General features: G+C 41.2%; 2 protein-coding genes and 1 long non-coding RNA gene across 4 annotated transcripts; all 3 read right to left on the bottom strand.

Annotated features, from left to right (window-relative positions):
* Nucleotides 1-35185: 35185 nt before the first annotated feature.
* ptger3 (prostaglandin E receptor 3 (subtype EP3)) lies at nt 35186-41558 on the bottom strand. Its single transcript, XM_084953968.1, has 2 exons — nt 40602-41558; nt 35186-39981 (listed from the first exon to the last, which is right to left on the bottom strand). The coding sequence occupies exons 1-2, from the start codon at nt 41397-41399 to the stop codon at nt 39685-39687; spliced, it is 1095 nt and encodes a 364-aa protein (XP_084810094.1). The 5' UTR covers nt 41400-41558; the 3' UTR covers nt 35186-39684.
* Nucleotides 41559-44018: 2460 nt separating this feature from the next.
* zranb2 (zinc finger, RAN-binding domain containing 2) lies at nt 44019-48859 on the bottom strand. 2 transcript variants are annotated; one of them, XM_084953786.1, is made up of 10 exons: nt 48703-48858; nt 48027-48079; nt 47799-47907; nt 46957-47039; nt 46793-46869; nt 46513-46665; nt 46249-46412; nt 45818-45877; nt 45101-45250; nt 44019-44879 (listed from the first exon to the last, which is right to left on the bottom strand). In XM_084953786.1, the coding sequence occupies exons 1-10, from the start codon at nt 48756-48758 to the stop codon at nt 44822-44824; spliced, it is 963 nt and encodes a 320-aa protein (XP_084809912.1). In that variant the 5' UTR covers nt 48759-48858; the 3' UTR covers nt 44019-44821. The 2 variants fall into 2 exon arrangements, with proteins under 2 accessions (XP_084809912.1, XP_084809911.1); XM_084953785.1 differs by having other exon boundaries at nt 44019-45250; nt 48703-48859.
* Nucleotides 48860-70775: 21916 nt separating this feature from the next.
* LOC146372618 (uncharacterized) lies at nt 70776-71300 on the bottom strand. Its single transcript, XR_014802638.1, has 3 exons — nt 71205-71300; nt 71042-71131; nt 70776-70963 (listed from the first exon to the last, which is right to left on the bottom strand). It is a non-coding gene; the product is annotated as an uncharacterized LOC146372618 (long non-coding RNA).
* Between the last annotated feature and the right edge of the window lie 789 nt (nt 71301-72089).

Raw genomic sequence — 72089 nt, forward strand, 5'->3', positions numbered from 1 at the left:
ACTTGGGCACCCGGAGGTGTAGCAAGTAGAGCTTGCTCTTCAGTTCTCTCTGGAGAAGTTGGATTAGCAGAGGCTCCAGGGGAAGCTAAAGGGTCCTGAGAAGGTACCTCAGTTGTAGCAGGGCTAATTAAAATACCCAACTCGATTAACCCCTCCAACAAGGCCTGCTTAATATCCTTCTTCACTCCATATTTTGGTACGGAAAGTTTATACTGGGCAGCAATACTTAACAAGTTGTCTTTGCGACACAAGTCAATTTTTTCAACGCTAGGTTGATTAACAAAATCAAGCAGGTCAAAACTCATCTTCGACTGCAACCATGAAACGTAGAAACCCTAAAATCACGGCACACTTTCATTATTATAGGTTGTCCACAGCATAAAACTATCCCGGACGAGCCCCCACTTGTGTTACGTCCCCTCCACCATGATGGTGGCAAAGGCAGGAAGGAGACAGCAACACCGGACAACCACAATCAATGAAGGAGGAGGACAACAGGACAGTTAAGAATCAGGCAGGATTTATTGGAATCTATAAGAAAAAAGGTGGGGGAGGAGGACTGGGCGGTTGAGCCAAATCAAAGAAAGTAATAAAACAAAAAGAGGTCGAGAGCTCCCAGGGCCTAACTAAAACAAAAATGTAAAACAAAAGGCCTACCTAGCTGCTCGACAAAAGGTCAGTGAAAACATACAAAAGTGGCATCAACCGCATAACCTAGTGTGTCTAACAGTTTAACGCCTGCAATCAGTGTATAGGGTACCCCAGCTTACCTGTCCAGCCTCCCACCACACACAATACAAAGAAGCCTGTTCGCAAATGTTTGTCATAGCAGAAGCCAGCAGCCAGCAGCTGGCCAGGGAGCTGCTCATTTGTAGTAATCCTCAGCGTGTGGTTGGCCAACCGGGCCCAGACCAGCCAGTAGACAGATGCCAGTCAACTTCGAACTGGCCAATAGGTGGAGGCTTGACATCTGAAAGATAAATAGAACACAAAAGCAAAGCCACACCTCTTGGCACGTAACAGTAATATACATTACATTACATATGTAATATATTGGTCAAATATTACAGCCTCGATCCTTTCAGTTGCAATTAAACCGCAAAGGCAGTTGTAGCCTGATTAGAGCAAGACAGAAATCTGATAGAAACTCAATAAGTGACCTTGTAGTCTGGCACAAACTGGCAGCATGCTGAACACTCACCAACATTGAGGGCTACATCAGAGTTAAAATGCATATGAGGCTAAATTGTAGTCTTTATACACCCTTGACCTTCCCTTTAAAAGCATCCTGTCCATGCACAGGCATTTAGAGTCACACACACACACAAAAACACTGGACTGAGGATATTATTCCATAACCTCCATTAGAGTTCATTTTATTTGCATTCATTATTTACCTTTTTCTGGAATATTCTGATTTACATTCAGTGTAGCTTAACAGTGAGCTCATTTACTTTCTGCTTAGATCCATTACCTGGTCGATTAAATACTCACATTCATTAAGCACCAATGCTAATGAATTCCTTATTAAGCAGCTCAAACTGTACACCATGCTGTCTCTTTGCTGCTAACATTTTCTTCACGTGTCCATTTTCATGAATAACAGAGGGCTTATATATCAAAGTCATCCGGACGGGTAAGTCTTTACAATAAGACAGTAAAACTTTGTTATGTAGCGCGTGGATCAACCTACACATCTACTTAAACCACCGATCTTGGTAGCTTAGCATGTTGCACTCTGTGGCATTACAGACATGAACACCAAGAAGATTAAGACACTTGTCTTGTCATTTTGTTCAACTCCAACTCTTGTCTTAAATCTCAGTTTTTAACTAGATATTCACAAAAATAGATTTTTTTAAGAGTAAAAAAAAAAATTAGCTGCTTCTATGGTTTGGATTTTGTTTGGACTGATTTTTCTGTGACACATGAATCTGCATGTTGCTAAAATACACTTCCTTCCAACTTTTTAAAAAAAGAAAGAAAAAACTAAAAACTCCATATTGCAAATTCTGCAAGTACTCTCAAATTGATAATGATGCCACGTTTGATATTGATTCAATTATTCTATCAGAACAAAGCTTGCACAACCTGTTCTCTTTGTTACAATGGGGAGAAATTAAGCATCAGACCTCACATCACATTCACTGCAGGGCAGATGAGAAATGAATAATAAGAAGAACTGTAGCTGAAAAACAAATAAGGCTCGACTGCTGTGGAATAATGAGACTGAATCCCAAATGATTTCTGCCTGTGGAACTAAATACGAAATGGAGAAAAAGGTCCTCTAAAGACAATAAAAGCCATATTCGTTTTTTCTTTACAAAGAAAAAAGAGACAAAAACAAATTGTTTTACAAAGAACGAGATGGTGTGTCCTCAACCTGTGGGTGTCGGTGAGTGGGTGTAAATTTGTTCACACTCACTGGGGCGATGGGTTGTGTTTGGCTACTTATATCTCAGGGTGAATTTCTGCCACCTTTTAGTCTGCCTCATTTGGCTCCTCCCACTCCCTTTCTCCTTTATTTGCTCATTTTCAAAGTGTGGGGCTGATGTTCCTTCCAGACAGAGCAGCTTGCCAAGCAGACAATTTTTCTGTTTTCACTTCACCTTCCCCAAACTCCTCAGGGGGTTAGATAAATTTGGACACTTTGTATTTCACTTCCTTGTGCTTGCAGGCTGTGAGATTGTGACATGGCCACAGCTGAAGGATTCACTAATTTACTTTCCCTGATGAGTCACCTGACAAAGGAAAAAAGAGCTTTCAAGCAGGTAAACCCAAAAAATACAAATGGTAGGATGTTATTAGTCTTTTGTGACAGTAAACACAATATCTTCAGGTTTGTAATTGTCAATTAGCCAAAATAGTATCACCATAGGCTGAAACTGGTCTTGACACTTCTAACGCTGACATCTCTGACCACTGTAAAGGTTAAAGCCAAAAAGTGAAAGCAGTCATTAACCGATTTACATCCTGACTCCTACCACGGGATCGTTAACATTTGGAAGGTTTATTAATGGCTGGTTGCAAGAAGGCAATACAGCCTTTGAAATGACTATCTCTGTGCACATGAAAGGATATTGAGCATTAACATGAAGTCCTAGTTTTGAGAAAGACACAGCGCACCTTGCTTTGGGATCATTTTTCAGAACTTAGAATGTATTTCTTTTAAATCATAAAGCTGGTTTAAAAATTTACATTTCAGTACTGGGCTTATTAAAATCCCTGTGGTATCAAAGTCAATTGTGATATATGCTTCACTGGGCAAGCACAATGGTGCTGTGGTTAGGCGTGTCACCCCGCAGAAAGAAGATCCTGGGTTCGAACCCACGGGCTGTGGCTGCTTTCTAGGTACTTCCTCCCACAGTCGAAAACACATGTTGTTTGGTTAACTGGTGTAAATCTAATTGTAAGTGAGTCTTTGTTAGCGATAGACTGGATAGATATTAGGATATAACCTAACTCTCATGACAGCTGCGATGGGTCCCAGCCTCCCCAGGAATTAGATAAGCCGCTATGAGTGTCTGATGTTACCTTACTGGCTGACAAGTACAAAAAACAGACTTACTCTCTGCCCATGGCTGCAACAGATAATTAATAATTGACTGTTTTCACCACCGACTGATTAAGCATTGTATGTTTAAAAAAAAGAGAGTAATAGACAAAAGTAGCTGGATATCTGAAAAAGAAGATTGTTATTGCTGCATAGGCACAGATAGAAAAACATTTGTAATAACGATCTGTGCCACGAAGCTTTTGGAAAACAACATGATTTTTTGCTATTCAGCCAACCTTTGCCCAAGGATGTGATTTTATTGCTTGGCAGAATAACACTGTGCTACTGTGACTAAAATATGAGACAAGACACATTAATCCAGAATGCACAAACCATCAGAGTTAAATTAAAGGCTCTGCCATTATATTTAGCTTCACAACACAAGATGAGCCCTCTTGCATATTGCTGCAAGAGGGCTCATCTTACGATGCACTCTCATAATTGCATTAGCATCGGATGCGTAACTTATAGCTGCTGTTTCATTTTCAGTCCTCAGTGGCCTGTGTTGTGTTTACTGACACAGAAAGTTTAAAGTTGAGTGGTAAAAACACACCTTAGGTTAGAAATATACAATAATAAAATTGCCCTTGTTGTCCGTCTGAATTAATGCCCGTACAGACAATTCACTTTTATTCCTGCACACTTAAGCTACAAGCTCTTAATTTCTTGTTTAAAGCCACACATTTCCAGGTCTCATTAGGACAATACCTCTCAGTTAGAAGGGAATTCGTTTGAGAAATTACAGGCTAAATGAGTCTGTGTTGTTAAGCTCCCAGGTTAATGAAACAGGAGGAAAAGCGAATGAGGTGTCGCTCTGATTCATGCACGTGCAGAAAAAGAAGCGTCCTTTAGTTAGACAGCTACAGCGTATTTTACTGTCACCACAGCTTTCACTTGGGTCATGAACCGATAATTAGTTGATGAAATCAATTTACTGATGCAGTCATTTAGTGAGGTTTCTTGTAGCTCAGCTTTAAACTTTGATGCCGGTTTGGAGGTTGATACTTGTTTCGCAGCACTGTCGACAGAGAAGAATATCTAAAAACCTACTGTGTGCTACTTGCTCTGCACTGAACAGCAGGCAGAAGCAGTTAAGGATGTTTAGTGAACACATTGGAGCAACAGAGACAGACATATCACTCCACAGAGACCTGAAATGGATCCATAAGATGACAAACACTTAGCATTCATTTATCAGAAGCTCATAAATGTGTCCAAAGTAATGAAGTTGCTCCATAGACATTGCATTCTAACTAGTTTCCTTTGACCCCTGATTTTAATTAATTCTATTTTTATCATATACTTATTTCAGCATCATCTTCTTGCAATGTATTTTACTCTTCCAAAGTGACAAAAAAACATATTTTTGTTGCTTGCAACTAAATAGACTGTAGTCGTGGTTTTAGTTACAATCTTTCAGTGACCTCCTCCTTTCTTAGTGTTTCTCTGTCACTACACTATTTGTTGCATTTACCTCTAAAAAACCTCCCCAACTGCCTTCTGTTTTCTTTGTGGTTGTCTGACACACCCCAATTAGATTCTTTTGCTTTTTTCCCCTGATTAGTGCCTTTGACTCCACAACCGTGGTCAAGGTGGAGACCTGGGCTCCTGCAGAAAGCAGATATCAATTTCCTTCACGCCCCCTCTGGCCTCACGCTATAAATGCCCCCTTCACCAACACCCACTGTTCTCATTTTCATGCCCCACCCTTCCCCCCATTTTCCCATTGTTCTCCTCTCTTCCTTTTCCTTCATTCACTTCTCGTTAGTACATGGGGATCAGCCCGGCCCGGGAGCCGTCGCCAGTCCGCTTTGAGGCCTTCCCCAAACGCAGCACCAGTTCATACTTCCTCATCCCTCATTGTTACCGAGGATGTGGTGCCAGCTAGTGAAATAAGCAGAAGAAGGTGGATGTATGAATGGATACTTTCCTTTGAATATGCAGGCCAACCCCTAGTGCTCTGGGTCACTCCTTCCCCCATGCGTAACCTAAATATTCTGAAGGCTGATAAGTGTGTGCAGGTCCCTGAATCTGATCAGTGCTTGGTCTTTGTACTGGGATCTGTGCTATCAAGGAAAATCACCATAACCAGGATACTTACATCTATCTGGCTTACAGATAAGTGAAGATTTAGCAGTCACATGAAGAAGGATTATCAACTTGATAAGGGGTGGAACTGCCTGCATCCGACCAATGAGACACATTTGATTGCAGCAGAGTGTGTGATTTTATAGATAGGTGGAACTATATTATTATAAAAATATTAAGCGGTTAAACATAATTTATGATGACAGTAAGGGTGTAACGCTCTGTATGAACTGTGTGTGCACCAGTGTTGGGGAGTAACGGAATACATGTACCGCCGTTACGTATTTAAAATACAAAATTTGAGTAACTGTATTCCGTTACAGTTACCGTTTAAAAGGGTGGTATTCAGAATACAGTTACTTTGTTGAAATAAATGGATTACACTGCGGCCTTTTCCAGTTTCATATATTAGGCTATGCCCTCTCTATTTTTGGTAATTCCGTGCTGGTGGAAACTAGAGATGGCACGATTTTATGTCCGATACCGATATCATAAATTTCGATATCTGCCGATGCCGATATGAATCCAATATAGTCTTTTTTAAATCAATAAAACAGTTTTTCAGTATCTTACTGCATTTTGTATAAGGTCATACTCAAGTTTTAAAAAACAAAACACTAAAGCTATTCTGTTACACCTGTATGTAAAAAATACACTGCATCCAAAATATTTCATAGTTCAGCAATAATGATAAATCTAATAAACTTAAACCTGCACCATCCTCCCTATTCTGGTATTTTAAAGAGTACTTAGCAGAAATATTAAACAACCTAACTAATAGGGTTGCCAACTCCCAGCAAAGAAAATAGGGAACCACCCCCCACCTCGTGATGCTTAATTGACGTAATCAATTAAAAAAAAAATGCACAGAAAATACATAATACGTATACGTAATATCGGATTGGTCCATCCCTAGTGGAAACCCCAACAAAACGCGCATTAAGGGGCTCTAAGGCCTGGGTCTCAATCGCGGCCCATGTCACCGCTATTTGCGGCCGCAAAATGGTGCGAAGAAATATTTAAAAAAATTATTCACAAAAATGATTTAATATGAAGGCAACAGGCAGAGTGTTACAGGCATAGCCCTAAAGAATGTAGCCTCATGGGCAGTGTAGTCCGTGCTGCAGGGAGAATGGACTGCTATACTCGTTATGTGTCTGTGAGCGAGGGAGGGAGAAAAAGGAGAGTTGAAAAGTATGAGTTGTCACGGAGCAGAAACGGAAGATGGAAGCATGTAAATATAATAATAACCACTGCAGCCAAAAAGAGTGCCTGACGAGCCCAGTTGTAAGTAAGCTATTAAGACTCGACTGTACGCTGTGTTCGTGTTTTCCTCTGAAACAATAAGTTCCGTTGGAGCAGCCTTTCAACGCCTCTCTCTGTCTCTCGCTAGCAAAGTTGACCCAGACAACAAAGTAAAGCTAGTTTTCAGCTACGAGCCCGACACGAGCCCGACACGAACCCGACGTATTAGCCAGGTCCCTTTACGGTTTTACGCCTTTACGGTTCGGAGCCACGGACCTGTTTTATATAGTTTTATTATATCGTTTTCTTTACGAAGTCGCTATAAAAAGTGCAGCCTTACCTAATGTCAACCTACTGTTGCTCATTTTATATTAAGATTTAAAAATCTAGTTGGTATTGGTTTGGCGAGTAGCCTTCAGTAATAGTAATAAATAAAACTAGTACATTCATGTAGTTGTGAAAAGCATGATAATATATTAAGTAATCCGAAGTATTCAGAATATGTTACACTCATTGAGTAACGTAACGGAATACGTTACAAAATACATTTTGGGGCATGTAATCTGTAATCTGTAGTGGAAAACATTTTAAAAGTAACCTCCCCAACACTGGTGTGCACTTTGGCCAAAAAGATTTGCAGTATAATATGATGCGACTGGGTAAGTAAAACCACTTACCAGTATTACAACTCTACTATTAAGACATAGGACAATGTCATGGATTATTAACTTAATGTTTAGACAGTTTTTATTCTTTCAGCCTTGGCGTCAGCAGTGTTTAATCTGAAAGCAAGCAAAAGGTGTTAGCACAACAATTAGCTCCACATGTTTGATTTGGCAGAGTTTTTACACCAGATGCCCTTCGTGACACAAATCCCTCATAGAGGTGTGTCACAAACGGCACTCAACAAGCGAGCTTTCTCTTGCCAAGCAAACATGAAAACCTCTACAGTATGGAGCCACACTGAGAGCAGGCAAAAAATAAATATAACAACAGAATTCCAATATAGGCCTAGTCTGCAAATTTAAATATAAATTATTGTAAAATGATTTGCAGCCAGCAGGAAAACATTGGAGAAAAGCTGTATCTCATCAGGGCAAAACAAAGACTTCAGATTCCATTAAAAACCTTTTTAGACCCTCTTACTCTCTGTGCACCGAGATCCAAGAGATCTTCTGGGAATGATGGTCCTATTTTCCAGAGAATTGATTGATCAGTAGTTGCGATTTGATTCCTATTGATGTCTAATCTTGAGTAAAAGCTGCCGTGGGGATATACCCCAGTTACAAACAAACTGGTAATAAGTAAAACCAAAGACTAACCCTGAAGTTACTTGGATAAGCTCAAATCCTGCTTCATAATGTAGACGTTTGCTTTCCTCAAATGTCTCCTCCTCTTGTGTCCTCCTCCTGCTGCCAGCTCTGACAGGACCAGAGCCCTGGGCTCCTGCACAAAGCAGAGCCCGGCTAATAATGTCAGATTCATTGGGCCTGGGATTGATTTATTTTAATTAATTGGAACAGTCGAGCATTGCTCCTACACTTCTGTTAGATGTTGCTTTTTGTTTCATTTATTCCTTTGTGTTGAGTGGCATCTACCCACACACACTTCTGTTTTCTTATTTTTTTTCTTTTCTTTTCAATGTTATGGTTTGTCCATAATTCCCTCTCCTACTTGCATCTTATTAAAGTCTCACTAAAGTTTTCTTTTGTTTGCCTTCCCCACCTGGCATGTGTCTTCATTTGTGTCTTTTATGTGAAATAAGTGGAGCAGCCATTTTTAACTGCACACTTAGTGTCACCTTCCTCAATCTCATCAGTGGGACCTTGTGGATCAGATCACCTTGAAATTCAGTTTCAGCTGTGTTTCTTCTGATTGGTTTAGAGGAAAAAGCTTGTGCCAAAGATAAATTCAGTTTTTTTCTGTGCACTTGGAGCTTAACAGGCATATAACTGCTCAGATGTGCACACACAGTTTTGTGGATAAAAACCAGTAACCAACAATGCCTTTATTAAATGGTGCTCCTAGCATTGCTTTGGTATTTTTTCAGAGAAGCTAACTGAGTAAAGGCTCGATCTGCGAGACTTTATATTTCGGCGTCCCCAGACTTGCTTTATAAGTAGATTTTATGAGGTTTTGAAGCTTGAAGTGAGTGGTCTGGTCGCATCTTCACACTACAGCCACTGCTCTTACAGCAAGCAACTTATTTTACATCAGCCGCCTGATGATGATAATAATAACTGGTCAGTGTGAAATCTTCAACCCTGCTTCAAATAAGAGGTAAAAAGCAGGGTCATGAGAAAGTTCTAGTTTCTCCGTAACCCTGATTAAACCATGATTGTTCTCCGGTTTGTCCTTGCACTTTGCACTTCATTGGATTTACTGAAACATTGCCACAGGGTTCTGAGGATGGCTTTGTCTTTGTGACAAATGTTTGTTTGGCTTTAGTAAGAACAAAGAAACTCATATTATCTTACTTCAGACGTTTATAGGAAGACCAGAAATGCATTTGGTGCAGAGACAATGTAATTTACGACTAAAACTCATTAACTCCCAAACTCCCATGGGGAAAAACCAGTGCTGCTGTTGCTGCTTGGGCAGTTTTTTTTCTTCTGGTAAGACTGTGATATTGGGAAACCCATCACTTCTTGAAGAGAAGTCAGTTATTGAGGTCAAAGGAAAAACCTTTTTAAAATGAACAAAGTGAACTTAATGAGTTTCTTGGTCTGCAGGCCTCAATTTAAAGAGTATGAGCCACAAGTCGATAACATATTGATTTGTGTCGTTCACCTTGTTGGGTCTGTCACTCTGTTTTGAGAGTAAAATCTCATAAGCCAAAATTTGAACTGATTTGTACTGTTTAAACAAGGTGTGGTACACCTGAAAATCACATTAAAATCCATCAGCGTACCTTAATATAATGCACAAACCTCTCCTGGACCATTAGGAGTTTAACAATCAAATTTAGCACACAAGTACATCTTAGGCTCCTAGAGGCTCTTATCTGTCTCACATCCTAAAATGTTGCCACGTTACATAGAAACCACCTACTCAATGGCTGATGACCCATTTTTAACATTTATACCATTATAACAACGTATAAAATCACTTAGCATTTTAATTTTATGATAGTAACAAAACACATACAAAGACAATAAAACAATAAAAGTTGTTGAGAACAGGTGTGGCACATTAGTTCGAGGCTGGGAGTGTTAATGAAGCAGTGCTATAATGCATACTGTGTTTTATGAAGCGAATATTCATAGACACAGTTCTTGATACTCTCTTACTGTGAGAGCGACACACACAGTGTACCAGGAAAAAAACAAAGTAATGTAGAGTATACCAGCAGGTGAGCACGTGACCACGGTTAACCTCCCTCACATACATGGACAGACATCTGCTGAGGAGGTAAAACAGTATTAAACAGTATGTTCTCTACAGACATTCTCAAGACACTCAGCCAAATGCCTCATTGCTATGACTTCAGGGCAGCCAATTTAAGCAGATTAAAAAGGGGGCATATTTTCACTAGTAGCAGAACTGGATGTGCCAATATGGCAAAACAAGCTACCTTCAACCCTCATTCCCTAAGTGAGCAAAATAGTGATATTTGTCTTGCACTTGTATTACTGCCTTTATTGCATTCTTCCCCTGAAGAATATGGCAGCAGTAAAATTTAGCCATGATTACTGTGTTATGTTGAGTCTTTATTTTACTGCGTTTGTGTATAATAGTCAACAGGGAACTATTGCCATAGTGTTACCCAGATTTACTATTTTTTATTACCAAATACAAATAAGGTCTCTGCCACGTGTAAACAGCAGTCACAGCTGCTACATCCTTCAACGTTTTGCATTGTATTTGCATGCATCCAGGAACTGCGCCATCACGAAAATGCAAATTAAGTTCAGTGTGGCTTATTGACCACAAGCAGAGTCAAGTCCTTAAATCAATCAAGACGAGGTCACTGATTATTGATGACTTGATCTCATTAATATACAGTAGGTGTGTAGTCAGCCAGAAAGCAGTGGGCCATGCTCGTGTTTAAATAGTGCTCACATTCAGTTCAGTTCTATTTACACAGATACATATTACAACAACAGTCTCCTTAAAGCACTTCACATAGGGAGAGACCCAGAGTTATTTATCATTATCTCTGATTCATGACACAACTCTTCCCATTTATCCAAGCTTTGGAATGGCACAGGGTTACACTGGCTCACATCATTATCCCGCTACCATAGGAATTAATGTCACCCCTCCTTAAGTATACAGTATGTTGTCATGACAACACAGGTAGCACACACCATAATGATTATGGTTTCGGATATTGTATGCACATTTCATACACCAGGATGGGTATGTGAAACGGAAGGTGTTTCAGGAGAACATCAGCAATAATCTCAGACAAGCAATTGTTGTTGCCCATTAATATGGGAAAGGTACGGTGGCCCTGAGAGGCCAAACGGACTGCAACTTAAGAAAACACCAGCAATAAGAAAAACGCTGGAAAAGCACACAAAACACAACGGAAATAGGAAAAACGAAAACGGAAATAGGAAAAAACAGATTTCCAAAAGCACAAGGGAAGTGTTTCTGGGGAGACAATAACCCGACGGACCAGTTGCAGAAACCAAAATATGCTAAGAATTGCGCTGGGAGACACTTAAAAGAAGTGGAGGATCTATTGGTTTTGTGAGGAAAGAAAAGATGAGAGGTAAGAGTGTTAGCCTAACTATTAGCCTAAAAATCCGTCATCAGTATTACATGAATCATGAGATTAAAACACACTTACCTAGCATGTTTTGGTTCCTGCAACTGGTCCGTCGAGAAGACCAGAGTTATAAGACCAGAAACGATGTGGGCTTCATAGATAATTGGCAAACCTTCTGGAGGAAACCTGGTCTTGTTAGGAGAGACGGCATCCATCCCACTTTGGATGGAGCAGCTCTCATTTCTAGAAATATGGACAAATTTATTAAACCCCCCAAAATATGACTATCCAGAGTTGGGACCAGGAAGCAGAGTTGCAGTCTTACACGCCTCTCTGCAGCTTCTCTCCTCCTGCTACCCCCCCAAAAACCCATCTCCATAGAGACTGTGTCAGCTTCCAAAAAGACAAAAAACAAACTAAAAACCAGCAACAAACAACTTAAACACAAACAATCAAAAAGAAAGAACAATACAGTATCCACATCTGAACCAAAGAGTAAAACAGTGAAATGTGGATTATTAAATATTAGGTCTCTCTCCTCCAAGTCTCTGTTAGTACATGACTTAATAATTGATCAACAAATCGATTTACTCTGCCTTACAGAAACCTGGTTGCAGCAGGATGATTATGTTAGTTTAAATGAATCAACACCCCCGAGTCATTCTAACTACCAGAAACCTCGAAGCACAGGCCGAGGGGGCGGTGTGGCAGCAATTTTTCACACCAGCCTATTAATTAATGAAAGACCAAGACAGACTTTTAATTCATTTGAAAGCCTGATGCTTAACATTGTCCACCCCAGCTGTGAAACTCAGAAACCAGTCTTACTTGTTATCATCTATCGTCCACCTGGGCCTTACACAGAGTTTCTGTCCGATTTCTCAGACTTTATATCTAATTTAGTTCTGAGCTCAAATAAAATAATTATTGTGGGTGATTTTAACATCCATGTAGATGCTAAAAATGACAGCCTCAACATGGCATTTAGTCTGTTATTAGACTCAATTGGCTTCTCTCAAAATGTAAAAGAACCCACCCATCACTTTAATCACACTCTAGATCTTGTTTTAACATATGGCATAGAAACTGAACATTTAACAGTGTTTCCTGAAAACCCTCTCCTGTCTGATCATTTCCTGATAACATTTACATTTACAATAATTGATTACACAGCGGTGGAGAGTAGATTTTATCAAAGTAGATGTCTTTCTGAAAGCGCTGTAACTAAGTTTAAGAATATAATCCACCCACTGTTATCATCTTCAATGCCCTGTACCAACACAGAGCAGAGCAGCTATCTGAACGCTACCCCAACAGAGGTTGATTATCTTGTTAATAATTTCACCTCCTCACTACGTACGACTCTGGATACTGTAGCTCCAGTGAAAACTAAGGTCTCTAATCAGAAGTACCTGACTCCGTGGTATAATTCTCAAACACGTACCCTAAAGCAGATGACTCGTAATCTGGAGAGGAAATGGCGTGTCACAAATTTAGAGGATCATCATTTAGCCTGGAGAAATAGTTTGCTGCTTTATAAGAAAGCCCTCCGCAAAGCCAGAACATCTTACTATTCATCACTGATTGAAGAAAATAAGAACAACCCCAGGTTTCTCTTCAGCACTGTAGCCAGGCTGACAAAGAGTCAGAGCTCTGTTGAGCCAACCATCCCTTTAACGTTAACTAGTAATGACTTCATGAACTTCTTCACAAATAAAATTTTTATCATTAGAGAAAAAATTACCAGTAATCATCCCACAGATGTAATATTATCTACAGCTACTCTTAGTACCATTGATGTTAAGTTAGACTCTTTTTCTCCAATTGATCTTTCTGAGTTAACTTCAATAATTACTTCCTCCAAACCATCAACGTGTCTTTTAGACCCCATTCCTACAAAACTGCTCAAAGAAGTCCTGCCATTGATTAATTCTTCGATCTTAAATATGATCAACCTATCTCTAATGGTCGGCTATGTACCACAGGCCTTCAAGCTGGCTGTGGTTAAACCTTTACTCAAAAAGCCATCTCTAGACCCAGCAGTCTTAGCTAATTATAGGCCAATTTCCAACCTTCCTTTCATATCAAAAATCCTTGAAAGAGTAGTTGTCAAACAGCTAACAGATCATCTGCAGAGGAATGGTTTATTTGAAGAGTTTCAGTCAGGTTTCAGAGCTCATCACAGCACAGAAACAGCTTTAGTGAAGGTTACAAATGATCTTCTTATGGCCTCTGACAGTGGACTCATCTCTGTGCTTGTCCTGCTAGACCTCAGTGCAGCGTTCGATACTGTCGACCATAATATCCTATTAGAGCGATTAGAACATGCTGTAGGTATTACAGGTACTGCACTGCAGTGGTTTGTATCATATCTATCTAATAGACTCCAATTTGTGCATGTAAATGGAGAGTCCTCTTCACACACTGAGGTTAATTATGGAGTTCCACAGGGTTCAGTGCTAGGACCAATTCTGTTTACATTATACATGCTTCCCTTAGGCAGCATCATTAGAAGACATAGCATACATTTTCACTGCTATGCAGATGACACCCAGCTCTATCTGTCCATGAAGCCAGATAACACACACCAATTAGTTAAACTGCAGGAATGTCTTAAAGACATAAAGACCTGGATGGCCGCTAACTTTCTGCTTCTTAATTCAGATAAAACTGAGGTTATTGTACTCGGCCCTGAAAATCTTAGAAATATGGTATCTAACCAGATTCATACTCTGGATGGCATTGCCTTGGCCTCCAGTAACGCTGTGAGGAACCTTGGAGTCATTTTTGACCAGGACATGTCCTTCAACGCACATATTAAACAAATATGTAAGACTGCTTTCTTCCATTTGCGCAACATCTCTAAAATTAGAAATATCCTGTCTCAGAGTGACGCTGAAAAACTAGTTCATGCATTTATTACTTCCAGGCTGGACTACTGTAATTCATTATTATTAGGATGTCCAAAAAACTCACTGAAAAGCCTTCAGCTAATCCAAAATGCTGCAGCAAGAGTACTGACAGGGACTAGAAGGAGAGAGCATATTTCTCCTGTTTTGGCTTCCCTTCATTGGCTTCCTGTTAAATCCAGAATTGAATTCAAAATCCTGCTCCTCACATACAAGGTCTTAAATAATCAGGCCCCATCTTATCTTAATGACCTTGTAGTGCCATATCACCCTATTAGAGCACTTCGCTCTCGCTCTGCAGGCCTACTTGTTGTTCCTAGAGTATTTAAAAGTAGAATGGGAGGCAGAGCCTTCAGTTTTCAGGCCCCTCTTCTGTGGAACCAGCTTCCAGTTTGGATTCGGGAGACAGAAACTATCTCTACTTTTAAGATTAGGCTTAAAACTTTCCTTTTTGCTAAAGCATATAGTTAGGGCTGGACCAGGTGACCCTTAATCCTCCCTTAGTTATGCTGCAATAGACGTAGGCTGCCGGGGGATTCCCAAGATGCATTGAGTTTTTCCTTTCCAGTCACCTTTCTCACTCTCTATGTATTAATAGACCTCTCTGCATTGAATCATATCTGTTATTAACCTCTGTCTCTCTTCCACAGCATGTCTTTTATCCTGTCTTCCTTCTCTCACCCCAACCGGTCGCAGCAGATGGCCGCCCCTCCCTGAGCCTGGTTCTGCCGGAGGTTTCTTCCTGTTAAAAGGGAGTTTTTCCTTCCCACTGTCGCCAAAGTGCTTGCTCATAGGGGGTCATATGATTGTTGGGTTTTTCTCTGTATCTATGAAGCGCCTTGAGGCGACTTTTGTTGTGATTTGGCGCTATATAAATAAAATTGAATTGAATTGAATTGAATTAATACACCAAGAGGTTCTTTTTGCACTGAAGTGAAACTAAGTGTTAAAAACAACGGAAAGTAACCACTGCAGCCATTATCTGTGCTTTGCATGCTTCTTTTTTCTCGTTAATATTTCATGTCCCTTAACTGCTTAAGCTACTTTCCCATCGGCATTCTGCATTTGCACAGTCATCAGGCTACGCTTCATCACTTTTCTGGAGGATTACGCACAATCACGTCTGAGTTGTTGCATATGTTGCACATTCCAAATTTTTCTTTCTGCATAATCAAACATGCAAACTGACACCAACACAGTACCATTCCACTTTCCACTAGAATTTCACTTTAGCCTGAAGCCAGCCGTGTCTATTTGCACTTCCAGTGGCTAAAGCCTCTACAACTCTGGTCTTCATCTTGTGAGTGGTGTCTCGAGACTTGACATAATAAAAAATCTAATAAATCCATAGCATGTGTGTGTCTCTGTGTGTATGAGCCCATAAACACAACCTCTGTTAACAAAAAACAAACAAAAACCCCCCAAAACCTCCTTGTAACAGCTCCCTGAAAGGCAAAGTAGAACATAGAGATGTTTGAATTGAGACATTTTGCTGTTTCATGACAAACGTGAAAAAACCGCAAACATGCTGAACTGATCCGCCTGCAGTCCAGATTTTTTACTACTTGAAAACATTCGTTGGGTCGTAAAACAGAAAGACAAGAGTGGGACAAACATACCTCCGTCGCAAATTTCTTAGAAAATGACTTTGTTGATTTCTTGAAATGGTACATTTTCTCAATTTGATTTGATTGTCTTCTATTGTCAGTAATATGGATTATGAGATTATTAGATTATTCTTTTAACATTTTTTTATTTACATTTGACATAGCATTCCGACTTTTTTTTTCAGAATTGGGTTTGTAAGTTTAAAACCTAGAACTCTGTGCAGAAAAAAGGTGATTCTTGGTACATTTGTTACGTTGTAGCTGTGTTTGTAGGAATACTTCTGTATCTGCCCAATCAGGAAATGTCTTTCTGTGAGCCATCTTTGTCAACAGACACAAAAGGAATTCCTATCTTTTGTTGTCCTGAAGTGCTTCATTAAGCTCAACAGCTCTCACAAGGAGTAGTAAAGGTAATGAACAATCTCAGATAAAAGCTTTGTGTCAGCCAGCATAATGTTTGAAGCTGTGTTACAGGGATTAATTTGGGCAATAATGGCCTGCGCCTCCACAGACCTCTCCCCACTGCAGATATGCTGTCCATCGCATTATAGCAGACAAATTAGCTGCAGTACCAGCGCCCTCATATTCTGTCATTAGGCATCTGAAGCTCTCTGCTATTTTGCAGTGAAAGACATAGGCTGTAGCTTCTCTGGCAAAAGCTGAAACATGCTAACAAAAACAAAAACAACGCCTTAAGATCAGTAAAATCTCATTTGCTTTTTTGAGTCAGGCACTGGGGTCGCCCTTTTTCATCCATCCCGAGCTCAGACTCAAGGATTATATTTTGTGTGACAACATTTCCAGGTTCAGTATTTCAGCTGTCGGGTCACATTGGGTTTTGCTACTTGTCACGGTCAGTTGCCTGTTACACTACTGACTACACTGACTCATAGCGGCCTCTTTGGTGAATATTTCGTGTTGCGGTAAGCAGTAAAACATCTGTCACAGTTTTTTTTAATATAGTTCCAATTCTCTGTGACTGTTTTTACACTGATTGCAACAAATTTTTGTTATTCCCACCTTCCGACTTGCACTCAGAACATATCACACTTTGAGCTGTTTCACATGATCTCCAGAAAATATGAGGCTATTGTTGCCCTTTCTCTCATGTTCCACTCTCAGGGGTCCGCTTCAGATTTTGCTATATCATGTCCTATAATGTTGTCATTATCGTAGATTGACTTTCTCATATTATTGCAATGTAGAACAAACAGTCCGCACATTGAAAAATATAAAATTTAGTTTTTGCAGTGTTAAACTGGTGCTCTGTGCAGGGTGTACCCTCGGAAGACAATAGATGGCTAGATAGTAATAATAATAATAATAATAATAATAATAATAATAATAAGAGCAGAGAATTCATATGACAGCTGGAAGACAACGTGAACATGTCTTTTCAAAGAGGTGAGTTTTGAGACAGAATTTGAAAGTAGTATGAGAGTCAGAGTTACAAATGTTTGGTGGGGGGGAATGTTTGCACACAGCTTTATTCATTTTATCGATTAGATCTGGTACTAAAATAGTTGCCGTGCAGTGGATAAGCAGGATAATGTTGTAATCACAGCCCCTAAACGTAATTCTTCGGTTTTCCAAGTCCTCCTTTGCTTGTTGTTTAGGTTAGAAAAAAATAATTGCTGTATAAATGATTCTCACTGAAAATTCACAATAACACAGACTAGCAGAGACAGGATAAAGACATGATACAAAGTTCTATGGATGTGGCAAAAGAAAAAAGAGAATACCAATGACAAAAATAGAGTGAAATTAGTGTTGTGTGTTAAATTTGACATTGTGTTTGGTCCATTTGCTTAGGCTGAGTAAACAAAGTTCTCATATTTTTGTCTTTCAACTTTATTGTATTTTAGTAACAGATCTCCACACAAGCACTGAGATTTTACACCAGCTGCTATGTTTTAGGTCACAGTGTTCCATTGCCTGAGGAAACAGTAATAAAGATAATTTTGTTCAGGCGCACGGATGCTGTTAGATCTTCCATGCACTCAGCAGGTGACCTTTTGACTACTCCGAGCTTGTTTATGCGACCATACTTTTTCCTCACACTAAGCACAGATGCATTGTTATGTCTGATTCACTGATCACACAGTCTGCTAACAAATCCTTAATCCCTCGATATTTAAAATATACAGTAAAAGCATAAGCTAGGTAAAGTAGAGGCATCTATCAACCCCTAATTAATTAAATTAAAGTTGTGCGTCTGCTCCTTCTTGAGAGGCCCAGGAGGAACAATTATGTCATTTAGAGCAAACGCACATTTATCTGTCTCAGCATAATGGTCTTTTGGAAGTAGAGCACTGTCCAACAGTAGCAGCAGTGGTGTACATCCAGTATGTGCACACACAAAACAGCGGGAAGTGAAAAATGTGTCTCACCTTTTGCAATATATTTCCATCAAGCTACTTTTGGAGAGGACAAAATTAACAATACTGACGTGATTCTGACAACGCTGCGCTGCTGCCGGCCTCTTGAGCTCACCTGAAACAGGAAATATGGAACTTCAAACAACAATCAAATCAACACCGTCTCACCGTCATTATGTTCTGGCCCTGTATTTATAGAAATAACCTCTATGATTTACCGTTTCCAGTTCCTTTTTAAAACACTTGCTGGTAATGGGTGAATCATTTTGTTGTATCCAGGCTTTGAACATTACTTGTTTGTCGTAAAGAGACACTTACGCTTAAGCACAATAAAGAAAGACCGTAATTTAAAAAGGCAAACGAATATAAAATTGCCTTTCATTTGCTAACAAGATTTGTGATTTTCTGTGTTAAGATGAGTTTTTGTTCTTGTTTTCACCACTTTTTAGTGAGTTTTATATAAAGTGCTAAAAAACAAATTAAATGAAAACTTTAAAAACACATCAGCTCTCAGTGGGGAGAAAATCAGGCTGGATTTCTGTTCTTGTTCAGACTCTATAATCTGTCAGGATCCAAAGGATGCTGCATTGTTTGATGGAAATTTGAATTATTAACATATAAAAGGCTGAAATCTGTGTTGGTGTACTGACAAATTCAGGATGTATTTCTAATGAGACAATGGATAGTATCCTGAAGACGGCTCAGTGAGCTCCTGGACAGTCTGAAGTGCAACCTGGTGGTATTTGAGGGACCAAAACATAACATCACAGAGCTCCTCTATTAGTATTAGGTGAGCGTGGGCACCAGTCAATGGTATCAATTCCTTCATCCTCCAGGAACTGCCTGCATACTCACACCGCATCAGGCAGGGTGTAATCATGGCAGTGGTTGACCTGACAGGTTTGGTATTCTACAGCAAATGTCGATCGAGCTCCATACTGCTGGACAGGGCCCACTACAGAACGTCAGGGCCTCAGGCCACCTTCATGAACTCTGTTTCTGATTGTTTGGTCAGAAACATTTACACCAGTGGCCTGCTGGAGATCATTTTATATCTCTGGCAGTGCTCATCATGTTCCTTCTTGCATAAAAGAGCAGATCCTGCAGTCCTGCTGATGGATTAACACTAGAATTACTGAGCCTTTTTTTCCCTGGTGAAAGTCCCTACTACTAGATTTACTAGCCCTGCGCAAATTTGCGTAAATTCCCCTGAGCCTAACACCTCCTAGCACCCCGCTGAGATTTTCACAGGCCTTCAGCTCGTGAATCTCAACCCAGCAGCAGCGGTAATGTTTGCACGTCCTCTCCCGTTAATGCGGCAGGTAAATAATCAACTAACAGTGCATATTGTGTTAGCGCGATCTGCCTTATTACAAAACCTGCCGTTACTGTGCATTTAGGTGACCATGATGAGAGAGACAGAGTCTGGCTCAGATGCTGGCAGTTCTCGCTGCAGTCTACCGGTAGCGTCTCCTTTCAGGCCAGGATAGACGAATATCACCGAGCAGTGACTAAGTTTGTGGTCAAAGGCTTGCACCCATTTGCCACAGCAGATGCCCCTGATTTTTGGTAAGTGAATGTGTTTAATTGTAGGCAGGGACATTACTGGATATTCTTGTGTAATTGCTACTGAATAATTTATGTTTTTCCTGGGGACCCTGTGACACCCATTGAAGAGCCGCAGGCTGTGGATCTCTTAAGGATCTCTTAAGATCTCACTGTTGGGTTTGTAAGGCCATGTTACTCCTAAATTTCTATCTTGTTCAAAGAGAAGATATAAAACAAAGTTCTAAGCTAATCGACCTTAGTGTTCTCCTTTTTAAAAAAAATCGGAAAGCGAATCGATAAAGAATCGAATCGTTAAACAGAATCGAAAATGGAATCGGAATCGTGAAAATCTTATCAATACCCATCCCTACTAGATATAGATATATATCTAGATATATATTGTTTGTATAGTGCACTTTCTATACTGTGCTCTTTGTACAGTTTTTATTTAGCTGCTTTTGTCTTGCACTGTCCACTTTTCTGCAATGACAATGCAGATTTTCCATTTGTGGGACAAATAAATGCAGATTTGCTGTGTGTGTGTGTGTGTGTGTGTGTGTGTGTGTGTGTGTGAGTGAGTGAGTCTGTGTGTGGATGTGGGTGTTTTTGTGTGACTTCCTGCTGATCACAAAGGGTCATCTCCCCTCACCCTGTATATGCCTCAACCCCTTTAATGGTCACCCATACACAAGCACAGGTGGGGCCATAAATTGCAAGAAGTAAACATCCTCACTAAATAAGGACAGAAACAGAATGTCTTTGAACATACAGTTTGAACCAAGGCTTAAAAATGTACGTACAATAATGGCAACATTTAACAATTTCACCCTAACAGAAAGGGGGGGTGAAGAAAAACAGAGGAGAAACGGGACAGTGAGAGAAGACAATAAAAGAGAGCGAACAAGAAGCAAAAAGAGGGACAGTGAGAAAGGGCACTTAAAAAGAGAAAGAAGAAAAAAAAATCTCCTGGATCACCTGTTGAGAGAAAAAGAAGAGAAAACAAGCAAAAGAAAAAAAACCAGAGCAACATATTAAACACAACACCATCACGTTAATGTAGCTCAGTGTAAACAGCAGTAAATACTAAATATTGAATGTTGTTGTGTAGCAAGCAGGACCGACAGCGCACAATGTGCTTGGAAATAGCAGCCAATAAAGGTGTAGTTTATGTCTATGAACAGTGAACACCCGTGTGCACACCTGTGTGGATCAGCGTGCTTGTATTCAAAAGGTTTCCCCATGTAATGGTCTGTTAGATCACAGGTGTCCAATTCCAGGCCTCGAGGGATGGTGTCCTGCAGGTTTCAGATGTGTCCTTGATCCAACACAGCTATTTCAATGCCTAAATTACCTCCTCAACATGTCCTGAAGTTCTGCAGAGGCCTGGTAATGAACTAATCATTTGATTCAGGTGTGTTGACCCAGGGTGAGATCATGTACTGCAGGGTTTAGATTGGGGCGATCGTGGCTCAAGAGTTGGGAGTTTACCTTGTAATCAGAAGGTTGCTGGTTCGAGCCCTGGCTCGGACAGTCTTGGTCGTTGTCTCCTTGGGCAAGACACTTCACCCGTTGTCAAAGGGCCCAGTGGCGCTAGTGTCCAGCAGCCTCGCCTCCGTCAGCACGCCCCAGGGTGGCTGTGGCTACAATGTAGCTGCCATCACCAGTGTGTGAATGGATGGATGACTGAATGTGTAAAGTGCTTTGGGGTCCTTAGGGACTAGTAAAGCGCTATACAAATGCAGGCCATTTACCATGTTACACCAGCCCTCGAGGCCTGGAGTTCGAAACCCCTGTGCTAGAGGGTGTGGGGAACCATAGCCCCGTCCCACAGGGCATGAAGCAGGCATGGATCCAGGCCCCAGACACCCAGAGGCCCGAGGGCCCCGGAGTCCCCAAACGGGGTCCGACTGAGCCACGGGCGCCAGGCCCCGCCAAGCAGCCACCGGGAGTGAGCCGGTACATACCTGAGCGCCCAACCCCGGACACCAAGAAACACCAAGGCCTGGGGGCATCAGCTACTGGCAGGGAGTGTGGTGAGGGGAGATAGGCCCCTATACCTGTGAGCACGGTGAGCACGCTATACAGCGTCCAGAGGACGGTCTGTGTATTCAACCTCACCTCTGGCGCTGGTGCCCACCTCTCAGTTTTAATTGCATGTTGAGGGTTCTCGGGAGGGGCCAAGCAGACACCGGCTGCTCTCTGGCAGGAACCACCATGCCCTCCCATGTTTTAAATGCATTTTAGAACAGGATGCAGCAACACTACATATGAGCGGGCGGAGGGAGGTTTGGGGTCTTCACTCACTCCCGTTCTGTTAACCGTCGGATTGGGGTCTGGGATGCGGGGCCTCCCTGCTATTGCAGATAAGGAGGCAGCCTGCTTTCCTCCACCCCAGAGAGAAGGGCTAGATCTCCTGGGTCTGGGTATGGTTTGCCCCTCTAGGGGCAGGGGTACCCGGACCTGGGATATAGAGTATTTTTGGGGAGTGTGAATGTGTGTACAGTGTCTATTTGTGTCTGTCTCCATGGCGGGTGAGTGCCGAGTATTCATTTGTGTATACGGGGGTGGGAATGCACGTTTGTGTCTGCGTGCGCCTGTTCGTCTGTGTCTATAAGTCAGGTTGGGTCTTAGACTCCACCTCTCTGGGAACATCTCAGGCTCTCCGAGGTATGGAGGCCTATCTCCCCTCACCACACTCCCTGCCGGTGGCTGACGCCCTCAGACGTTGGTGTGTTGGTGGTTCTTGGTGTCTGGGGCTGGGCGCTCATGTATGTACTGGCTCACTCCTGGTGGCCGATTGGCGGGGCCTGGCGCCTGTGGCCCGGCTGGGCCCCTTCCGGTCCACTCTGGCACAGCTGGCTGCCGGCAGAGCCCGCTGGCATGTCACTGCAACCCCCTCTGGCCTCTGCTCCATGGCAGCTGGGTGACCTATCGTTTGGGGCTCTCCTCATCTCTGCCCAGGAGGGTGGCACGGTTGCCCCCCTGGTGGTCCTCCTTGGGTCCTCGTATTCTGGGGCCTCTGGATGTCTGGGGCCTGGATCTCCTCTATGCCTGCTTCATGGCCTGGGGGACGGGGCTATGGCTCCCCACACTCCCTAGCAGATCGTTACATGGAGAAACCTTTTGAATACAAGCGTGCTGATGCACACAGGTGTGCACACAGGTGTACACACGGGTGTTCACAGACACAAACTACACCTTTCTTGGCTGGTACCTCAAAGCACATTGTGCGCTGTCTATATTGCGTGCTGCACAATAATATGTAATACTTACTATCTACTATTATCTACTGTTAGCTAGTTTATTGTGATGGTGTTGTATTTATTATGTTGCTCTTTCTTGTTTGTTTTCTCTTCTGTTTTTTCTTATCTCCACACAGGTGATCCAGGTGTTTTGTTTGTTTGTTTTTTTCTTCCCCCCTTTCTCACCATCTCTTCTCTCTCCTCTATTTTTCTTTCTCTCGCTCTCTTTCTTTCATTCTTTCTCCCTGTCCTATCCCCCAGTCATGTCTGTCCCGTCTGTAACAACCGAAAATCAAATACAATTAATACATAATTATAATAAAGGTCAATCAAATGGACCAATATGGCAAGGCCATGATGATCCAACTGGTAAAGTAAATCCGTTTGGCATCTCTTTGCCTTCAGACAACAATTCTGATGGCTAAAGATCCAAACGGGACAGGCAAAAAAAAAAAATTGCACTTTAGAACAGCACACAGTAACATCACATATGAACGGGCGGAGGGAAGCATGGGTCTCTTTACTCCTCCGTTCTCTCTTTACCATTGGGGCTGGGAGAAAGAGTTGGCCATCTGATCGGGGTCTGGATGTGGGGCCTCCCTGCTGCTGCGGGACCGTGGGCGGTCTGCTTGTCTCCACCCCAGGGAAAAGAGTAATATCTCCTGGGTCTGGGTACCATCACCCCTCTGGGGTGGTGGTGCCTGGACCAGGGGTATAGAGTATGTTTGGGGAGTGTGAGTGTGTGTACAGTGTCCATTTATGTTTGTCTCCACGTTGGGCGAATGATGAGTATTTGTATATGTGTGCATGAGGATGGGAATGTACGCTTGTGTCTGTGTGCGCCTGTTCGTCTGTGTCTATATGTCAGGTCGAGTCTTAGACTCCACCTCTCTGGGAACAAATACTTTGTTTCTGCAGGTCATATTTTTCAGGTATACATTCAGGTGTATTTGTGTATTTATTTTTCAGAACACTTTTTACTTTTACTACCTACATGGTTTTCACTCTCTATATTTTCAAAACAGACATTAAGTTAGGTTTAAGTCTATCAAATATAGCTAGGTGTTTATAGTGGGGGGCTAAAGTGGGCCAGAAAGAGTGCAAGTGTTGTGAGATGTGGTTGCGGTTCTTGAGCATCTAGCTAGCCCTACAGAAGAGGAGTGAGGATAAAGGGAGTAACGTAGGATAAAGGGAGTAACGTTTTTTTTTGTTTTTTTGTCAAATAATTAGAAATGTGTCAATTTTATTAGCTCAACAAACACACAAACTGTGTGTCCAGCTTGTCACATATTTTGTTGCTAGGTAAAAAAACAACAACAGCTGCTGTATTTCCAGGTACAGAAAGAAGTTTCAAGATAAATTCAATAAGAGATGGAGAAAGACGTAAGAAAGGACAGACGTTAGATTTAGAGGTAAGGACTGCTCAGCGGCAAGAAATCTACTGTGTTTTGGTAAATTATGTATTTTCATGATGTGAAACATCCTGCACAACAAACTACGGTATAATTATTTTGTGTTATTTAAATGTTGAATGAAAATACTCTGTAGTCTTGTGCAGAATAATCAGGTTAGCTGCAAGCTACTTTGGTGAATTCACAATAAAAGAGTATGTTGGACAATTACATTTAAATAATTTGCAAAGAAGCTGATGATGCTTAGATTAATTGTGCCAACTGTATATGGTCTAGTATGAAGACAACATGCAGTATACTGTCAGTGTAGGAAATGTAAATTAGCCAAGATAAAGAGCTCTACTGAGCCACTACAACCAATTGTAGGGTTCCCCTACCTTCTGAATCCCACTTTAACCCTTTGGTGTAGAGAAAAACTTTAAAATTCTCCTCCACTGCTTGTGTCCTTCATAAAAGATTCAAGCTCAGTGTATTAGATAGATATATAATTTAGATGTGAATAAATTTTGTATTCTGAGTACCAATATTATTTTATTATCATATAAATAGAGCACAAGGTTAAATTATGAAGGTTAAATTATTATTTGCATGTTAGAATCTACTAATATCTAGTGACATCTACTACTAGCTCCTTTTTACTCAAAGTAAAAAAGAGCTACTCTTTACTTTAAGTAAACAGACATTTTCAATTTTATTTGAGCAAAGAAGTTGATTCTGTACTTTAGCGTTTACTGGAGTATTTTTTAACACAGGTGGCCTGTCTGTGCTTCTACCTAAGTAAAGAATGTCTGTATTTTTGCCACCTCTACCGCACTGTGCAAAAACAGTTTGGTTGTTATGTGTATTGAACTTTTTGAAATGTTGAATTTGAAATTACATGCCACTTTAAGTAACTGTTTATCCTTGAAGTAATGCAAGCATAGCTTTACATCTGAACCGTCACAGGGATGAGAGGAGAACAGGATGTGTGCAGGTGGTGTCATGTGGTTACTTACATAACAGTCTCTAAAAGGACCAGCTCATAAAAACCTGGCATCTCTTAACAATATTTTATAATAAAATGCCAATCAGATTTAATTATAATTCATTCATAATTCACAGCTTTGAACTTTTCTAGCGTCTAACTCAGTTGGATGTGTATTTAACCTGCTAGTACACTGGTAGGCCTACAAAGTCAAAGTTGCACCAGATAATCTAAATAAAAGTGGTAAGTCATACTTGCAGGGGTGGATCTAGAAAGGTGGCATGTGCCACCCCAAAATGATCCCTTGCCAGCCCTAGTGCCACGAGATAACTTACCAACGTGTACATAATAAGCTAATACTCTTGTGTGCTATAGGCTACAGTGTACACACCTACTTACTGTTTTTTGTTTGTTTGTTTTTGTTCAGCCTGCGTCTGTTAATTAATTTGTGTTAATTAATTACAGCTCAAACGGCGAAAAATGCGCGTGCTCTTTGCCAGCCCGTTCCCAGCCTGTAACCAGCGCGCTATGCTGTTAAGGGCGATCATTGGTTAATGGTAGTCATATGACTGATGCAAGCCAGTCCTTTTATTGAGCAAAACTGTGATTAATAGTTAAATATTATTGTTGAGGGGCACAGACAGGACTCCACACACACACATAGTGCCTTGTCTTAGAACCATTGGGGGGTTTTACGGTGGGAGGTGCTTGTGTTGTGTTGTGTTGTGTATTGTAACACTTTGTCAATAAATAGCTGCGAGGAGAGCTGCTCTTTGAAGGATTTGGGCTAGAGACAGGTGAGGAGCATTGCTCCACTGCCTGGTTCTGACCAAAGCTCTCCCTCGCTAGCGAGTTAAAGACCGGTTGAAGATGTTCTGTTTTGTCTTGTGTTCTTCATGAGGAATAAGTCTCTAAACTAGCGGGGCCTGTGGAAACACAGACCCAACACTTTTATTACCAAGTTGAACCTGCCAATTAGTTTTGGTATGAATTACTCTTCCAAGATGAAGAGCATGCTTAGATGTCCTAACTAGGCCTTCCTATTTTTTTTTTACTTTCACAGTGCACTGAAAGTTTTGTTTGGTCATGCAACTGTTAGGATGCCTGGGTCGTTGACCCAGGGTTTTTGAGTTTATTATTATTTATAAATTCTAGTCTTTGGTTTCTTTGTTAGAGTTCTGTCTTTTGGTTTATGTCTCTGTCTTCTCTAGTCGCTCTGTCTCCCCTGTCAGTTATATCCCCTTGTCTAGTTCGCGTCTCTGTGTATCCTTAGTTGCTATATCCCCGTGTCCAGTCAGTGTCTGTGTTTGCCCTGGTCCCACGTCTCTGTTCCCTCTGTAGTGCCTGCATGTGAGTCTTTGTCTTTTGTTCAGTCTGTGTTTTGTGTTTCCTGTTTTACTTTGAAGATCTTTGTCTCATCTCAGTGTGTTCAGTTTACGCTTCCTTGTCTCGTCAGTTCTGATTTGCCCCAGCTGTGTTTCCCTCCTGTTACCCATTCCCTGATTGCTCCCTCTGTGTATTTAAGCCCTGTGTTTCTTTGTGTCTGTGTCGCGATCTACCGTTTACTTAGCTGTGTGTTCTGTCAGTCCTCCGGTTTAAGTTGATTTTGAGTTTTTCCAGTTATGTTATATTTTGAGTTCTATATTAAAGCTGTTTTGAGTTCACGACTGTCTCCGGAGTCTGCACCTTGGGTCCTATTCCTGTCTGCACACAGCCACACATAACAGCAACATGCAGCACTTGTACATAAAAGGCCAAAGCAGACTGTACTTCCTCAGGAGGCTGAGGTCCTTCAACATCTGCAGGAAGCTCCTGAGGATGTTTTATCAGTCGGTGGTTGCAGGAGTACTGTTCTATGCTGTTTTGTCCTGGGGGAGCAGCACAGCAAAGAAGGACTCATCCAGGCTGGAAAAACAAATCAGGAAGGCTCTGTGGGGAAATCCTCTAGTTGAAAATCCTGTTTAAAAAAAGCACTTGGGACAATTGTGTTGGTGACAGCTTTTGTTATAATATCAATAATATTTATATGAATATGGGATACTGTTACATGTTAGACTTTTGTGGAATATGGAGACACTCCTGGCATTATGTGAGCAAAGTGAGACTCATTTTTTAGGGTTGGTGGAGATGAGTGTGAAGATCCAAACAATCCCTGTCAGTGATGGAGAAGCTTTGATGAAAATATTTGGTAAAAAGTTCACCAGCATGAAGGAAATGAAGTTTCAAACTTTCCTTAGGAGGAGCCCAGCACGCCTGCTTAAAGAATAGTAAGTGTGGCGATGTGGATGCTTGCAGCGACTGCTGTATAGAGGCCATCCTGCTACACATGAAACACATCAGAGTCATAATTGTTATTTTAGTCAGGTGTTTGTTTATTATCCTTATTGTTTTATCTGGGACTGTTTGCAGACATCTCAGAGAGAGGAGACACCAGCATCTGAACAGAGACTCAAACCAGCAACCTGCAGCTCCCTGCTTGGCTGCTCCAGTTTTCTCCTCACTCATGTTTCAGCTGAAAGAAAAATTTAAAGATGCCGAGGAGCAGCTCAACAAAACCTTAAACGAACTGAAGGCAAAAGAAAAAGAAAAGAAAGCCGAGGACAGGAGGGGATTCTGGAGCAGACTGCTGAGAAAGAACTGACCCAGCAGCATCAAGTTTGAGGAGATCAATAGTTTCTTCCTCCTTCCCCCTCTCTCCACCTTTCTTTCACCCCATCCTTCTTCTTGGGACGTTTGCTTGTTTTTTAAAAACTCTAATCTAAATACATTTACTGAAATACACAAATAAAATTGCCATAACTTGACCTCATGTTGCCTGCTTCTTTTCTTGTGTGTCTGTGGATGTAAAACAGTAACACACTTTCTGCTCTGTGTCTTTAATTGTAAATAAATGCAATATGTTTTCATTTTAAAATGCAGTGCAAAAAACTTCTGCTCTAAATCTTTTTTTTTAGCAAAAAGCTTTTTTTTGCCTGTTGTGGAAGTTTTCCATTCAAATAAAGCCTGCAGACGAGCGGTGAGCGGTAGCTAACATTCTTTAATCAAAACACAAAGAACAGACAACCAAGCTTGATGAAGTCCCTGCATGACCGCGGGACAGACGGTCAGCAGAGTCTCCCTGAGCCTAGCATGGCTCTCAGTTAAATACCTTCTCCAGGAACAAAAGGCAGTACGCAGCTGTTTCACACCTTAAGGTTCACACTCCCTTGCTACCTCCCAGAGTCCTCAAAGAGACAGAAGATTCTTCCTGTGGAGTTGTCTGCTTCCCCCAACTTCCCTACTTCCCTACTAAAAATTCCCAGGGCCTCTCCCCTGGAGTAGCTTCACTCCAGGCCCTGTAACCCTGTCAAAAGAAAAAAAACATTTGCCAGCGGTGTGTCCTGCTGTAAATCATGTGATTAGATCCCACGATTAACCCTTTGCTGTGGAAAAAGTGATGTAGATGTTAGCGCAGCGCATCTGTATGCACACTTTCTCACAGTGACATTTGCATTGTAAACAATACAAGGTCATGAATAACACACTGCTGGTAAATTCACAAAGACACAGAAAGTGGCAATTAAAAGGTTAAGTCAGCAAAAGCCCATGCAACATGTTGCTGTCATCTTTCTGCTCCTGTAAAAAGAAACATACATACATACATCCACCCTTTTGTCACTGTCTAGGTGGAGGTGCAATCTTGCATACTGGTGTCAAGTCAGTCAAGCTTTTGTCAGTCCAGTCAGTCCCCATTTTTTATTTGCTGACAGTAGAACCTCTCGTGACGCAATAAGTTTCTACTGCCAGCAATGACGCCATTTCAAAAAAGAAAAAAACAAATTGGACTGGATTACCCCGCTGAATCCTTTTTGACAGGGACTTGTTTTCTGATTGTCCCAAATAAGTGGCTTTCTCCCGAGCCCATTTTAATTTTGGAGAAGCTCACTTGCGATTGTTCAACATGTTGTGTAGCGCTTTTGATTCCGATCTTGCAGCCTGCTTGAAAAAGAGAAAATTGCCAAACACAAAATCTCAGTGCACTGTTAAAAATCAAAAAATATGAAGGCCTAGTTTTAGGGCTTGTCTAAGCGTACTCTCTTAGAATGATAGATCAAAACTGGCAGGTTCAAAGTGGTACCAAAAGAAAATGCATCAGTAAATCCCCAAAACTTTCATCCACAGGTCACACCTCACACAACAACAATATTCTATTAGATGATGAGTTTCTTCCCATGTAACCAGATGTGTGTCATGATAAGACCTCCCTCACACATCAGAAACAAGAAACTCAAGAATCTATTAGTCTCCACTCATCTGACCCCCCTGCAGCATTCTGTTCACCCCTGCTATGATTCAATCATCCTTCCCCAAAAATAATACTAGTTCACTAGTCTATGTATAACTTCTTAACCTACTAAGTGAACCGGACAAGATGATGTTAACAGAAATGCATGCTTAAAATACCGTTTGATCTTCATGAGCTTCATTGCATGTGTGTTTGTGTTAGTACGATTAATGCATTTTTCTGTTTGTGTAATTTTTGTGTACCTCTCCTCTTTGCGGTGCTCCAGACACTTTTCAATTCTCCACGTAAGGCAGTCGTTTTTTCTCCCCAGTTTCCTAAACCCAAATTTCATTTCCCACACTAAAACAGCTTCCTCCATGTCCTCCCCTGCTCCTTCCACTGTGGTCTCATCTCATCTCCCCCCCTTGCAGCAGTCCAGTGGGAGTCAGTTGTCCTGTGTTTTCCACTGTCTCATTTTGCCATTTTCTCCAAAAGTGGCAAATGTCCAACTCAGGCAGTCTTTTTAAAGGTCCATTCACACACAGTGAAGTTGCAGCTCGTTGGAAATGCACATCTCCATCCATCCAGTCATGATGATGCCATTTTTCTCCTTGCTGTCGCTGTCTTGCACAGCTGCTGCTGCTGGACCTTTTCTTCACTGCTCAGGATACTGCTGTGAGCTCTTGAGATCCATCTCGTTGTTCTGGAACTGCATTTCTTGTCTTCAGGGAGAGATTCTTGGAGCTTGTGTTCTCAGGGTGACAAACACATGGAAGTTAAGCTGTAAAACAATTTAGCCAAAACCTGGCTTGAGTGTTTCTAATGGTGTTAACCTATAATTTTCTTCCGACTGCTGCACGTGGAAAATTGATCCAGGTCTGCTCTTCACCTGCAAGTGACACACTGAGACATTTTGATCATTCTTCTCATTGCTTAAACAACACATCTCCCCTCTCTGGTTCTGAACTCCCCTTTCTTAAAAACCCAGGGAGATTGTAGTTGCCCTACATTGAAAAACACCAAACCCTCTTCCTATTTTATTGCTTATTTTTATCAACAATTCTGCTAATTTTGTGTGTGTGTTTCCACCCTAGGGGAGCTGGTGTACCACCTTCTCCCGCTAGTTGGAAACAACTTTTACACACATTTCTACACTCCTCTCTTTTTTTTTTCTTTTCTTGTTTTTGTTCCCAATTTTCAACATTTTTAACCCCATTTTTCTCTCGTTTTTACACACACATCAACTTTTCCCACGCAACCATTCTCTTTCATCTCACAACATACTTGCACTCACATTTCTTACCATACAGTCAAATATTGAGTTTTATCTCTGGCCGCTGGGTGAAACGTCCGCCGCTACTGGATCTAGATCCCATATTTACATTCAGAGCGTCCCCTGCAATGGCCTTCTTCCCTTCTCGGCAGAAAAGTGCTAAAATACCGTCACTCCGCACACTGTATTGTGCAGACGTGATTATCAACAGTGGACTCGAACCACCGTTCCCTGTGATGGACCGGTGTTTTTGCAATTACTTTCTGGCAGACGACTGCTTTTCTTTGCACAACACTGGAACCGAACATAAGCCTGGGGACTCGAACCCCAGGATTTTCCTTCCGGAGACTCGAACTCCGGAGCAACAAGCACTTCACGGCTCGGCCAGACAAAAAACTCCTCATGACTGTATACAAAGTTAGCTACAACTCACCCATCTGCAGGAGTCCCCTCAAAGTTGATGGTCTCGGTGGTGACTGAAACACGCGGTTCTGTGACTCTTCCATTTCCTTCGCTTCAACAGCTGGTAGGACAAAGGTACCTTTTCCCTCAGGGGTGATCAGCCCGTCCACGAAACCGTTGTTCAGCGACCACATGGACTATCCTGTCGACAACGCCATTTTGTTGTGGAAGTTTTCCATTCAAATAAAGCCTGCAGACGAGCGGTGAGCGGTAGCTAACATTCTTTAATCAAAACACACAAAGAACAGACAACCAAGCTTGATGAAGTCCCTGCATGACCGCGGGACAGACGGTCAGCAGAGTCTCCCTGAGCCTAGCATGGCTCTCAGTTAAATACCTTCTCCAGGAACAAAAGGCAGTACACAGCTGTTTCACACCTTAACACTAGAATTACTGAGCCTTTTTTCCCCTGGTGCAAGTCCCTACTACTAGATTTACTAGCCCTGCGCAAATTTGCGTAAATTCCACTGGCACTGCGTTGTCTTTACAGTCCCTGGCACAGCAGCTGCAGCAGCTTCAGCAGCCTGCGTCTGTGCTAATATTTCCTTGTGCTGAATGAATCGGCAACAAAGTTCCTGAGCTAGAAGACTCAGAAACAATCTTCTTTTGCCTGTCCACCCTGTACATGCCTTGTACAAAATGTAGGCATTCACCGTCGCCAGGTCCAGCATATTGTAGAAAACCGCTACTGGTCACCTGCGTGTTGCTGCTCTTACGGAATACATCCGCACAAGTTGAGGAAGTTCACGCCAGACTTTATTCACCGTGCCCCGTAATGTCGTTTTGCGCTGCAGCAGTCTGTGCGACAGTGACAGTGACGCAAAGAAATTGTCTGTTGTGACGTTTCTCCCATCATCCAAAATCGGCTCCATCAGCTTCATGACCACGTTCTCTGCCAGCCTCTCTCCCTTCTGATGACTGGGGTCTTTTCCCAAGTAAGCAGATGCACTGCAGACATATTTTGTGTCCAAGTCCGTGGCCATCCAGAACTTGATCCCAAATTTGTCTGGCTTGGTTGCGATATACTGTGTGAATGGACAACGAACCTTGGTAGGGAACAGCTGTTCATCTATGGTCATGTGTTCTCCTGGAGTGAAACTCTTAGCACAGTTCTCGTTGAAGCGTGTCCAGATGTCGGAGATCGCCGCAAATTTATCTGTTTTCACCCGTTCTGCCCGCGTGTCCTTGTCATCAAATCGAAGGTGTTGCATAATTGAAATGAATCTATCTCGGGGCATTGTCTCTTTGATTACTGGCACCAGAAATCTTTCTGACCAGCAATCCACAATGGCACCAACAGGACACATGATTGCTCTTACAAACAGGATTGAAATGAATGCCATCAGTTCATGAACTGACAAATTCCAGTCCAGCTCTGTTCTGTGGGCTTGATGGACCGTACACTCCCTGATGGTCTGCAGCATTCCCACGTCTAACAGGCAAAGGAAGCTTTGGAGCACACTTGTAATCTTACGCTGTCAGAAGATAAACAAATAGAGAATGGTAAATTTACATGGACCTCACTCTAAATGGGTTTATATAAAAATCATATGTAATATGGCAGTGACAAACCTTAGCAGACTCTGTGGGTCCAGCTTGCGCAGTGAAGCACGAGCGATTTGCTACTGCACTGGGCATTCCAATGTCCTCCTCTACCCACACAGTGCCGTCTTTTGCCTTGTGGCTCTGGCTGGGCTTCCCAGTACCACGGGGCCTCTTCTGTGGAGGCATGTTGGGTTCTTGTTCCGTCTCCTTTACAGATTCTTCTGAGGAGGTATCAGTGGCCTGCTGGACAAATGAAACCTCTCCTCCATCAGAATCTGCTTCGTCCATTTCCTGAAGCAAGGCCAAAGCCTGTTGCGCGGAGAGGTTCTTCCTGCGTGGCAGTGATACGGAGGCCATCCTGATGTGCGTTCTCAGAAATGCGAACAAGAAATGATTCTCCCGTCTGGGTCGGTCTGCTTTTATGCACAGCACTGTGCTGTAGTCAAGCAATGCCACTTCCTCACATACACAGTGACAATGGAACAATGGAAGATCTGTGCTGAGAGTCAAGGAAGGTGTGAATGTGTGTCTTTCATATTTGCAGGTCAGTCAATGTGTGGGATATTTTGTATAGATACGGCAGACATTTGTGAAGGTTGTAACACAGAGGTTTGGCCTGCCTTGGATCTGAGCAACTGTGAGTGAACAAATGCAAATGTGCCAGGCCTCAAGGGTGGTTTGCACAACAAAAGCTGGAGGAGAAACGAGCTGACGACCTGTGAAAATCTCAGCAGGGGTGATTAACAACTCGGGACTTGCACCAGAAAATAAAAAAGCCAGGAATTCTAGTAGGTGTTGGGTGGAGGGAAGTTACACAAATTTGCGCAGGTTTAGTAAATGTAGTGTTAAGGACCTTCTGAGGGCCTGTCGAGCTCTCCTGTAATAACTGCCTGTCTCCTGGAATCTCCTTCACGATCTTGAGACTGTGTGGGAGACACTGCAAACCGTCTGACAATGTCACATATTGATGCGCCATCCTAGAGGAGTTGCTACCAGTAATGACACTGACCAGTTCAAAACTAGTGAAAAAATCGTCAGAAAAGATGAGGTGGGAAAAAAAGTCCACCTGTAACACCATTCCTGTTTCGGTGGTTGTGTCATTGTTGCCCTCTCTAGTGCATCTGTTATTATAACACCAAAGCACTGATTAACAACTCTCCTCTAATACTTAACCGAGCAGATCAATATTCCACAAGTCTGACTGACTTTATGCTATACTCTGACTAAAATGTTTTCCTTTGAGTTTTTTGAGCAGTGTGTGTATAAAATTCATATCACACATCAGTGTGGCAGTAGTGTTATCTTTTATGTGTCTCCCTCATAAAAATCCTATTATACTCTCTGTATTGAGCTTAACAGAGATGAACACTAGACTTCATTAAATGCAGTAAGTCTTCTTACTCAGCAATAAAAGAAGTATACACCATGCATATCAAATTGATTTACATAATTCATGACTGATTGAATTTCAACCTCTAAAATTGTCCCAGACGCCACTAATGTCAATGTGAGGTGATGAAAAGGTCTCGTAGCTTATATTTATGGCAGGCATATCGAACGGAAACTCCAGGCTCTTTTTCTGTGCACCTCTTGACAACTTGGTCTTTGGGTTATTTTTACACCTTGAAACAACCCAAGTGCTACAGATCAGACTTGTGATGTGTTTTACTAATTGTAGCCTAGACAGTGTCCTCTCATAACCTCATTACAAGCAGTCTAAGTCACTGAAGCTAGAGCTATAATCCATCCATCCATCCATCCATCCAAACCCACTTATTAAATGAAATTATCACTTAAAAATTGCATTTTGTATTTACTTGGGTTATTTTTGTTTGTCTGACGAACTGAAATTTGTAAGGGAAAAATATGCAAAACACTAAAAAGTCAGGAAGGAGGGTAAACACTTTTCATGTACCTCAAACGATGCAAATATGTGAATTAAAACCCTTTTATGCAATGACTGATCAGTACAGTGTTTAGTGCAGCATTGTTCTTTTTATTGGTCCATTGGAAACACATTGTACAAGTTCAAGAAGCGCAAGAAGCATACACATGCTTTAGAGTTGTTAACAGCGTTCAAAAGATTTACAATGTCCAAAACATTCACCATCAAGCAACAATCATCTTACTCTCAAATCATCGTTCTCATAACTGCAACAAAATCTCAGCAGGCCGAGATGTAAAATAGTTACGAGTCCACACGTGACATTTAAAATAGTTCATGTCTTTTGTCTTTTTCATGTAAAGAATGTTAACAGTTTCATTGTTTCTTGATTGATTTCATACACAAGGGGTGAAATTCTAAAATTCAAAGCACAGTTCATGTGTGATATTCAAATAGGGTGAAAGTAAACGCAGCAAATATCTGTTGTCAGACTCAAATTGGCAGCACATGGAAAAAATTTTTCCAGTGGGTACCAGAATGCCCGGTTCCTCAGTTTAAAAAAAAAATGTTGTGTTTGGCTCAGACTAATTGCAGTTTATTACCACTTCACATTTCACAGGCTGCTTTAATTGGTGTGACAATGAATGACTTATTATTTAAAATCAAAATATGCTTATTAGACAGCCAAAAAAATAATGTTAATAACACAATTATATTCAGCCAGAAGCAGTGAAACAGAATGATTTGAAAGTGCATTAAAAGCTGAACTGATACAAATCAAGTACATATTGTTACATAACTTTATCTTTGATAGAAAAAAACAACAAAAGCACAAAGCTGTAGAGGTCACAGCATTCCCCACCTGACCCCAGGATGAAAGTCACAAGAGCACTGCTGACGTTGCTGTGTGAAGGTTTGCAGATAGCCCTCGTCTGAGAATCAGGTCCCAGAGTTTGTAAGAATTTAGTGAAACTTCAGTGAGAGCGCACAGAGTTCTCATATAACATTCAAAAGCAGCAGCATGGGAGGAAAATATGAGGACGTGTACCTTTAACGGACATCGGGTATTTATTTACATTCCTTAGACCTGGCTGGTGGGCCTGACCTCTTTCTATTGAACTGTGTACACACACGACACCACTGTGTGCTTGGTTTAAAAGACTCGAGGAACATTTTCCTCACGTACCTCTTGTTTCTTCCCTTTTAACAGTAAGTAATTTACATCACCAGTGACCTGCTCTTTACATCTTTACATGAAATCTGCCGTTTCTTCATACAAACAAAAACAAGAAAATCAAGAAAGTCTTATCCAAGTCACAAACATGGAAAAATAAAAAACCCAGTTGACTTTTACAGGATGACTAAACGTGATTCTCGAGGAGATTTATATTTGTTTCAGAAAGGAGGGGAAAGAAAATGATTACCACAATGATAAAAAGTGATCCACTATCCTGATTTCCAAGGAAATATTGCAATTCCAAGCAAGTTTAAGTGCAAAATGTCGATCAAGCAAACGATTTTAGAGACAGCCTCTTCTTATCTTGAAATCACAGACATAGACATAAAGCTCGAGTGGCAATCAGTAAATCACTTCCAAGCTTTATCGACTCGGCTAAGTAGAGTTGCTGGCATCGCTGTGTTCTGCAGGTTTCTCTTTTTCTTTTTTTAAGTCACCGCGTAACCATAGCTTCCCTTTGATGCTAGTGGCGGTTACACCGTGTGCTCAAAAAGGTGCTGACACAGATGAATGCAGTTTAAGTAAATGATTAAAACTAAATTCAATAGTCCTTAATCCCTGGTTTTAATAGCATTGGTAGTGGGTTCGTCTTAATGTGCACACCTCTTTATAAATCCAAACATTTGCTGTTATTGGCTTCAAATATTAGATCTTGGAGACCTCATACTACTTTGTACCATCCTGGAAACTAATGAACATTCATATTTCATAGGACACAGCTACCATCCAGAAAGCCAGAGAGCACTCCTTGTAAATATTGCATAGACTTTTACTGGGCCCATTAGGTCGGGATTAAATTGTGTTTAAATAAATTATTATTATTCCATTTTGTTTTATGTTGTGGGGGTGCGAATTTAATACCCTAATAAATTCTTGACAGCATGTGCAGCCTGTCAGCTCTACGCTATTTTCCTTTGTGTGATTATTTTGCATGTAGAGCCTGAAGCGTCCTGGATAGAAGCCTGGCACAATTACAAGATGTAGATTTAAGTAGTAGCTAAATGAGTCAGTTTATTCCAGAGCAACTTGTAAATAGCTGCATTCACTGTATGAGTGCATGAATGAAACCACAGCGATGAGTGTTTCAAATGAATATCAACTAAGGCATAATGAGGGCACTTGTTGCGACTAATACTTTCTCAGTTTGTGAAGTCTTCGTTAAAATAAAACCTGCTTGTGTCTTAGGTGTTATATGTGAAATTCAGCCAAATGTAGCCACCAACTCTCCGTGTAACACTCTCCTGAAAGAGGTTTTGTTTCCTGTAACACCTTTTTCACACAACAAACGAGGTTAATCCTTTGAGTGTAAGGCACTCAGCCTTCACAACCAACACAAGATAAACTCTGTCTCAGATGAACAGATACGAGCAAAGAGAAAAAGCTCATTTTTCACATGGCTTTTTGCAGACAACAATTTCCGATCGGATCATTACCACAGAGCCCGTGTGCATTCTCACAGCTGAAAGGCAAAGGCAAAACCAGACATGGCAGAGATGAGAGTACATCAGGCTAATCTTGTTGGCTGATATGCTGAGAAGGCAGAGTTGTGACAAGAATTTGCCCCGTAACCTGAAGGTTACCATTACATTAACATTAACATTAATGTACATATTGTACATATTGTACATATTGTTAATTAACATTAACAATATGTACAAAAACAAGTACAAAAAATAACATAAATATGGTGGCGTAAGATAATTGCACCGCCATGCCCGTGGTTTTCTAACAGCAGGATCAACATTTATTCTGGTGGCACTAGAAGCAAATCACATTAGAAATGACACTGACTTCATCTGAGACCTTAGGGGAAAACTGCACTATACACATTAAAAGGAATTAATAATTAATACCTATTTAGGGGCAGGATTGAGGCTGTAATGACAAAATATAGCGGGTACTAAGAAACAATGGTGGAATACAAATGGGGCTGTCCACAATATCCCAGAAAACCACCAGTAAATGAAAGGCATATATCACAAGGCTAAAAACATGTCGAAATCATGTGCCTGCAGCAAAACTTCACAGGAAGCAGCAAAGGTGCATTAATGTGACCAACTCACATCATTATCGACTGATGGCAGCCTGCTGTACAAGCAGCTTCAAATAAACTGTTTATGAGTTTGTTACACTTTGTGGTGTTTTGGACATTTTGACATTGACTGTGTTCATTGCACCACTGTAACAAAACGTACAGTGGTGCAATGACGTATGACGCCTTTTGTATGGCCTGCTTTAACAACGTGCTAACCTTATTTACAATCAATATTGTATGGATGTAATAATGATGCTAAAGATACAGAGGGCTGTATCTTGATTATGATCACCAGTCTATACTTTCATTGATGTAACTGGTTAAAATCGATACCAATCTTTTCTTTTTTGTCCAAACAGGTTTGGCTGGTGAAATTAGGCACATTCGTCGTTACACCTTGTGTTCTCGCAGATCATTAAAACCCTTTAACCAGTGAAATGCCTCCAGATGTGGGCATTCGTTTCATATGACTTGCCTTCAACATATTTTAAAAGGATGGTTGCCGACAATTACAAACTGTCTCCGTGTGCATTTCATATACAGGAGAAGAAAACTTTAAAACTTCACATTTTCGTAGTCCCAGCTGTTCCCCTAGGAACACCATGTACAGCTTAACTATACAATAAACTTTACAAAGTATAGTCTATACAACAGATGCCAGGCAGGTAGCATTATTGGCTTTCAGCACAGAAACAGCAAATATCACAGAGACTAATAAATAATGTTATTTACAACTGCCTCCAGTTGGAATTTTCCTTTAGTTGCTCCTTTGAGTTTTAAATCAAGTGGTTACATTTCATGTAAGAGATGCTAAAGATATGCACAACCTAATTTAAGCAAGTTACAGTACCTTCACTCACAGACATTCACAAGAAACATTTGTCTTTTAGTTAGCTTATGGCTTCAAGTTACAGAAAGCAGTGAGCATGAGATTCAGCACTTCCGTGTGAGTCAGTTTGAATGCCCCAATACTGAAATATTGAGTTTGTTTTTAAAAAAGAAAACGGGTGACAATAGAGTTCCTGGTAACTGCACAGCAGATGTTGCATGAGATGACACGGTCATGCGTCCGCATGCTGGTTAGGTGGCTTTGAATGGAATGTGTTATATGCAAAACGAATGCTCAGAAGATATTTTTCATTTCATTATCAGTGCAACAGAGGCTACACTTGCTCCTGCTGCACAATATCCTTTCATGGGCAGAAATCCATTCCCACTCTTTTGCCTGTTTCATTATCCTGATAGAAAGCTCTCCTGGTTTCAGAGTCACAAGATAGGAATTACTGTGCAAGGCTGGATTCATTTTAGAGGAGGGCATTATGAAGGTTTTGTTTCTTGGTTCTGTTTGTTAAGAGCTGTCTGTGTCTCTTTCTGATCCTCTGAAGAGCAGTTGGAGACAGCATTAGCCATGATGCAGAACTTGCGCAGGAGGATCTCCCTGAGGAGCAGATAGACCCACGGGTCCAGGATCTGGTTGAGGGAGGCCAAGCGTATCGCCGTCAGAAAGAAGTTACAATCTAGATGGAAATCCTGATTGGAGGTGCGGTTTGATGCTCCCTTTGGATTACACTGATCGGACAAGACCTGGGTGGAGATCATCCTCAGCATCAGCACCTGAGGGGAAGATGTTTGGGCAGAACTTTATTTTTTTTCACACTAAGAGAATGAGGAGAAAGCATGCCATTAAGTGACAAAAGCTTTAATTTACTGAAGAAACAATCGCTGGTTGGAAAATAGTTTCTGATTTTGTGTACAGAAGCCTATATTTTACGTTCACTAAATCATATAACGGAAACACACTCTAACAACAGTCCTGTCGGGGAACGAGCAAAAACTAATTTTCACGGTTGGTCTCTGCTATCACAGAGCTGCGCCTTCTATTAATATCTCACTGGGACTGTTAAATATGTGACTGACAATGCATGATCTCATTGCGCACTATGCAGATCCCTAAACAGGACCCCTAAGTGGATTACCTCTTAATGGCAAAAGGCAGCAGCCTTTCAGAGAAAACGTGCATGACATCATTTATGTGAGGAGAAGATGGATAAAGATTTAAAGCTGTTTGTGACAAGTACTGACACAAACACATCAAAACTAATCAGTGTTTATTTTTAACATTACTTTAAGGGACATAACTATATGAAACTATGACAGCACATTGTTATAAAATATGCCTACGCAACTACACTGTAAGAAAATATATATCCTGCAGTCGCACGTGAAAAACATACCAGCAGAGGAGACCAGCATATAAGCAGGACGCACATAATCCCTAACAACTGGATGACGGTCTCCGTGGTGAGCCGTTCCCACTGCTTTGAAGACTGAGAAGTGCCTGATTTTGTTTTACACCGGGTAACTACGCCCCGGATCGTCACCACATTGCAGAAAAGTGTTATAAGTAGAGCCGAGATCCCGAGTATGGCAAAAGTGGTGGAGAAGAATCCATTTCCTGGGACTTTGGCATCAACCGTGCTGATGAAGCACCAGGTGCCCGGCCACTGCTGCGTGTATTCCCCGACCCCTGCTACGGGCAGCAGAGCAAACAGCAAAACAAGACCCCATATAACAGCTAAAATCTGCTTTGTCACACTTGTCTTCATGTGATTCGAGTACCAGTGCGGGTTAGTTATAGCCAAGGCCCTTTCGATCGCCATGGCACTCGCCATGAAGAGAGCGCACAGGCCAAAAGTTGTCATGCACACGCCAAAAAAGGCGCATAACTTGCCAGATTGGTCGATGTCACTCAAATTCCTACCAGATTGGTAAACTGAAATCACAATTGGACTAGTCAAAAGCTGCCCAAACAGGTCTGTCAGCGCCAGAGATCCAATGCAAAGCAAGAAGGACCTTTTCCTTTTATTTTCCTTCTTTCTGTAGGAGATGCACACCAGGATAAGAGCTAGCGAGTTTCCCACCATTCCGGTGATCATCATAGTTATAGGAATTCCAACTGATGCATATCCACAACTGGAATTATTTGTGCAATTGATTTGGCGCAGTGTCTTGGAGACGTTGACGTCCAGCATATCTTCTTCACTGGTGGTGTGCAAGCCCTCTAGAGAATCAAAGCTGAATCCAGTTATTGTTTCTAAAAGTGTACACTTATATACAGCTGTTACCCTGTGCGTATCGGTCTGGCATCATCTTGCGCTCCAAAGTGCTCCAACTGAATGCGATGCGTAAAGCGCGAGGTGTCCTTTAAACGCTGGAGGCGGGACTACTTCGGGTCCGGAGGAAGCCCATATTCTCACTGTGCTGTAATAACCACTGTCCTTATGTGTCTGGAATAAGGGCACAATAGGGACCAGACATCGACCCTCCGGTGTTCTGCCAAAAAGCGATCGATGTTTCTGTGCGGTTTTCTTTTGTGTCTAACATGTTTGCTTGTATTGGTAAACAGGCTTCAGGCGAAAGGATTTACAGGGGGTTATAACAAAGATAAAGAAATTAACTATCTTACAAGTATCTTTATGACGTTATAACAATGTACCCGCGTTATAATCCATCCGGTCCTTTTTAGCCAATTAAAATATCTTTTCAGACACAAGTTATGTTTGTTGCCTTTTTCTGTTTCCAGGTTGGCCAGACTCTCTTGAAAAATATATTTAATGACAATGAGAACTTTTACCTCGATAAATACAAGTCACTTTGCCAAAAACTGATTGGAGCTTCTATGTCTGATAGCCATGTTTGCCATATTGTAGGCCAGAAAGTTATTTACAGCATTTTAAATACCGGTGTTGTGATCCTCTGCCAAAAAGTGGTTTCCTGCATTTGCCAACAAATGATTGCCGGTATTTGAACTGTTGTAAATGAGTTGTTGGACTGCAATCTGTCAAACCTATCTCCCATGAATGATATCAAATCATTTTCAGGCAGAAATAACGTCACAAGATAGAAGCTGCAATCAGTTTTTGGCAAGTTGACTTTTATATGCCCTTTATTTATCTGGATAAAAAGTGTTTGTGGCATTAAACATGTCTTTTTTTCCCCAAGTGATCTGGCCAAAAGGGCATCAATAATGCAATAAAGATAACATAGTTCTATAAAGATATTTTAAGTAACCTGAAAGGACTAGTTTGATTATAATGTACATAAAGACAGTTGCATACAAAACTCTTGTGACGAGGAATTACTAAGTCAAAATGTTGTTATTAACTTACATATGGATTTTTTCACCCCAGAGGTGAAAATCTTCCACAAAGAACTCTTTACAATGTAACTGTTACATTGTAAAGAGTTCTTTGTTACAATGGTACAAATGTGTTGCATTGTAACACATTTGATAGTAGATATTCTATCAGTAGAATAATGTATTCCCCCATCAAAACAATTGATATCAACTCTGCACTGTCACCATTATGTGCCTATACTAAGAGACTTCACACTTTGCTAAACTGTATTTCAAAATAGACTAAGCAATTTTATCTTGTTAATTTATTTTAAAAAGCCATTTTATTGTGACATAAACAGCCTATTACATATAATTTCAGCATAGTCACAATTCAAATTTTACAGTTTTATTTGGATTTTTTAACTCTTGAGCTCCCAGCTTCCTCTCTCACCTCTGTGGGCTGTCTATCCTTCAAGCTCCTCTACCAGAGGCCTGGGAGCTTGAGGATCCTGCGCAGTATCTTTGCTGTTCCCAGGACTGCGCTCTTCTGGACCGAGATCTCAGATGTTGTTCCTGTGATCTGCTGGAGCCACTCGCCTAGCTTGGGAGTCACTGCAGAGTGCTCCAATTACCACTGGGACCACTTTTACCCTCACCCTCCACATCCCTCTCACCTCCTTTTTGAACATAAGATTTTAAAACCTGAGCTTTTTGTGTAGTCAGCACCCTATTATTATATTGCATTTCTTCAGCCATTTACTTTGAACTATCGTGTTATAGTTCGTGTTTGGTTCTTTAGTATGAATCTCACAAAATTTGAAATTAAACGTACTCTAATAATTGTGCGAGGAAATGGCCATTTCGTAAAAGAAGTTGACTATGTGGCCCAAATTCCTCTTTCCGGTTGTTTATTGCATTTAATATAATCTGTCAAGCCAATAAATGTTAACTAGACCAGTGGGTTTATTTTCCCGCTCCTGCACCCTTGAATAAATCTGTGGAACTTATCAACACAGACCATGACAGTGGCAAACAGCTTCACTTCCAAGACGATTGTTAATTTAAAGGGTATAACTTCGAGCTATAATGAGTTTTAATGAAGCAGCACTGCCATTGCTTCAGCTCAGATTACCAGCTTGGGCAACAACTGCCATCTGTTGACCACACTGAGTTCAGTGAAAAGACCTTATTAACGGTACAGAAAAAGTTATTGTAGATTGTTTTTTAGATTTACAGTAGTGTATATTAGGATGACATTTGGTGTTAATATTTGAAAACATGAAAACTTTCAGCCCATAGCCGAAGATCACAAAAGTTAAGATCACTTACTGTTAAGATGAGCTTTGCAAAGTGGCGACACAAAACAGAACCAGACCAAATACAACCCCCACTTCAAAAACATGTATATTTCCCCTCTTGACGAACTTCTACACATTTTCTCAAATACTCAAGTTTAGAATTAAGACAGCTTGACTTGACAACCCCAACTCCTCAACAAAACCTTCATATTAAACACAGTATTAACAGGAAGCAATGTTGACAGGATTTTATTTACACAAGTACATTTCAGGTATTTTAATCAGTAAAGACTGTTCTGCCATGTTACCAGAAATGTTACTTTTACTGCACTAATCTGGAGCAAAAAGGAAAAAAAAAAAAAAAAAAAAAAAAAGTGAATTAATTTGTTTCAAATTCAAAGAAATAATCAGCATGGAGTCCAAATATGCCACAATTACGTAAAAGGAAAAAAAAATTAAACCTAAACTGAGAAACCAAGAACGTACTTAAAACAAGCATTATCAAAAAGTAAAATACTTACCTTGAAAACACAAAATACAGGACATTTATCATCAAAATCAAACAAACAGGCCAAAATTCATAGCTAAATCACAAGTAGTCTAAATTGGTGCTGAAGAACTTCACCCTTACTTAAAAACCAAACCATTTAGTTGTTAGAAAAACCATTGGTGTCTCTTAGGGCCCCAAAATTAAAAAAGGACAGATTTTGCTCCGATTTCTTCAGAAACTAAGTGTACTGCCATGAAGATATTAAGTGGGTTTAAAATGGAATACAGCCTCTTGACACTATATTTAATTTTCATATAGGACCAAACATTTATGTTTATTGGAAACCTATACAAACACTCGTCACATATCGGGATGAATGTGGTTTTAAAAAGGGAGCTGCTGCCTCTCTTTCGCTGGGAGGGGTTTAAGACTTTTAATGAATGTATACTGAAAGGAGGGTTGGGTTTCTCTGTCTTTGTTTTTTTTGGCAACACAACATGCACTTCTACTAGGATTCCTTTTCTTGTATTAAAGACAGTAATAAAGTTATTTCTTTTTTGAACTGGAGCCAGAATGGGACGATCCCGAAGAGTGGCCACGCCGCCTGAAATCAAACAAAACACCATGGGAAGAACAAACAGGTTAGCACGCTTTACCATTAACACTCAGTTTATGCATAACCAAGTACAAGGTCAGAATAAATAAAAAGCGTTATAAACATGGCAAAAGTGTGAACGTATTTCTGTAAAACTGAATTCCCATAAGCCAGGCGACACATGGCTAACAACAATCAGTGCCATTGTGGTATTCCACAGAAACCCAAACCTTTCGGACGAACGCGATCTAGAACGCCTCCGTTTTCTCCCTCCAGATGATGACCTGGAGCGACTGCGCTTCTGTCTCCTCTCAGGTGAGGAGGAGGGGGAGCGGGACCTCTTCCGGGGAGAGGAGCCCTTTCCAGACCTGGAGCTGGATCTTTATGAGGAATAAACCAAGCAGTGAGGTCAGTAAGGTACAACAGGGTCTCACCAATGTGGGTATCTCTATCAAGCTTCTCTGATAAGGAGGGGATTAGGAGCACTTTGCTACGGATCACTGGTACTGAGAACATTTCACTCAAGATGCTGTATGTCTCATTGGTTGAGTGTACTTGGAATTACTTTAAATGTAAATAAAGAAAAATGTGCTTCTTTTTAATATAGTCCCAATAACTCAGTGGGTAAAGCAGGAGTAACTCCCGAGAGATGCTTGATAAAGACCCGAGATCTCTATTTACACGTACAAGCTAAAGTAAGCTTTAAACTCAATACTAATTGCACTCTCAGGCCTAATTGAAATTTAAGCCCACATAAAGTGACTGAAAACGATTTACTACATTAAACTTCCACCCTGACTTTCAATTTTTTCCCCTCTCAGCAGATAATTTGGGAAAAAAAAAAAAAAATCTCTGCCAAGTAAGAGCTAAGTAAAAGGACTGCTGTGGAGCTTTCTGCCCCACACATACACTCTCTAACGGGAGAGAGTGCATGTCACCTCATTCACCTGGAGCGGGACCTCGAGCGAGATCCAGATCTGGAACTGGATGAGCTTCTAGAGCGGGATCTGAAAGACAAAAAACACAAAACCTTTCCAATATTTTCTACACAAGGACAGAGCTATGCACGGTGGTTATGTGGAAATAGGCACAATTAACAGCAAGCTACTCTTAGGAAATACCTAAAACTGCCTCAAAGCATCGGCGAGTATTCAATATACCTACAGGGTGGCTGGAATTAAAGTAATGAAAACAGGAAAAACAACAATATCCTACACACACGGATCCCATATGAATGAATACAAGGTAAGGGTTTAGAAGAGGGAGGACAACAAATGAGCACAACAGGACATTTAATTGATGTTGATCAGTAAATCAGAAGAAGATTGAGCCGATACTGACATTTTGCCCGGAGTTACCCTTGACCTGTACCCTTTACCTGGACCTAGACCGTGAACTGGAGCTGGAGGAGCGCGAGGAAGAGCGGGATGAACCGGAGCGGCTGCCCTTTTTCTTAGCTGGCTTATCGTCATCGTCGTCACTGGCAATCAGGTCGTACTTTGACAGGTCACCATCTTCATCATCATCTTCCTCCTCATCATCCTGCAAAGGAAGGGTTTTTTTGTTGTTGTGCTTTTTTGTTTTTAATAAAATCATTTTATACTATCCAGCATTTTTTTAAATTTACAATCATCAATCTTACATCCAATTTGTATTTGGACAGGTCACCATCTTCATCCTCCTCTTCATCATCTTCCTCCTCCTCTTCCTCTTTTGGCACTTCCTTCTTTTCACTTTCTTTTGAGGAAGACGTGCTGTTGGTCTTCCCACGGTATTTTTTCTTTTTCCTACCAAACTGGTGGAATAAGAAACAGCACATCTCTATAAATCTGAACACTGCCAATGCCGACTTCCTCTGAAGCCAAAATCTTTCACTTGTCAAACATCAGAGCAGCAATCTTCGGGTACCAGATGACACCTACCTCATCATATTCACCGTCAGATTCCTCCCGTTCGATATATTCCACATTTTCTCTTTCATTGAACCCTCCACCGTAACCTGAAAGATTACATAAGAAAAAACCCGTCAATAACTGATGATCAAAGTAACAAACAAAAAAAATATTTACAGAATATACTGAGTTACCTGTTCTTTCTTCAAGCTTGGCATATTTGGGGGTGTTGCACATGTTGCACTCCGACCGTCTCGCCCAATTCACATTTCCACATCTTTACACACACAAGAAGGTGGAGGGAAATGCTGGTTAGAGTACTATTATATCCCAAAATCAGCAACACTATTTGTTACAACAATATCCCAGATGAAGGTGTCCACAAACAGCATCTAGTTTACAGCAAAGGTAGGCAAGTTAACTTCTAACTCGTGTGTGACATGTGGAAAATCTCATATTTCTGTGTCATATTGCCCGTAGCTTGTCAACCAAGTAAACTGGAGCTTGCAGTGTTACAAACTGTGGTTGCTCTCATTTGTCTGCAACAATGCAAACCATAAAATGTTGAGTGGTACTTTGCATATTCGAATTGCAAGTGTCAAATTTCTTGCAAATGTGTTACACCACAGACTCCTGTACAAAAACTCCTCTTTTATTATATCCGACATGGGACTCATTGTAAGTTCTTCTTAAATAATTTAGATTTATGGAAAGTGTACGTGGGATTTTTGCATATATGCAAAAGTGCCAAAGAGGACTGAGTCTTTTCTAACATTTTTAAAAAAAAGTACCAAACTTTTATCCGATGCTGGAGGTACAAGTTACGAATATAAATGAGAAAAAATATTTTTCTGGTATTTATCAGAACTTTTTGCACATTTTCAGCTATAATAGTGATTGGTAATTTGGACCCTGCCTCACTCGCGAATTATGAAATCTTTATTTCTTGCACTTTATAATGTACAAGTGAAAAACACAAATACCAAAGACACCTATCTGATATGGTGCCAAGACGTTTTTTGTGATGATATCATACGTTTTGCATTGCCAGTCATTCGCACTGAAGAGGCCTCGACTCTTTTCAGCGAGCGTTTTTCCAATCTCCGTCCCTCCCGCCTTCATCATCTTCGCTTCTGTAGTTTTTTCTGCATTAACAAATAAAGTAAATTAAACCAACCTATTTTAAATGATTATGCAAAGGATAAGGATTATTTGCATTCTTAAGCTTTACATAACAGCAATAAGAGACAGAAGGGGGACTCACCTCTACCACATCTGTTGCAACTTGTCCTTCTGGCAAAGTTCACATTTCCACATCTGCAAAAGCAAAATGTTATATGCAGGTAAGGCTTGAGCTCGTTCCTCACTCGCTTTGACATGTGTGAGTATGCTGCAGGCTGGTGCAGTTTATTCATCTTTCCATTAGCCTGTGCTCCTTCCTCAGACACCCTCTGTCACAAGCCTGAGCCGCGACAAATGCAGCAACTGTGTCCGTACGCATTTAACGGAGTTCACTGGAAACACGATACTGCTGACTCCGGATAAAGACTCTTCACTCATGACCACTTGGCCTCTACAACATCATAAACACCACCCATAACAGCAGCGAGTGCAACCACTCAACCCAACCCACGTTAGCTAACCACGGCTAGCGTGCTAAATAGCATTTCTGCGCCCAGGAGAAACTAGCACGCAATATCCCCCTTGCATTGATATTCTCCAGCATGTAAGCCTGAAACCGTGTTCATTCTGTTCTGTTCTAGGCCGAAATTGTGAGTGAAAGTGGTCCATTTTATTGAGCTGCTGAACGTTAGCATGAGTCACATGCTAAAAGGCCTACACTTGCTAACCTTGCTGTTAACAGCTGCACACTAAGCACCGGTCTATTGCTACACAGAGCCCCAAATACTGTGATTTATTCACTGTGTTGGAGTACGTACTTTTTATCCGGACATATCCAGTCCCCGTCGCTGACTCGAAAACTCTTTCCTGACATTTTAGCGACTTTAAGCTCTACCTACCCTCGCTGGCAGACTACGCTGCGTTCACCACTGTGTCCATGCAGCACAAGCTATCTCAACCCTCCCTACACTGCCACCTTCAGGCGCCTGCCGGTACTTATTTAAAGCCACTTCCTCCTGCTCTGAAAGTGGAAATTTATATAATGACAAACACTTTGCATTATAAAGTCGAGTGTTATTTATGTTTTGATACTCTGAGCAGCAGTTCACAAACACATAGAGCCTGTTGGCCATTATCGGATCGGATGCTCCTTTTACACTCAATACAACCACCTTACCTAACATGACCTGACCACCTAGTGCCACACATGAACTTAAATAAGCAGCCAGCAGTCAGTTCAGGTGTCCAGTCGTGTTTTATTTATGCAGCTTAGGAGTCTCCGTAAGCTCAGATCACTTTTAAATAAAAGAGATATAGAGGTGGTTCTAACTACATACTTTTATCTCCTCTGGGTTAGCCTATTAGACTATTGTTATATTGTATAGCCAAAGTTTACACAAACTGCAGCTGGTCCAAAATTCAGCAGCAGAACTCATGCTTCTCTTCATAGGTTGCCTATTATTATTAGAATTGATCTCAACATTTTATTTGCCTTTGGGAGTCTCCGTCTGCCCCTGGTCACAACCCTAGGTCCTCAGTCAAGGCTCTGCTGGCCATCTCAAAGCCGTGACTGACAACTGAGGATGATTGGGCTTTTTCTGTGAGAACACTCATTCTTTTGAACAATCTCCCTGAGGCCATCGGAGTGGGGAGCTCATTATCATCATCTTTTAAATCTCTCTTAAAATATATTTTTATAAGCAGGCCTTTTCTGTGCCTCCTCTTTCAGTTATGTCTTCATGGCAGTTTTCTCTTCTTCTCCTAGCGATCATTTTTAATTAAATTTTTCTCATAGTTACTTTTAATTTTACCCAAATTTTATGTGTATTGATTTTTTAAACGTATTCCTTTTATCTTTGTGTGCCGGCAGTATTGATCTAGTTTATATTGTTTCACCTGTTATCTCTTCGTAAATGCTTTATTTTGTTTTCCGTCTCATCCTGTGAAGTACTGCGTAACTTTGTTTTGAAAGTTGCTTTTAAAAAATAAAGTTATTATTATCATTGTTCTGTAAATAAAACCTTCAAACGAGGAGCTCACTACAGGCATGCTTTGTTTTCTGTGACAGAAAAAGGGAACAGTTTCATTTGTTCCACTTTTCTTTTTACAAAAGAGTTACCCGATTGAAATATTACTTTTCCATGAAAAAAATACTACATTAACCTATTGTTATGCAAGTTAATGCAGTAGAGTCCATTTTAAGATCCTGGTCTTGACTTACAGAGCTGTGCACGGACTGGCACCAGCCTACATCTTTGATCTGCTACAGCCCTATGTCCCCAGCAGGTCCCTGAGGTCATCTGATCAGGGCTTACTTGCTATAAAAAATAAGAGGAGAACTAAGGGTGACAGAGCTTTTGCCACTGTGGCCCCGAGACTGTGGAACTCTCTCCCCCAAACATTAAGACCTGCGGACTCAGTAGCTGTTTTTAAAAAACAATTGTGATTCTGTCTAGAAAGGTGCTATATAAATAAAAATGTTATTTTTTTTTATTTTATTCTTTACTTTTTGCTTGAAAGAAACACAGTAGTATAGCACTTCTCTGTAAATGTATTGGTGATTAAGCTCACAGGGACTTTTCACCCTTTTTTTAGTCAGCAAATGACGATTGAAGTGTAAAGTGTTACATGTCAGATAAATATTACACAAAACATACAAATGAACTGGAAGACAAGTATGCTGCTGTGCAACAGGCACACTTGACATCACATGTCATATTTTGCGGTGCGTTTTGCACCGAAGCCTACAGCTACGTTTAAACTGATGCCTAAGATGATTGTTTGTGCATTAGTACTTAAGCTCACGATTGATTAAAAAGCTGTTCTGAGTGATGGGCATTGCTGAATCAATACATGCTTCTTTAAAAATTCCAAATTTAGCAGTTTTAAAATCATTATCTTACAATTTCTGTCTTTTTGCAATGCAAAAGCTGACCACTAGATGGCGGTTAACACCAACGTTTAACCTTCACCTACATCCTGTTCAAATATTCTCAATGACTTTGCATGTTTATTTATATCAGGGCCGTGTAAGAAGAAGCCACTTTTTTCTTTTTTTTTAATTTAATACCTACATAGTCTTTTCTACAGTAGCAGATATAATTATGATTTAAACAGCAGTATGTAACTGTTATTCTTCCTGTTTAGTGTCCCTGTCACAATTATTTTAGTACTGTGTAGGTATAATCAAACACACTGGACTTGCTGTTTGCACTTTTTTTTTTTTAAGTAGTTCAGCCTTACCTTAGTTTCACTTATATGTGACACTTTCTATGTAAATTGCTGTGGCTGGGTGATGCACAAAAGTGACAATGGAAATGTGGCAAAACCACCCTGTTATACCCAATTCAAAATGCTGATTTGGAAATATTGCATTGGTAGTGCCTGCCAGAATCATGAATTGATCCCTCGCATATTAGCTTAAAACACAATAGATAACATGGTGGGCTGCCTTCTGTGACTCTCAGCTGGTCCCTGATGAAATTATACAGGTATAAGAATAAATTCATAGACAGCAGGTGTCTGGAGGAGGATCAAACTGTAATATATGTTATCAGTGTTAAGCTGTAATTATCTCGACTCCTACAGCTCCTTACATTTCTGCTGTATATTATTTTTAGAATCAGAGCGATCAGTCAGTGTTAAAGCCAGTCTAGTGACACTGACTTAACACGAGTGATAATTATATATCCAATCAGGTAAATATCAGGGTGGTTAACATGCAGACAGTAGCTGGTCATATGCTGCTAGCAGATAAATGCCATTGATTTGGGCAAAGAAAGGCCAAGCTGCAGTGGTTTTTCATGTTGAGGAGATTTATAGTTAAGCTTCAGCTGTGCTAGAATAGCCTTTGACCACCCTCTCGGTCAAAATGAAACTCCCTCGGAGGTCGCTGTCACAGCTGTTGCGTGACCCTGAAGCCATGCCAGAAGCCATTTTAGTATTTCAGCTGAAGTCTTGCAGTTTCTTTTCTTTCTCGCCTTTTCTTTTTTGTTGACAGGGCTGAAATGACTCAGACATGCCCCTAATGTCTTGGCCAAGATGGGTTTATTTAATTGACTGCACTGGAGATGAACCGAGCAAGATTTCTTTTTAATTACACATTGTTTTAATCATCATGTATCTGGACTCAGGACCTGCCTGGGTTGGAGACCAGCGGAAGAAAATGGATGGATGTATCTGTTAGGCAGACATGCACTTGATTTATGAGCCCCACACAAGCTTTATTAGGACTTGGGGCCAGCAAAGATAAGGACCAGAGGCGAGGGACATGTTTTTTATTTAGCCTCATGCTGTTAAAGGAAATGATTCTTGGCACTTCATCAGTATAACTCGTGATATAATACACAGGGGCTAGAAGTTTGATATTGCATGGAAAAAGACATCCTCTACATGCAAGGCTTGGTCTCTGTGCTGTTTGAGGTCTGTTTACTTCATCAAAATCATTTTTCATGTAGAAAGCTTCTTTTCTTCTTCTCAATAGCGTGCAGGAGCCACCACCACTCGCAGGTTTCGGCTGAGGATGTGCTTTTGCTGGCTTTCAGTGTTGCTCACAAAGAATAAGGGGAGATATGAAGAAAATGAAGCCATGAATAACTAATAAGGAAACGTTGCTAATACTGTGCTATGTTTATCTGCAGCACAGAGTTGCATGAAAGGTTCAAAGAGGAGTCGGGCAATTAAATAGCACTTAGGTAAACAGCTTTCAATTACATTAAATTGGCTTCACTGGCGGTAATGCTTTCTTAACTTTACTATGTCCTTTTCTGGCCAATGTACAGCCTGCCATCTGATTATGTCCTGGGTCAATAACGCTACTAAGAGAGATTTTTCAAGGGTGTCAATGAGGCTTGGGCTTGACTTCCACTGTTTTCTAGCCCAGTGACTGGTTACGGCTGAGGGTTCATGCACAGCAGAGTCTGACAGGGTGAGGCAGCCATGTATGGAGATTTGGAAAAACCTGCTGCAAGCCACCAGGGCTTTCCAGTCCTGACAGATGGCAGCGAGTTGCTCCACAGAAAAAAGCAGAAGGGTGAGGTTGAAGAGTTGGAAGCTGGTGGACATTGGCACACTCCATCCACCGTTCTTATCTCAGTATCATGATTCAGCATTAATCAGAGGGGGACGCGCATTTACCACATGCCAAAGAAAGTCTGTTGACATGGTATCATTGTCACAATTGTGTGTCTCTTTGTTTCTTCACCTGTGCTGGAGGATAGTGCCGAGCAACAAAAGACCTGTGGCCCTATGTTCAGACTAGGTGTTAGGTGAACTGTAAGATGCCAGAGAACCACATGAGAATTGTATAACGCAGACTGCTGCACAGCGAAACAGCTCGTGCTGGGAGATGTGCCACTGCATTGTGCCGTATCTCCTGTCCTCTCATCCACTCCTTATCACTAAAGCACTTTCATTTTTGGAGGCAGAGAGCATGCATTTTACAATCCAGTCCCTCCACTTCCTGTAAAAGCAAACCTGTAAAGCATGATATGATGTGTAAAATCTGAAAGTAATACATCTAGTGTTTAGCAGTAATAAAACGCAAGATGGGACAACTTCCACTGGTTCATCAGTTTTGATTGTGCAAGTGCATTAAAAGCACTTTATGCCTAGCATTCATCTACTCATGGAGAAAGTTTTAAGGTATTCGTATTGATATTTTTTCAGCTTATTTTTTTTCAGCTGTGCTGTTATTCATTGTATACTCATTGTAAAGAAAATGCACAAAGAGATCGATAAGAAAACAACTACTCCAATGCTGTGTTCTTGTAAAAGAAGAGCGGTCTTGGGTGGAGGCAACCATAATACTTTACAGGTGATCTTCATTCCTGGCTGACAATATCAATGTGTCAAGTCTGGCAGATCTCGACAGGCCAGACAATTGGAGGAGTGATGTTGGTGCAAAGTTGAGACCAGCGACTGCTCTTTAAATGGAATCAGAGAAATCCACACATAAAGTGTTTACAGGGCGAGGGGCGATCTCGCTTGATGTCCCGTGTGACGGAACAGAGCGCAATATCTGAAAACCTGCTTCCATTAAGGCGAGGCCAGCGGGACGTTCTCCGGTGTCATTTCTCAGCTGCTTTTGTCAGGTGTGTCACGCAGGCTCCTGTTTAATTGCTGTGCATCACTTTTTGGGGACAGCTCGGTGAGGAAAGAAATCAATGTCCCTCCTGCTGCAGCCCCATGCACAACTCTGAGCGAAGCCGTATTAAGTACAATTAAAAGTTTTTTTCTCTGCTTGTGCTGCTTATAATCGTTTTTATAATTATAACAGAATAACAAAAATGCTTCACCCTGGGTTAGTTTTGATCAGTTATGAAGTATAACTCATTCACAGTTCTGTACAGCTGATATGTTTGAGTGTAATTCGCTAACCGCATTGTGCTTTTACCCCCCGTATGTTTTCTTGTATGTATTCTTGTGGCAGGTGAGAGAAAATAAAAATGAGAAGGCTAGAGTGAGTCAAAAAAGACAGATGGACAGAATCAAAGGAAGGAGAGATGAGTTCACAGTAAACAATACTCATTCTCTCATTCTATAATTAAGTGACCTGACGGCAATTAGAAGCATTATGTGGGGAAAATTGTTTTTGCGCTTTGACGCGCTGAACCGCGTCTTTGATCCCGCGGTCCTTCTCCACTTATCTATAACTCGCCCCCCTCCTTCAATCCATTTCTCTTTATTCAGTTCAACTAGCACATCATCACCTCACTGCTGGGCTGACAGTTACTAAGGAGGTAACAATGGCTAATGCAAGAAAATGGGAATCAGCTTCGGCGCAGCCTTGGCCTTTGCGTCATCTGGGCTCTGCTCGTGGCAAGCGACATAGTCCTGGCAGTGGGGTGATTAATGTGATAGGTGGAATTTGTCTCATTATGTTGACACCGGCTAATAAATGCCTTGTAAACAGCCAGTCACAGCTGTTAATGCATCATCATAATCCAGGATTAGGAGGTGCCAGGCATGGCCAATAAATGCAATTAGGCACTGACAAAATTAATTCGCCCGTACTCTGACTTTCCTGTGCCCTGTCCATTCTCAGGGAAATTCAAGTGTGTCGTGCGATTCTTCACAGAGGATAAGCGCGCTGGAAATCTCTCCCATTAAATAAAGAATATCGAACTCCATCTGTGCACGCTGCAAAAAAAAAAAAAAAAAAAAAAGAATTTGTAAGATTGAAATGAAAGCAAATATCTCTGCTTTTCTCCTCTAATCTGCTTGGAATCATAGAATTGCGGACGTGAGAGCCGAGTGTGGAAAGGTAGAGGAACCAGCACATGTGAATAAATAAAAGCAACAAAAAACAAAGTGTGAAAGTGTCAGAAAGTTGAAACTCATCATGCAAATGTTGCATTTCACTCTTGCATTTCAATATCTCTCGGAAGGAAGACGAGACAGGTGACTTTTAAATGTGACTGGTCATTAGAGAGGTCACCAAGGCAGCCATTAGCTTCCTGTCACTCATCTCCGTCATGCCTCATCGCTGAAAGTTGCGATGCATTTCTTCACGTTTTCACTCACCCAGCTTATTTTTAGCACCTGGGTGCTTTGGTGCAATGTTTTTTCTAAAGATTTTAAAAGACACACCTCCCCCACCGTCCTCAGCACTGTTCAGCCCGTCTTATTACCAAAGTGATGGTCAATTGAGATGATCAATTTGCATAATGGAGCATTAAATTGGGCCCATCACACCCACCTCTCGGCAGCTTGCTACCATGGAGGACTCACTGAAAATGGCAATTGCTCTTGAACGGGGGACATGTATCCTCCTTGCTGGAGTATCTTTGCAGGCAGAGGCATTTGGCTGGTGTATAAAAGCACCAGCCACTGAATAATGTAGGCTCTTATTCATGAGTAATCTGTTACCAGACTGAAAAGCTCTTGCTAAAGGTGAGTTCAAGAATGAGAGAGAATATTTAAGCTAAAATGTTACAGCTGAATCAAAACTCTGATTTAAATTTGGTACCTTTTATTATAGCTGCTTTGATACGGGACAAAAAGCTCTCATTAAATTTTCCTTTTACATAAATCCGGCTTAAATTCTTTTCTTTTTTTTAAAGGAACATTTTTATCAGTGTCAAAAATAGTTCCAGCCCCTGTGCCGCGTGTCCACATTAGCTTAACAACAGGCTTAATTCCGCCCAGTGACCAGTGGTCATTTCTCAGACACAGAGCAGATCGTTTTGATTAACACCCACCAAGGAAATTTAAGACCGTTATCACAGGCAGATTAGTTGAGCGTTTTAGAAGCATGTCAGCGCCTAAGGACCTGTGACAAATTGCATCCAAGGAGCTGCTCGGATCTGAGGCCGACGGATTGTGATTGATGTGTATGCTGCGTGAGTGGCAGGGAAGAATGAGATAGAGCCGTCATGGCCTCCCTCTCTACCATATTGCCTTTGTTTGAGGGGTTTCCTCCAGGGGTTAGCACTGTGCACACAACAATGAGGCAGAAGCTTCTTGGTTTACAGGTTTTGTTAACTGGCTGTTTGTAAGTGCCCATTTGGCACGTTGAGATTTGGTAGCTGGCAGTTAAAGCAAATTTCATGAAACTGAGTGCACCACAAAAATGGACTCTGGTGTTTATGCTCTATCACACACACACACACACTAATTCTTTATCATTTGATACAGGAGTGTATAACACTACATTTATCACATTGGTTGGCTGTCACTTGGTGTTCGCTCGCTCTGCGGTAGAGTATCACTTCCTGTTCCTGCTCAAACACAGTGGTGTTTCTGAGTAGCTTATTTGCTTAGCAATTTAATTAACAACTTTTAAATACATTCTTCTTTCATAGTATAATCTTCACGTGCTTCATCCGAAGCACACTTTCTGTGTACTCACTACCTAATTTATAGCCAAAGTATTCACTCACTGTCTCTGTACTGTTTCGCTAGCTTAGCTCGTAGCCGACTCGTTAGCACCATGGCTACTTCACCTGTCCCTCCTGCACTTTCTTGCTCATTGTGTCAGATGTTTAGTTACTCCTCGGCCTCCTTTAGCAGTAATGATATCTGTAACAAATGTAGCATATTTGCAGCTCTGGAGGCCAGGATTACTGAATTGGAGACTCGGCTTCGCACCCTTCATTCACCCGTAGCTAGCCAGGCCCCTGTAGCTGGTGCAGCCGAAGATAGCGTAGGCCCCGCTAGCTGTTCCCCGGCAGACCCCAAGCAGCTGGGGAAAGAGGGCGGCTGGGTCACGGTGAGGAGGAAGCATAGTCCTAAACAGAAGCCCCAGGTACACCACCAACCCGTTCATGTGTCTAACCGTTTTTCCCCACTCGGTGACACACCCGCCGGGGGTCAAACTCTGGTAATTGGTGATTCTGTTCTCAGACATGTGAAGCTGGAGACACCGGCAACCATAGTCAATTGTCTTCCAGGGCCAGAGCAGGCGACATTGAAGGAAATTTAAAACTGCTGGCTAAGGGTAAACGTAAATTCAGTAAAATCATAATTCATGTCGGCAGTAATGACACCCGGTTACGCCAATCGGAGGTCACTAAAATCAATATTGAATCGATGTGCAACTTTGCTAAAACAATGTCGGACTCTGTAGTTTTCTCTGGTCCCCTCCCCAATCAGACCAGGAGTGACATGTTTAGCCGCATGTTCTCCTTAAATTGCTGGCTGTCTGAGTGGTGTCCCAGAAACGATGTGGGCTTCATAGATAATTGGCAAACCTTCTGGAGGAAACCTGGTCTTGTTAGGAGAGACGGCATCCATCCCACTTTGGATGGAGCAGCTCTCATTTCTAGAAATATGGACAAATTTATTAAACCCCCCAAAATATGACTATCCAGAGTTGGGACCAGGAAGCAGAGTTGCAGTCTTACACGCCTCTCTGCAGCTTCTCTCCTCCTGCTACCCCCCCAAAAACCCATCTCCATAGAGACTGTGTCAGCTTCCAAAAAGACAAAAAACAAACTAAAAACCAGCAACAAACAACTTAAACATAAACAATTACAAAGAAAGAACAGTACAGTATCCACATCTGAACCAAAGAGTAAAACAGTGAAATGTGGATTATTAAATATTAGGTCTCTCTCCTCCAAGTCTCTGTTAGTACATGACTTAATAATTGATCAACAAATTGATTTACTCTGCCTTACAGAAACCTGGTTGCAGCAGGATGATTATGTTAGTTTAAATGAATCAACACCCCCGAGTCATTCTAACTACCAGAAACCTCGAAGCACAGGCCGAGGGGGCGGTGTGGCAGCAATTTTTCACACCAGCCTATTAATTAATGAAAGACCAAGACAGACTTTTAATTCATTTGAAAGCCTGATGCTTAACATTGTCCACCCCAACTGTGAAACTCAGAAACCAGTCTTACTTGTTATCATCTATCGTCCACCTGGGCCTTACACAGAGTTTCTGTCTGATTTCTCAGACTTTATATCTAATTTAGTTCTGAGCTCAAATAAAATAATTATTGTGGGTGATTTTAACATCCATGTAGATGCTAAAAATGACAGCCTCAACATGGCATTTAGTCTGTTATTAGACTCAATTGGCTTCTCTCAAAATGTAAAAGAACCCACCCACCACTTTAATCACACTCTAGATCTTGTTTTAACATATGGCATAGAAACTGAACATTTAACAGTGTTTCCTGAAAACCCTCTCCTGTCTGATCATTTCCTGATAACATTTACATTTACAATAATTGATTACACAGCGGTGGAGAGTAGATTTTATCAAAGTAGATGTCTTTCTGAAAGCGCTGTAACTAAGTTTAAGAATATAATCCACCCACTGTTATCATCTTCAATGCCCTGTACCAACACAGAGCAGAGCAGCTATCTGAACGCTACCCCAACAGAGGTCGATTATCTTGTTAATAATTTCACCTCCTCACTACGTACGACTCTGGATACTGTAGCTCCAGTGAAAACTAAGGTCTCTAATCAGAAGTACCTGACTCCGTGGTATAATTCTCAAACACGTACCCTAAAGCAGATGACTCGTAATCTGGAGAGGAAATGGCGTGTCACAAATTTAGAGGATCATCATTTAGCCTGGAGAAATAGTTTGCTGCTTTATAAGAAAGCCCTCTGCAAAGCCAGAACATCTTACTATTCATCACTGATTGAAGAAAATAAGAACAACCCCAGGTTTCTCTTCAGCACTGTAGCCAGGCTGACAAACAGTCAGAGCTCTGTTGAGCCAACCATCCCTTTAACGTTAACTAGTAATGACTTCATGAACTTCTTCACAAATAAAATTTTTATCATTAGAGAAAAAATTACCAGTAATCATCCCACAGATGTAATATTATCTACAGCTACTCTTAGTACCATTGATGTTAAGTTAGACTCTTTTTCTCCAATTGATCTTTCTGAGTTAACTTCAATAATTACTTCCTCCAAACCATCAACGTGTCTTTTAGACCCCATTCCTACAAAACTGCTCAAAGAAGTCCTGCCATTGATTAATTCTTCGATCTTAAATATGATCAACCTATCTCTAATGGTCGGCTATGTACCACAGGCCTTCAAGCTGGCTGTGGTTAAACCTTTACTCAAAAAGGCCATCTCTAGACCCAGCAGTCTTAGCTAATTATAGGCCAATCTCCAACCTTCCTTTCATATCAAAAATCCTTGAAAGAGTAGTTGTCAAACAGCTAACAGATCATCTGCAGAGGAATGGTTTATTTGAAGAGTTTCAGTCAGGTTTCAGAGCTCATCACAGCACAGAAACAGCTTTAGTGAAGGTTACAAATGATCTTCTTATGGCCTCTGACAGTGGACTCATCTCTGTGCTTGTCCTGCTAGACCTCAGTGCAGCGTTCGATACTGTTGACCATAATATCCTATTAGAGCGATTAGAACATGCTGTAGGTATTACAGGTACTGTGCTGCAGTGGTTTGTATCATATCTATCTAATAGACTCCAATTTGTGCATGTAAATGGAGAGTCCTCTTCACACACTGAGGTTAATTATGGAGTTCCACAGGGTTCAGTGCTAGGACCAATTCTGTTTACATTATACATGCTTCCCTTAGGCAGCATCATTAGAAGACATAGCATACATTTACACTGCTATGCAGATGACACCCAGCTCTATCTGTCCATGAAGCCAGATAACACACACCAATTAGTTAAACTGCAGCAATGTCTTAAAGACATAAAGACCTGGATGGCCGCTAACTTTCTGCTTCTTAATTCAGATAAAACTGAGGTTATTGTACTCGGCCCTGAAAATCTTAGAAATATGGTATCTAACCAGATTCATACTCTGGATGGCATTACCTTGGCCTCCAGTAACGCTGTGAGGAACCTTGGAGTCATTTTTGACCAGGACATGTCCTTCAACGCACATATTAAACAAATATGTAAGACTGCTTTCTTCCATTTGCGCAACATCTCTAAAATTAGAAATATCCTGTCTCAGAGTGACGCTGAAAAACTAGTTCATGCATTTATTACTTCCAGGCTGGACTACTGTAATTCATTATTATTAGGATGTCCAAAAAACTCACTGAAAAGCCTTCAGCTAATCCAAAATGCTGCAGCAAGAGTACTGACAGGGACTAGAAAGAGAGAGCATATTTCTCCTGTTTTGGCTTCCCTTCATTGGCTTCCTGTTAAGTCCAGAATTGAATTCAAAATCCTGCTCCTCACATACAAGGTCTTAAATAATCAGGCCCCATCTTATCTTAATGACCTTGTAGTACCATATCACCCTATTAGAGCACTTCGCTCTCGCACTGCAGGCCTACTTGTTGTTCCTAGAGTATTTAAAAGTAGAATGGGAGGCAGAGCCTTCAGTTTTCAGGCCCCTCTTCTGTGGAACCAGCTTCCAGTTTGGATTCGGGAGACAGAAACTATCTCTACTTTTAAGATTAGGCTTAAAACTTTCCTTTTTGCTAAAGCATATAGTTAGGGCTGGACCAGGTGACCCTGAATCCTCCCTTAGTTATGCTGCAATAGACGTAGGCTGCCGGGGGATTCCCATGATGCATTGAGTTTTTCCTTTCCAGTCACCTTTCTCACTCACTATGTATTAATAGACCTCTCTGCATTGAATCATATCTGTTATTAACCTCTGTCTCTCTTCCACAGCATGTCTTTTATCCTGTCTTCCTTCTCTCACCCCAACCGGTCGCAGCAGATGGCCGCCCCTCCCTGAGCCTGGTTCTGCCGGAGGTTTCTTCCTGTTAAAAGGGAGTTTTTCCTTCCCACTGTCGCCAAAGTGCTTGCTCATAGGGGGTCATATGATTGTTGGGTTTTCTCTGTATCTATGAAGCGCCTTGAGGCGACTTTTGTTGTGATTTGGCGCTATATAAATAAAATTGAATTGAATTGAATTGAATTGGTGAGGGCATCTGGCATATAAGTGATTTACTCGTGTCATGAATGCTAACCGGGAAACTTTAATTCCCATGTGCGAGTGCTACCTTTCTTCCCGCCACAGGCAGCCTGCTGGACCGCTGGCAACCTATCAGCCGTCACTTGACAGGTGATTGACATTAAAGAACTGAGGGATTCAGAGGTAGTTGTGGGCAATGATCTGATGTGTTTTTATGAAGCTTTTGACGGATATTTTTGTGACATTGCTGTTGGATGAAAAAAGGCTGTGGAATGTAATTTGGCATTTTGACAAGAGGTTTTCTCGGAGGAACTGACTGAGGACAGGCTATTTACAAATATTTACTAAATAAATTGCTCTCCAAGAGGAGCTTCTTAAAAGATTTTGGGCCCTTTGATTGACCTTTTGTGACCATGACTAGAATAGTGGAGTATTTAAAAAAGTTTAAAATGATAAACCTGACTTGAGTAAGTTATAGTCAGTTATTTAGTTATGAAAGAGAGAAGTGCACAGCATGATTTTGTGTGACTCTACATGTGCATGTTCTTGCATGTGGTTGTTTGGACTGTAGGTGTGTATGCAAATGTGCTCTTCAATTCTGCCCATATGTGTCTCTGTGGGTGAGCCGGCAAGCCTGTTTGGATCTGTTTCGTCTATGTGTGTCTCTGTTTAGAGCCGTACGCAGCCTGGTTGGTGGGGGGATTAATTGGTAAGGCTCTGCATGCATGAGTGCGATCTAATTTACTTCCATCAGTTGATACACAATAGTAAAGGTCCCTAAACAGGCAGTGATGAAATACATCTGAAGGTCTTATTCCCATCCAGTTTCTAGTCTGGTTAGAGCAAGTACAACCTAGTGGCTCCACTCAAGGCTGTCACTGAAGCCAGAGCCAAAAACATCCTGATATCTGACTGGAATCTAACACTTTCCTCATTTCATTTTAAATGTCAGGCCCGAAAGACAACATGGTTGAGTATTTGCTCCTCTACGCTCCAGATCCATACCATTAGCATAAATGGGGAATCAATTATTCCAGACCTGATGGAGCTGATTATGCAGGGACAATAAAGGCAGAAAGAAGGAGTCATAATTACAAGATGACCGTGTTGGTATTTCATGGCTGAATCGATAAAAACCCGATAAGAACTGCAGAAAACTTGGGGAAGCTGTCTGACCCGTTTTGCACATCTTTGTGAGCACACCATCCTTGCACTGCACGGCAACATGGACGAACTCAACAGCTCCCCAGCAACTGTTCCCCCACTTCCCACTCACATGCCCTCTCTCAAGGCACAAACAAGACAGTCATCACGCGTGCACGCTACAGAAATGTTGACTCCCCAATTTACATCCGATGTCAAACTTAGCTGGTGTGTCAGACTCTTCGTGCTGCTGCCCATTTGATGATAATATCCAGCCCAACTCTCTGTGGGCTGAGGAATACAATTCAAATGGCTTTATCTCCTGAGGCAGAGGTGCTGTGATGTGCCAGGCACTTAGCAGCACAGCCCACAAACCGCTAGTGCACAGAAGTAGGGCTTACCACTTCCATGTCATGCCTGTCAGAATGAGAGAGGAGGTAACGGGGAGGCAGATAGAGTGAGGAAAGGAAATATGTGTGAAAGAAAAGGGGGTGGGGGAAAGGGTGCAGCTACAAGTTTTATCTGTAGTGTCACTGCTGAGTAAAAAAAAGAAAAAAGAAGAAAACCTCACCTCACAAAATTGTCTGCTGGATGCCAGGGGAAATGCCACAGAGGTGGTATTAAAAAACCACAAATGACTCCTGCTAAATGCTCACATCTTTTACACAAATGAGGAGCAGAAGCACCCTCGAAGCCATTAACCCTTTTACCAGAACCAGCCCTCATTCCTCATTTCCCATTTATGAATCCAACAGGTCACTAAGCAATTCAAGTAGAATCACACTTGTCCTTCACTTTAAGAGCCCGCTGGAGTTATGGTGGGAAAGAAACACAGGCAAGTCCGCTGAATTACTACCGAGTCATAAAAAAATCAAACGAGTTCTAAGAAGTTATGACTTGTTTACATAGCTAAAAACAGCATCCTCTTTTGAGGGTGACTTTTAAGGCTTTCTTGTAGTACCAAGGTAATAATGTTCACTGTATTGCCGCGAACAAGCAGCACGTATATGTACGGTCCAGTGTGAGCAGGAATCTGTGTGAGATCAGACACCACTTCGTCATTTCTGCACTGCCGTCCCACAGCTTCCTTTGAAGTGCCTGGCTGCAAAGAATAATGAGGATACAAGGTCATTTAGGATGCGCTGAGTATCAGCTACCAGCCCCCACACACACACACACACTCGCACACAGGAGAGAGAAAGTTCTCTGAAATCACTAAAGAAGATCTAGAGAAATGGTTAGAGTAAGAAGGAGAGAGTAAGACTGAAGAATTCAGGCAGAGATGTGAGTCGAGGAGGTAGTGAGAAGGAGAGCGATAGATACGGCGCTTGATATTTCAAGAGCTGTATCTATATTCAAGGTAGTTGCAGGGAGCAGACAGAGTCAAATGAAATGTGAAGCATTGTGACTGGGTGAAAATGCTCAAAGTTCAGGAAAACATGATGATCTGACTGCTTAAGAACTGGCTATCACTGCGAAATAAAATGTGAGATGAAAAAGCACAAGCTCGGTTGTTGATGCCAGCGCGCCGAATACAAAGCACCGTCTAAGAAATGCAGTACTTTATTATAAAACTGGTACCGGTTGTGCAAAAATGATGGTGGCATGCTTGTTTTCTTGATGGACATAAGAATGAATATGATCTAATGGTGTACCATCCAGCTGCTGGAAACCTGAGTTTCCTCCACCACCGCAGCTCCAACCCCAACATTCCTTGTAAATCATGCCTTTTGAGACAGCTGGGCGCAATTGTCTCTGGCAGATGTCAAGGCATCCTGGCAAAGCAACATAAATCTGGGACAGTTGGGGTCGAGAGACAGACAGGACAGCTTCTAAACAAACACCGCCACAAGAGGACACTGTTGATGTACCAGCCTGTGGTCTTGTTTATTAATATTGATGTCCCCACCTTTTTTTTAGAATTTCAAACTACTTGAATTTAACATAACACGTTTTAGATGAAAAGGTAAATGGGAATATGTTTTCATCATCATTGCTAAATTGGGTTATTAAATAGTTGAGAGGCCTCTTATTTCATACAGTGTCTGAGAGCGGATCTGTGCGTGGAATATAGTGAGGGGGGCTATATGGCTAGCTATTTCACTCTCTAATAACCTCTGTTGAAATGAGAGTTTTGGGGATTGAGATAACAAACGATTATCATTCTGCGTCATTGTGATAAGCATGCAAAGAAAACTACTGAGAGACACAGGGCATTGCCAATTATGAATATGAAAACCTATTCATTGAGCCAAGCCCCATTCTTTTCAGACTGTAACAGCCTGACACAATAGATATCCTCTACTGATTCCCAAATGACTTCCTGTCACGTTGATACAGATACAGGTTTCGCTGAAGTCCATGGGTGTGGTAAATTATAAATATGGATGTCTAATCACTGAGCACAAACTATCGGTGCATTATTCTCTCGCTCCCATAAATATCCAGCCACATTCATACTCATACATGCAGCAAGCATGCCCGTGAGGGGTATAATTATAAATGAAGGCACCTAAAAGAAAGCCCAGACTGCTTTCTCGCTCTGAAAGTGTTGTGTAATATACGCACGCGCTGTCTCTCAGTATTGCAGTCAAACAGATGTCAGTATGGTGTATTTTACATGCCATTATAAAAGCAATGAGCATATATTTCCATAAATATCCTATCATACTAATATAAAACGAGCTTTAGTGCACATGACTGCGATAGTTTATCAGTTTGGATGCTCAAATGCCGCGTTTCCTCCCAGCAGACCCATTTAACCCACTCTTTATGTACATGCACTCATGGGTTTATTGGAAATTCTGTGGGCAGGTGGGGTATCAGTTTATCAGCTCTTTTCTTCTTTATTTCTTGTTCATGCTCAGACACAAACAGCTTTGTGAGAGGGTTCGAAACTGCTGGGTCCTTGAACTGTTTATGAATCAGATAAAACATTTCGCTTGCTCACTATAAATAAGTGCACGCTGTTTCAGCAGTGATGTACAATAAAAGAAAACTCTTTTTCACAGTTCGTATTCCAGAGGTCCGTGCCTTTACTGTTTGTGATTCACATGCATCCCTCAGGCAGCATACACCGATCAGTCTGCGATTTAGAAATTTCACTGACCCGTTCGAGTTAAAAATGTGAAGCCAAGAAGTCCTGACCAAGCAAAAGTATCTGAGTGCAGTGAATGTCCTCATAGCTGTATTATAATACCAATTTGCTTACCACTAATCCATTAGAAACACTGTAATTTCTCCAAGCATTAATGCCAATCCTGAAATTAAATATCAGGATTCAGCTGATATCTGCTGCTGCAGCCGCCCAGCTAAAATAGGGGTGTGTTACACTCTTGCTTTCTGACCTCTGTATGTTACTCCATATGCCTCCTATCCACTTTCCACCTGGGTTCAAGGCTTCTCCTCTCTCCATCACAGAGCAGGCTCCTGTGATTGCATGCTGAATGTGTCAGTGTATATGTGTGTGTGTGTGTGTACTGGCATTACTTATGTTGTGGGGACATTTCTGTTGAGGGAAATAAAAAAGCCCCTCTTATAATAATAATAATAATAATAATAATAAACTAATAAATTAGATTTTAAGGTGAAAAGTTTGTTTAAGGTTCGGGTAAAGGTTATGGTGATTATCAAAAAAAGTGTAAATCACTGTAATGTACCCTGAAGTGATGGAAACACAGCTGTGTGTTTGCTGAAGTGTTTGTGTATGCACAGCTGTCAGGGCGGTGGAGCACAAATCGTGGTATATCTGGATGGGTGTTGATTTTTAAAAGCTTTTGGAAGGCCGATTCATGACAGTGATATTTTTAAGCTCAAGCTGCTGGTGCTTGTGTTATACACATTCATTTACTTGTTTCCTTTCCTTTATTAGTCTATGTGCAAGAAGAAATACACAATTAGCACAATGCCATCTGAGCTGGTTACAGCCAGAATGAAAACCTTGTGGTGTTTTGTTGAAAGAATATAACTCCTGCTTTTATTTAGACATTCCTTGGAGTCTGATAGTAATGTACATGTAAAGATTCCCTGAAAGTTTACTGGGATTAGGCACAAATAGTCTAAGTGGCGCGTCCCTGTCCACTAGTTCAAGATTCCTTGTGTCAGTGGTTCCTAAACTCCACATCTGGGGGCTCCTTAAACAAATTGGACACTTCTTCAAGCCAACCAGATCATGCTTTTCAGTTCCTGAATGAATAAACCGAGAAGGAATAAATGTAAATATTTCAAGAAAAATAAATACAACTTAAGTCAACAATAAAGTGATGTAATTATCACAGTTAAACTTAAAAAACAACAACAACAACAAGTTTCAGGGTTAAAAAAGTAAGCAGAATGAAATTGGAAAGTTAAAAACTTTTACTGTCAACACACTGCATAAAATATGGATGCAGCATTCTGGGTATTAATCACTGGTTTGTGGAGAGCTGTTTTGACGTATGGAGTGTAACATTGTGGCTGTTGCCTCTTCATTTTTAGCATAACTGGCTGCAGGACCGGTGAGCTTATGTTACAGACCCTTGAAAATTCACAAGAATCGGTACTTGCTCTACAGTGTTGGTATGTGTTATGTTTCTGAGCCTCCTCAACTCCTCTGTGGATCATCATTTTCATTAGTTGACCTAAACCTTTCTTTCTTAATGCAATTTTGATGCATTGTGAACTGGGTGAGCGAATGGGTTCCTAATGTTTTTAAGATGTGGTTACTTTCAGTAAAAGGTAATTGACATTTCATCTTGCATAGCATCAGTTGTGATAAAACCCACTTTAATAAGTGGGCTGTTCAGTGGGCTGTGGTGTGTACATTTTGCTTTAAGCCTGTCTTTTGCTCGTTCCAAAATTCATTAACAATATATCATGCTAACCAAGCCAGCTAGTCAGCGCTAACATTAGCTTATAACTCCGAGAGATTCCTTCCTCTTCTCCAACATTGTTTAAAAACCAACACCTTTGGGTGTCAGAGTTTCTGATAATGCATAGAACTTGATAAACTATAAAAAAAATTAAATTATTAAAAAAAACAGAGAGCCCCTTTATAACTTACATGAAATTTGACGTTGGCTAGCGAAACTAGAAAAAGAGTCATTTATGCTGTAAAGCTGGGCATTTTTTTATTTTTTTAAAGGTGCAGCTTTTCACCTCCTTTTTGGCTGTACAGTGGCTTAAGAGTTAGTGCTTGACAGTAACAGGAATCTGAATGTCCTGCCGGTGAGGGTTTTGAGACCTTTGGTGTCTCCTATCACAATAAATATGCTAGGTTAGAGCTGTCGAGGACACTCAAAAGAGATTATGAAGCTCCCGAATTTCACTTCCTAATTAGAAAATGTATAAAAAATAGTTGGGGAGGCTACCTGGCTGTTTCACATAGCAATTTTATGTGAGCTCTATTGGAAACTGGGCTTCTACTTTATTTAGGTTGAGTTTTCCCTTGTAAGTCAGGGGCTAATGATAGAGGGTGTTGAAAGCTGCAGCCTAGAAGGTAAATGTAAATCCTATTGAAGCTAATTGTGATATTGAGCTAGACAAATAAAATTGAACTGACATGACTTAATTTGGGACAGTTTATTGAATAAAGTTTGTAATTCTTTGGCTGTGTGAGTTTTGGCAGGTTTAGCAGTCTGCGACTCCTGCAGCTGATAATTAACATCCCCACCACAATCATATCAGCAGTGGACAATGCTGGCAGTTTTCGGAATTTTCTGCTGCTCAGTAAGTTCTCCACATATAATATTGCTTAAATCCCAAATATTGTGTTAAATTGTATTGTATTGTCCCGTTTATTTGCCTGATTTTGCAGAATAATTGAATGCGAATGCAGTGTGTGTGTGTGTGTGTGCTTCTCTCTGCCTCTTCCTTTTGTGTGCACAATTTTAAGAGCTTGTGTGTCTGTGTGTGCGCATGTGTGCATTAGCAACTGACATAGCTGTCAGCTTGGCTGGTGCCCAGGAAGCCACATCCAAATATTCACAGCTGTTGGGCCAATCCTCTGTGGCAATTCTGACACACTTTTGTTTTGAAATACACGCTAACAATTAATTCTGATTCCATTATGGAGTAACTCCAAATCATGTTGGTTATACGGGGGAAGAGCAGGAAACGATGAACGTTAGAGTCTCATTACAATGCCTTTGATGAGTTCATCACATCAGGGTTGGCTAATGAGTTTGAAAGGCGAGTGTCTGCTTTGCTCAGGGCTTGCTGACAGCAACAAAAGCCTGTGAGCCCTCTGTGGTGATGCCTTAGTTGTGGAGTAGCCTTGTCAGGATTTGACAGTTCTGCACAATAGAAAAACTATGCGAAATGCTCTCTTTGTTATGAGCTAATCAGCATGAAAGCGATCAATGATTTATTCGAAATGATTTCCACTAGTCAGTTGATTCATCGTCTTTCTTGTGCTTTGTGTGCATCTGGTTTTAGGGTATTTGTGATATTATCTGAATCTATGAGTCCCTTCATCTGTGCCACCTGCTCTTGCTATTAGGGTCTGCATCAATCCAAATTCTTCAGTCCAGATACAGATATCTTGGCTTTAGGGCTTTGGGTAATGGCTCATATGAGTACTGATCCAACTAGTGTTACATAAACAACCTCTATTCATCACACAGTGAGGAAGAAAGTCTGAAATCCTTTGTCTACATAAAGCTCAGCAAAACTGAAAAACAAAATGCAAGAAAATGGTGAATGTCCAGTTGCTAAAATTGCATCCATTATAATAAACAATGTCAGTCTTTTTCACTGCATGCATCTACCGCCATACAGAGCGAAACAGAAAAGAAACAACTGCAAGTGTAATAAAAGCTTTTACGGTCCCATTTGGTCAGTGGTTGCTTTTCATCGACAGCTACAAACAAACCAAACTTATTGGTACAATCAGATGACACAGTAGGTCTGTGCGATATGAACAAAATCTCATATCCCGATATAAGAATTCTATCGTCCGATAACGATATAAATCACAAAAATGTAACATTTTCTGTAAATTCTGTGAATCTCGGGCAGCTCGACTTGCGTGAAGTGTTTCCAGCTGCGCGTCATGTAGCTGGAGTCGAGTGTTTTAACCGATGTATGAAACGATACATTTTTAGACATAAGTTGTAACGGCCGCAGTTTTCTTTGTGAGTATTTATTACACGGCGTGCTGCGGGGAAAAGCCTGTTCTAACGTTTTACTCTAAGGTTTATTTTTTAGCACCTGGCGGCTCTTTTTTACTTCTCATCCGTAAATAATCTGCTCTTTCACGTGATTCAGTTTATTTTGAAAAGTCTCAACAGGATCTTGAGCTTTATTGTGAAAGGTTTATGTGAAACATAAACAAGCGGACACGCGATGCTGTTACCGTCGTTGTTGCTAACCACAACGCATAAAACAGGCGCTTGTCCGTCAGTAGCGTGGTTATATTACATATAAGAGAAAGAGAAAGAAGAAATTAATATAGCCACTACAGTGACCATCAAAACGATGAAAAAAATATTGCTGTAAAGAGTTTATTTTGCGACACCACGAAACAAACGATAGCGTAAAGTGAAACGATAGACGTTTTCATATCGTCATCCGATATATGTCGTTATCCGGTCGTAAAGTCTGACGTCACTAGCCGTGTCTGGACCTAAACTCCGCTGCAGCTCCATATATCAAACGATCACTATGGCATTATTGAGCGTTGAAAAACTGTCTAAAGTCTTTCATCTTTAATAAAATGATCAGCGTTCTGCTCTACCAGGTGTAACAATTGAGTTTAACATCCAGGCATCCATGAAAACGGAATTTATGACATTTAACTTAGTTAGAAGTTAGAAGCTAGCGAGCTAGCTTCTTGCTATCTAAATACAATATAGCATGTCCTGACTGCGGGGTTTTGGAAACAAATTAAAACGTACAGCTCTGTTATCACTTCCAACATAAATGAAGACAGAAAACTATGATGATGTGCTACGTGACCGCTAGCGACACAGCTATGTTAGTGTGACCCGTGGTAGGTACCCATTTAAAATAGGACAGAGCCGTAGGCGCACAGTCAGTTAAGAAGAGTTTAATCTTTAATACAAAATAAAAGTAACAGTGTAACAGCGGCACCTAAAAAACAATTAAAAAGCTTTACCTTATTAAAAACGATAAAACTGTATGATTGCCCGTGAGACAGGACAAGCGCTGCGGGGAACCGTTTAAGAACAAATCGACATAGCACACAGGTTAAAAAGGGACGGCAACTCACACATGACCCCAAATGGGCAAAACACTATAGAAACAAAACCTTCAGTGCCATCTTCACTCAGGCCCACCGCTGTGCATGCAAAAGTGGCAAGACAAAAAAAAAAAAAAAAAAAGGATTTGTTTTCCCTGCAGCACCTTCACCGTTCGCGAGATCGATCTATCTATCTATCTATCTATCTATCTATCTATCTATAAATAAATAAAAGGGGTTAAAATACTAAAAGAATCAATATCTGTGGTGCCTACTGATACAGAAAAAATTAAAACAAAAAAACAAAACAATCGGCAGCCGCAGCAGTCAGTCGACTTACACCAGTTTAAAACAAATTAAAAACACACTGATGTCTCGGGTCCTTTGCCTGCAGCCAGAAATCCACCTGGCAAAGCAGCAGCTCGGTACTCTGTGAATAAAAGGCAGGAGATCACTTAGCTGGACAGTAAAACACAGGAATATTCCTCAACTGAATTGGTTTTGTTACCTGTCCACAAGTTCGTGTCACACCCTAATAAATGTGGGTCAGTGGCGATGAAGTCCACTATACCGTTCTCACGGGAGCAATGTTTCCCACCTACAAGGGTGCAAATAACTGTAAACCTCTGCCAACAGCCAGAGCTCAAGTGGTACATTTTTGTGTAACCTACCGTTCTAACAGAAGTTTAGGGGAGGACCCGTATCAGACTTTCATAGACAGAAGTTAAGAAACACCAACTTGCGCCAAGCACTCGCAGCTTCAGGTTTGCAGAGGAATACCCAATTGCCCACACCTGCGCTTATGAAAGGAGCAAAGACCAGCTCCGCCCACCAGGGGCGGTCCCAAGTCTCCAGGTCTCACCTGTCACATTCGCATAATATAAACAAGCTAACTTTTTTCCACTCGATAAAAGTTAACGTGAATGTTCTCGGTGGTCAGGAACAAATGTAATCGCATGGCAGGATGCTGTAAAAGGACCAAACTTCAGCCAGGAGAACAACTGAGATAATCCATCCACAATACGAGGTTAGTCATCCTAAGGTTTTAAAAACTGAGCTTAAATAAATGATTGGCGGTAATAAAAGCCGAGGGAGGTCAATAGTGATCACTGACTGTTTTAGGAGCTTTTTGAGATTAAATAGAAGAAAATACAAAACATTAAACATGTTAACAACACAAAAGCCATATTAAACGCAGACTACTTTAGGATTCGTCACGTCATCACTTAACGACCGGATATCGAACAGCCCTATGACACAGTGCACTTAGAAAAACACAGGACTGAGTGGCTGTGCTCCATAAAGAGGCCTGCAGTTGGAGATATTTGATTAAGCTTATTAAGTTAGTCTGTTTCTCTTTGGAGTTGTCCACACTTCCGTGCATTAAGAAACATGCGTGATATTGGTCTTGAAATACTGTCCTCCACACTTGTATCTATATATTGTAATTTATCAACCCCTTTCCTGACTCACTGTAGCAGTGGCATTCGGTGGCTTTTTACAGAAAAGCAGGCAACGTCAATGACCCCAAATCTTCGTAATGAGTAATTCAGCTG

The sequence above is a fragment of the Perissodus microlepis genome, chromosome 15 (assembly GCF_051167445.1).
Source record: "Perissodus microlepis isolate ML-2025 ecotype Zambia chromosome 15, ASM5116744v1, whole genome shotgun sequence".
In the NCBI taxonomy this organism is placed as follows: Eukaryota; Metazoa; Chordata; class Actinopteri; order Cichliformes; family Cichlidae; genus Perissodus; species Perissodus microlepis.

Bases quoted from the DNA above. Each gene is read 5' to 3' on its own strand.
- zranb2 (XM_084953785.1), bottom strand. From the start codon at position 48,758: ATGTCAGGAAAGAGTTTTCGAGTCAGCGACGGGGACTGGATATGTCCG. The intron at 48,080-48,702 runs GTACGTACTCCA...TTGCTTTTGCAG, and splicing joins TGGATATGTCCGGATAAAAA to ATGTGGAAATGTGAACTTTG. The intron at 46,870-46,956 runs GTAACTCAGTAT...GTAATCTTTCAG, and splicing joins CAAGCTTGAAGAAAGAACAG to GTTACGGTGGAGGGTTCAAT.
- ptger3 (XM_084953968.1), bottom strand. From the start codon at position 41,399: ATGCTGGACGTCAACGTCTCCAAGACACTGCGCCAAATCAATTGCACA. The intron at 39,982-40,601 runs GTATGTTTTTCA...TCTTCCCCTCAG, and splicing joins TATGCTGGTCTCCTCTGCTG to GTGCTGATGCTGAGGATGAT.